The sequence below is a fragment of the Ranitomeya imitator genome, chromosome 1 (genome assembly GCF_032444005.1).
Source record: "Ranitomeya imitator isolate aRanImi1 chromosome 1, aRanImi1.pri, whole genome shotgun sequence".
Lineage (NCBI taxonomy): Eukaryota > Metazoa > Chordata > Amphibia > Anura > Dendrobatidae > Ranitomeya > Ranitomeya imitator.
In genome coordinates this window covers 658,465,448-658,537,536 of record NC_091282.1, presented here as the reverse complement: position 1 = coordinate 658,537,536, position 72,089 = coordinate 658,465,448, and the positions used below count along the sequence as shown (strand labels likewise).

Below are 72,089 nucleotides of genomic sequence, written 5' to 3'. Positions count from 1 at the left end.
TAATACTGCTCCTATGTATAAGAGTATAACTACTATAATGCTGCTCCTATGTACAACAATATAAGGACAATAATACTGCCCCTATGTACAAGAATATAACTACTATAATACTGCTCCTATGTACAAGAATATAACTACTATAATACTGCTCCTATGTACAAGAATATAACTACTATAATACTGCTCCTATGTACAAGAATATAACTACTATAATACTGCTCCTATATACAAGAATATAACTACTATAATACTGACTCCTATGTTCAAGAATATAGCTACTATAATACTGCTCCTATGTATAAGAATATAACTACTATAATACTGCCCCTATGTACAAGAATATAACTACTATAATACTACTCCCTATATACAAGAATATAATTACTATAATACTGCTCCCTATATACAAGAATATAATTACTATAGTACTGCTCCCTATGTACAAGAATATAACTACTATAATACTGCTCCCTATGTACAAGAATATAACTACTATAATACTGCCCCTATGTACAAGAATATAACTACTATAATACTGCCCCCTATGTGCAGGAATATAACTACTATAATACTGCCCCATGTACAAGAATATAACTACTATAATACTGCTCCTGTGTACAACAATATAACTACTATAATACTGCTCCTTATATACAAGAATATAATTACTATAATACTGCTCCTATGTACAAGAATATAACTACTATAATACTGCTCCTATGTACAAGAATATAACTACTATAATACTGCTCCTATGTACAAGAATATAACTACTATAATACTGCTCCTATGTACAAGAATATAACTACTATAATACTGCTCCTATGTACAAGAATATAACTACTATAATACTGCTCCTATATACAAGAATATAACTACTATAATACTGACTCCTATGTTCAAGAATATAGCTACTATAATACTGCTCCTATGTATAAGAATATAACTACTATAATACTGCCCCTATGTACAAGAATATAACTACTATAATACTGCTCCCTATATACAAGAATATAATTACTATAATACTGCTCCCTATGTACAAGAATATAGCTACTATAATACTGCTCCTGTGTACAACAATATAACTACTATAATACTGCTCCCTATATACAAGAATATAATTACTATAATACTGCTCCTATGTACAAGAATATAACTACTATAATACTGCTCCCTATATACAAGAATATAATTACTATAATACTGCTCCCTATATACAAGAATATAATTACTATAATACTGCTCCCTATGTACAAGAATATAACTACTATAATACTGCTCCCTATGTACAAGAATATAACTACTATAATACTGCCCCTATGTACAAGAATATAACTACTATAATACTGCCCCCTATGTGCAGGAATATAACTACTATAATACTGCCCCATGTACAAGAATATAACTACTATAATACTGCTCCTGTGTACAACAATATAACTACTATAATACTGCTCCTTATATACAAGAATATAATTACTATAATACTGCTCCTATGTACAAGAATATAACTACTATAATACTGCTCCTATGTACAAGAATATAACTACTATAATACTGCTCCTATGTACAAGAATATAACTACTATAATACTGCTCCTATGTACAAGAATATAACTACTATAATACTGCTCCTATGTACAAGAATATAACTACTATAATACTGCTCCTATATACAAGAATATAACTACTATAATACTGACTCCTATGTTCAAGAATATAGCTACTATAATACTGCTCCTATGTATAAGAATATAACTACTATAATACTGCCCCTATGTACAAGAATATAACTACTATAATACTGCTCCCTATATACAAGAATATAATTACTATAATACTGCTCCCTATGTACAAGAATATAACTACTATAATACTGCTCCTGTGTACAACAATATAACTACTATAATACTGCTCCCTATATACAAGAATATAATTACTATAATACTGCTCCTATGTACAAGAATATAACTACTATAATACTGCTCCCTATATACAAGAATATAATTACTATAATACTGCTCCCTATATACAAGAATATAATTACTATAATACTGCTCCCTATGTACAAGAATATAACTACTATAATACTGCTCCCTATGTACAAGAATATAACTACTATAATACTGCCCCTATGTACAAGAATATAACTACTATAATACTGCCCCCTATGTGCAGGAATATAACTACTATAATACTGCCCCATGTACAAGAATATAACTACTATAATACTGCTCCTGTGTACAACAATATAACTACTATAATACTGCTCCTTATATACAAGAATATAATTACTATAATACTGCTCCTATGTACAAGAATATAACTACTATAATACTGCTCCTATGTACAAGAATATAACTACTATAATACTGCTCCTATGTACAAGAATATAACTACTATAATACTGCTCCTATGTACAAGAATATAACTACTATAATACTGCTCCTATGTACAAGAATATAACTACTATAATACTGCTCCTATGTACAAGAATATAACTACTATAATACTGCTCCTATGTACAAGAATATAACTACTATAATACTGACTCCTATGTTCAAGAATATAGCTACTATAATACTGCTCCTATGTATAAGAATATAACTACTATAATACTGCCCCTATGTACAAGAATATAACTACTATAATACTGCTCCCTATATACAAGAATATAATTACTATAATACTGCTCCTATGTACAAGAATATAACTACTATAATACTGCTCCCTATATACAAGAATATAATTACTATAATACTGCTCCTATGTACAAGAATATAACTACTATAATACTGCTCCCTATATACAAGAATATAATTACTATAATACTGCTCCTATGTACAAGAATATAACTACTATAATACTGCTCCTATGTACAAGAATATAACTACTATAATACTGCTCCTATGTACAAGAATATAACTACTATAATACTGCTCCTATGTACAAGAATATAACTACTATAATACTGCTCCTATGTACAAGAATATAACTACTATAATACTGCTCCTATGTACAAGAATATAACTACTATAATACTGCTCCTATATACAAGAATATAACTACTATAATACTGACTCCTATGTTCAAGAATATAGCTACTATAATACTGCTCCTATGTATAAGAATATAACTACTATAATACTGCCCCTATGTACAAGAATATAACTACTATAATACTGCTCCCTATATAAAAGAATATAATTACTATAATACTGCTCCCTATGTACAAGAATATAACTACTATAATACTGCTCCTGTGTACAACAATATAACTACTATAATACTGCTCCCTATATACAAGAATATAACTACTATAATACTGCTGCTATGTATAAGAATATAACTACTATAATACTGCTCCCTATATACAAGAATATAATTACTATAATACTGCTCCCCATGTACAAGAATATAACTACTATAATACTGCTCCTGTGTACAACAATATAACTACTATAATACTGCTCCCTATATACAAGAATAAAATTACTATAATACTGCTCCTATGTACAAGAATATAACTACTATAATACTGCTCCTATGTACAAGAATATAACTACTATAATACTGCTCCTATGTACAAGAATATAACTACTATAATACTGCTCCTATGTACAAGAATATAACTACTATAATACTGCTCCTATGTACAAGAATATAACTACTATAATAATGCTCCTATGTACAAGAATATAACTACTATAATACTGCTCCTATATACAAGAATATAACTACTATAATACTGACTCATATGTTCAAGAATATAGCTACTATAATACTGCTCCTATGTATAAGAATATAACTACTATAATACTACCCCTATGTACAAGAATATAACTACTATAATACTGCTCCCTATATACAAGAATATAATTACTATAATACTGCTCCCTATGTACAAGAATATAACTACTATAATACTGCTCCCTATATACAAGAATATAACTACTATAATACTGCCCCTATGTACAAGAATATAACTACTATAATACTGCCCCCTATGTGCAGGAATATAACTACTATAATACTGCCCCATGTACAAGAATATAACTACTATAATACTGCTCCTGTGTACAACAATATAACTACTATAATACTACTCCCTATATACAAGAATATAATTACTATAATACTGCTCCTATGTACAAGAATATAACTACTATAATACTGCTCCTATGTACAAGAATATAACTACTATAATACTGCTCCTAAGTACAAGAATATAACTACTATAATACTGCTCCTTATGTACAAGAATATAACTATTATAATACTGCCCCTATGTACAAGAATATAACTACTATAATAATGCCCCCTATTTGCAGGAATATAACTACTATAATACTGCTCCTATGCACAAGGATATAACTACTATAATACTGCACCATGTACAAGCAAATTACAGTTTTAGACATGGTCATTAGTTGTAGTTAAATATGTAATATTTTTATTTTAAGGGTATTAGAGATGTGTCAGAATAGAGGATCGGAGTAACCCTGACTAATGGATGAAGTTTTGTTCATTTAGTTTTTTATTATACCCATTCTTGGTCTTTAGTGGAAATTTCTTTTGAGGATCATCTATTACCACAGAATTCAGAACCTGCTAATGCTGAATGTTCTCTTTTCTTGACAACTACTGTATAACCTTGTCCTTGAGGTGCGGCCCTGTGCAGACTTGTACACGCCATTTTTATTGCTCAGTAAAGCAAGTTACGAACAAGGTAAGCGTATAACTATGTGTAAACACACTGGTATCCAGAAGTTATTCAAGGTGTCAGACGGTTGCTGCTTTTTTTTTTTTTTTTTTTTTACAAATCTACCTTTTCTTGTTGACTTGAACACAACATGATAAAAAATACCAAAATCCAAGAAAATGAAAAATATTAGAGGATAAATGCATCATCTGTCACACGGAAAATCTATAAGACAGGCGTTTTATCAGTACTGTATCTAAAAATAACTATGAAGGGTTAAGACCTGATTAGTGACTATGGAGAATGTGGCAATGTGACAACACAGTTTAGTATTGTTCACATATTTAACCTCACGAGCACCATTGAAATCCATATCAGGCCTCCTTATTGTAGAGGTAACATTTTGCTGCCACTATGAGTTGTCCATTTGGTGAAGACCATTGTGAAGAGTAATTGAACTTTGACAGCATCCTAGGCTGAAACTATCTTGGTCACTATCTAAAAGTTACAGCCGCCATTCACTGCGTCTGCCTAGGTGTTACAGCCACCGGCCACTGCATCTGCCTGGTTGTTACAGCCACCGGTCACTGCGTCTGCCTGGTTGTTACAGCCACCGGTCACTGCGTCTGCCTGGTTGTTACAGCCACTGACCACTGCATCTGCCAGTTTGTTACAGCCACCAGCCACTGCTTCTGCCTTGTTGTTACAGCCACCAGCCACTGCTTCTGCCTTGTTGTTACAGCCACCAGCCACTGCTTCTGCCTTGTTGTTACATCCAATGGCCACTGCATCTGCCGCCACGCCACGTCTGCCTCTTTGCCACTGCATCTGCCTGGTTGTTACAGCCACTGGTCACTATGCCTACCTGGTTGTTAGAGCTACCGGCTACTGCGTCTGCCTGGTTGTTACAGCCACTGACCACTGCGTCTGCCTTGTTATTACAGCCACCGGCCACTGCGTCTGCCTTGTTGTTACAGCCACTGACCACTGCGTCTGCCTTGTTATTACAGCCACCGGCCACTGCGTCTGCCTTGTTGTTGCAGCCACCATGTCTGCCTCTTTGCCACTGCATCTGCCTGGTTGTTACAGCCACTGACCACTGCGTCTGCCTGGCTGCTATATCCACTAGCTGCTGAGCAATGTACAGTTAAGTCCATATATATTTGGACAAAGACAACATTTTTCTAATTTTCGTTATAGACATTACCGCAATGATTTTTAAACAAAACAATTCAGATGCAGTTAAAGTTCAGACTTTCGGCTTTCATTTGAGTGTATCCACATTAAAATTGGATGAAGGGTTTAGGAGTTTCAGCTCCTTAACATGTGCCACCTTGTTTTTAAAGGGACCAAAAGTAATTGGACAATTGACTCAAAGGCTATTTCATGGACAGGTGTGGGCAATCCCTTCGTTATGTAATTCTCAATTAAGCAGATAAAAGGCCTGGAGTTGATTTGAGGTGTGGTGCTTGCATTTGGAAGGTTTTGCTGTGATGTAAATATGCGGTCAAAGGAGCTCTCCATGCAGGTGAAACAAGCCATCCTTAAGCTGCGAAAACAGAAAAAAAACATCCGAGAAATTGCTACAATATTAGGAGTGGCAAAATCTACAGTTTGGTACATCCTGAGAAAGAAAGAAAGAAAGCACTGGTGAACTCATCAATGCAAAAAGACCTGGGCGACCACGGAAGTCAACAGTGGTGGATGATCGCAGAATAATCTCCATGGTGAAGAGAAACCCCTTCACAACAACCAACCAAGTGACCAACACTCTCCAGGAGGTCGGCGTATCAATATCCAAATCTACCATAAAGAGAAGACTGCATGAAAGTAACTACAGAGGGTTCACTGCACGGTGCAAGCCACTCATAAGCATCAAGAATAAAAAGGCTAGACTGAACTTTGCTAAAAAAACATCTAAAAAAGCCAGCACAGTTCTGGAAGAACATTCTTTGGACAGATGAAACCAAGATCAACCTCTACCAGAATAATGGAAAGAGAAAAGTATGGCAAAGGCGTGGTACAGCTCATGATCCAAAGCATACCACATCATCTGTAAGACACGGCGGAGGCAGTGTGATGGCTTGGGCATGCATGGCTGCCAGTGGCACTGGGTCACTAGTGTTTATTGATGATGTGACACAGGACAGAAGCAGCCGAATGAATTCTGGGGTATTCAGAGACATACTCTGTGCTCAGATCCAGCCAAATGCAGCCAAACTGATTGGTCGTCGTTTCATACTACAGATGGACAATGACCCAAAACATAAAGCCAAAGCAACCCAGGAGTTTATTAAAGCAAAGAAGTGGAATATTCTTGAATGGCCAAGTCAGTCACCTGATCTCAACCCAATTGATCATGCATTTCACTTGTTAAAGACTAAACTTCAGACAGAAAGGCCCACAAACAAGCAGCAACTGAAAACCACCGCAGTGAAGGCCTGGCAGAGCATCAAAAAGGAGGAAACACAGCGTCTGGTGATGTCCATGATTTCAAGACTTCAGGCAGTGATTGCCAACAAAGGGTTTCAACCAAGTACTAGAAATGAACATTTTATTTAAAATTATTTAATCTGTCCAATTACTTTTGGTCCCTTTAAAAGCAGGGTGGCACATGTTAAAGAGCTGAAACTCCAAAACCCTTCATCCAATTTCAATGTGGATACCCTCAAATTAAAGCTGAAAGTCTGAAGCTCAACTGCATCTGAATTGTTTTGTTTAAAATTCATTGTGGTAATGTCTATAATCAAAATTAGAAAAATGTTTTCTCTGTCCAAATATATATGGACTTAACTGTATCTAATCATATCATTTGTGATACTGTCTGCTGAGTCACTGTATCTAGATGCACATGTAGCTAAATCCCCTCATACAATTTGGATGGCTTTTGATCAGATCGTTTGGGCATCAGCTATCTCTTCTCACTCTTCCATGCCACTCATCCCACCATATCTAATATATAATTGCCTAGAATACTACTTCCTGCAATTTGTGCCAACTTCCGTGGCTTTGTCCGGAGCTAATGTCCGGAGCTAATGTACGGAGCTAATGTCCGGAGCTAATGTCCGGAGATTAATTGCCTAGAATACTACTTCCTGCAATTTCTGCCAACTTCCGTGGCTTTGTCCGGAGCTAATGTCCGGAGCTAATGTGCGGAGCTAATGTGCGGAGATAATGTCCGGAGCTAATGTCCGGAGCTAATGTCCGGAGATAAGTGACGTCAACAGTGTCCAGTGTCTGATTGGTTGCCGCCTGCTGCGAGCGACCAATCAGAAACGTGCCGTACTGTGACACACTCCGCCTGCCATTTTGGTGTGATTTTTGAATTTTTACCTCACAGCAAGTTTCTACTGCGTGGAGGCGGGCCCAGTGACGTTGCTCTTCAAGCTCCTGCCGAATTTCGTCAAAAAAATGATAATACCATTTACCAAAACTATATATATTTAGTTGTGAAGTGGTTCAGTGACATTTTCACACCAATTTTGAACTTTTGTTTGGTGTTTTCTCCATATACTGCCTATTATTTTTGTTCTTTCTTACTATTATTTATTAATTGTATTATTCTTACATTTGAATAAATAAAGTATATATGGATTCTAGACTCCCGATTCTTTAGAATCGGGCTGCCATCTAGTATCTATATAAAGTCACATGTTGGAGGGAGATTCCTTCACTGGGTTTCAAGCCAGCTCTAGATTTCGGTGGGTCTTGCCAGATTCTTCGTTATGTCAGTGTCAGGGACCTCTAAGGCCAGAGTGTGGGAATGTGATAGCTTCCCAGTAGCTGGGACTCTGGAGAATCGCAGAAGTAAAAGGCAGATGTTCATGAACAGAAGAAAATAGTGTGCAAGAAGCGACTGAGAGACAAAACATAATTTATCTAGTATAAACGGGTTTATTGAGGTGTGTAGAAACCGGCCTATTGATCTACATTACTATTTTTAGGTTTATAAATTTTCATTAACCTGACACACTATGGATCCAAAATCATATTTTTTGTACCATTGCCATGAAATAGCAATATGTATTAATTCAAACATTAGAATTTGAAATGTATACTGCCGATCGGGTAAATGGAGGTCTATAGTTTTATTTTATGTATGCACGTGAACTTCCCTGATGTCATTCTCCTCCATGCCCTTTTTTTCCCCATTAGTTCTTCAATCCTTGCTTTCCCGAGACTCTGTGACACAAGGAACCTTCTTAAAACTCCATGGCACAAGTAACCTTCCTGAGACTCTGTGGCACACGGAACCTTCCTGAGACTCTGTGGCACAAGGAACCTTCCTGAGACTCTGCGGCACAAGGAACCTTCCCGAGACTCTGCAGCACAAGGAACCTTCCCGAGACTCTGCGGCACAAGGAACCTTCCCAAGACTCTGTGGCACAATTACATTTCTTGAGACTCCATGGCACAAGGAACCTTCCTGAGACTCTGATGAAAAATCCTTGTGCCACGGAGTCTCAGGAACATTCCTTGTGCTACAGAGTCTCAGGAAGGTCCTTTGTGCCACAGACACCATAGCACAAGGAAACTTCCTGCATTGAGAAATTTGTCAACTTCTCTTGGAGGCCTTCCATTATTCCAGAAGCCTTCTGGACATTTTGGGAGAGTTACCATGTATGCATTAAAAATATGCGGCAAAATGCAGTAACGTTAAGCAAGATCCCCATGAGTGACCTACCTTTACTTATTGTTCTGTTGCATTTTTATTATTGTTTCTGCATAGCTGCACTTTCTCCATGGATTTCTGTTGACAGATGCACTCAAGATTATCGGTCTGTAATGAGTGTTTCCAATGCTTTCACCATATATTTCCCATTCATTATTGTCACTTCACAGGGAGGATCATGGAGATACCAAAGCTCTGGATAGAACCAGTTTGCATGTATACATAACTCAATTATCACATGCCCCGATCATAACTTACTTCCGCCTATCTGTTCTCCACCTGGATTTAGCAAATCGGGTCCTGGTCTGGAAAATATTTGGTTAATAGACAAGCATATGCTTCAGTGCAGACTATTGGCATCAATACACATGACAGATTTGTCAGATGTATACAAATAAAGGTAAACATGTACCACTGCACTTGAGGACATTTTCAAAGTTTGCCCAATTTTTCGGACTGACTGACCTTCATTTCTTAAAGTCATGATGGCCACTCGTTTTTCTTTACGTAGCTGCTTTTTTCTTGCCATAATACACATTCTAACAGTCTATTCAGTAGGACTATCAGCTGTGTATCCACCAGACTTCTGCTCAACACAACTGATGGTCCCAACTCCATTTATAAGGCAAGAAATCCCACTTATTAAACCTGACAGGGCACACCTGTGAAGTGAAAACCATTCCCGGTGACTACCTCTTGAAGCTCATCAAGAGAATGCTAAGAGTGTGCAAAGCAGTCATCAAAGCAAAAGGTGGCCACTTTGAAGAACCTAGAATATAAGACATAATTTCAGTTGTTTCATACTTTTTTGTTAAGTATATAATTCCACATGTGTTAATTCATAGTTTTGATGCCTTCAGTGTGAATGTACAATTTTCATTGTCATGAAAATACAGAAAAATCTTTAAATGAGAAGGTGTGTCCAAACTTTTGGCCTGTACTGTATGTGGGGAGCGGTGATGTCACAGCTGTAATATATCATTATATGTGGGGAGCGGTGATGTCACAGCTGTAATATATCATTATATGTGGGGAGCGGTGATGTCACAGCTGTAATATATCATTATATGTGAGGAGCGGTGATGTCACTGCTGTAATATATCATTATATGTGAGGAGCGGTGATGTCACTACTGTAATATATCATTATATGTGAGGAGCGGTGATGTCACTGCTGTAATATATCATTATATGTGGGGAGCGGTGATGTCACTACTGTAATATATCATTATATGTGAGGAGCGGTGATGTCACTGCTGTAATATATCAATATATGTGAGGAGCGGTGATGTCACTCCTGTAATATATCATTATATGTGAGGAGCGGTGATGTCACTGCTGTAATATATCATTATATGTGAGGAGCGGTGATGTCACTCCTGTAATATATCATTATATGTGAGGAGCGGTGATGTCACTACTGTAATATATCATTATATGTGACGAGCGGTGATGTCACTGCTGTAATATATTATATGTGAGGAGCGGTGATGTCACTGCTGTAATATATCATTATATGTGGGGAGCGGTGATGTCACTGCTGTAATATATCATTATATGTGAGGAGCGGTGATGTCACTGCTGTAATATATCATTATATGTGAGGAGCGATGATGTCACTGCTGTAATATATCATTATATGTGAGGAGCGGTGATGTCACTGCTGTAATATATCATTATATGTGAGGAGCTGTGATGTCACTGCTGTAATATATCATTATATGTGAGGAGCGGTGATGTCACTGCTGTAATATATCATTATATGTGAGGAGCGGTGATGTCACTGCTGTAATATATCATTATATGTGAGGAGCGGTGATGTCACTGCTGTAATATATCATTATATGTGAGGAGCGATGATGTCACTGCTGTAATATATCATTATATGTGAGGAGCGGTGATGTCACTGCTGTAATATATCATTATATGTGAGGAGTGGTGATGTCACTGCTGTAATATATCATTATATGTGAGGAGCGGTGATGTCACTGCTGTAATATATCATTATATGTGAGGAGCGATGATGTCACTGCTGTAATATATCATTATATGTGGGGAGCGGTGATGTCACTGCTGTAATATATCATTATATGTGAGGAGCGGTGATGTCACTGCTGTAATATATCATTATATGTGGGGAGCGGTGATGTCACTGCTGTAATATATCATTATACGTGAGGAGCGGTGATGTCACTGCTGTAATATATCATTATATGTGAGGGGCGGTGATGTCACTGCTGTAATATATCTTTATACGTGAGGAGCGGTGATGTCACTGCTGTAATATCTACTATATAATTGTCTAAGGGTCACTTCCGTCTGCCTTCTGTCTGTCACGGATATTCATTGGTCGCGGCCTCTGTCTGTCATGGAAATCAAAGTCACGGAAAAAAAGCCACGACCAATCAGCGACGGACACAGTCCGGAAGAAAGTGGCCGCTCCGTACTCCCCGCAGTTACTGCCCGGCGCCCGCATACTTCCCTCCGGTCACCGCTAACACAGGGTTAATGCCGGCGGTAATGGACCGCGTTATGCCGCAGGTAACGCACTCCGTTACCGCCACTATTAACCCTGGGTGTGTCCTAAACTTTTTACTAATGATGCTGCCTATGCAGCATCAATAATAAAAAATATAATGTTAAAAATAATAAAAAAACAAAAAAACTGCTATACTCACCCACCGTTGTCCGCCGAGCCGCTCGTGGCTGCCGCCATCTTCCGTTCCCAGCGATGCATTGCAAAATTACCCAGAAGACTTAGCGGCCTCGCGAGACCGCTAGCTCATCTGGGTAATTTTGCAATGCATCCTGGGAACGGAAGATGGTGGCAGCCGCGCGCTCATCACCTGCGCCAGATCCGAAGGTGAGTATGTTACAACTACAATGGGCCCTCGGATCCGAAGGTGAGTATGTTTATTTTTTCTTTTTTAACCTGTGACATACGTGGCTGGGCAATATACTACGTGACTGGGCAATATGCTACGTAGCTGGGCAATACACTATGTGGCTCTGTGCTGTATACTACGTGGCTCTGTGCTGTATACTATGTCACTGGGCAATATACTACGTCGCTGTGCAATATACTACGTAGCTGGGCAATATACTACGTGACTGGGCAATATACTACGTCACTGGGCAATATACTACGTGGTTGGGCAATATACTACGTGGCTGGGCAATATACTACGTGGCTCTGTGCTGTATACTACGTAGCTGGGCAATATACTACGTGGCTGGGCAATATGCTACGTCACTGGGCAATATACTACGTGAGTTGGCAATATACTACGTGGCTGGGCAATATACTACGTGGTTCTGTGCTGTATACTACGTCACTGGGCAATATACTACGTCGCTGTGCAATATACTACGTGGCTCTGTGCTGTATACTACGTAGCTGGGCAATATACTACGTGGCTGGGCAATATTCTACGTCACTGGGCAATATACTATGTAGCTGTGCAATATACTATGTCGCTGTGCAATATACTACGTGGCGCTGTGCTGTATACTACATAGCTGGGCAATATACTACATGGCGCTGTGCTGTATACTACATAGCTGGGCAATATACTACATCGCTGGGCAATATACTACGTGACTCGGCAATATACTACGTGGCTGGGCAATATACTACGTGACTGGGCAATATACTACCTGGCTGGGCAATACACTATGTGGCTCTGTGCTGTATACTACGTGGCTCTGTGCTGTATACTATGTCACTGGGCAATATACTATGTGGCGCTGTGCTGTATACTACATAGCTGGGCAATATACTACGTGGCGCTGTGCTGTATACTACATAGCTGGGCAATATACTACGTCGCTGTGCAATATACTACATGACTGGACAATATACTACGTGGCTGGGCAATATACTACGTGACTGGGCAATATACTACGTGGCTGGGCAATACACTATGTGGCTCTGTGCTGTATACTACGTGGCTCTGTGCTGTATACTATGTCACTGGGCAATATACTACGTCGCTGTGCAATATACTACGTGACTGGGCAATATACTACGTCACTGGGCAATATACTACGTGGTTGGGCAATCTACTACGTGGCTCTGTGCTGTATACTACGTAGCTGGGCAATATACTACGTGGCTGGGCAATATGCTACGTCACTGGGCAATATACTACGTGACTTGGCAATATACTACGTGGCTGGGCAATATACTACGTGGTTCTGTGCTGTGTACTACGTCACTGAGCAATATACTACGTCGCTGTGCAATATACTATGTGGCTCTGTGCTGTATACTACGTAGCTGGGCAATATACCACGTCGCTGGGCAATATACTATGTCGCTGTGCAATATACTATGTCGCTGTGCAATATACTACGTGGTGCTGTGCTGTATACTACATACAGTTAGGTCCATATATATTTGGACAGAGACAACATTTTTCTAATTTTGGTTATAGACATTACCACAATGAATTTTAAACAAAACAATTCAGATGCAGTTGAAGTTCAGACTTTCAGCTTTCATTTGAGGGTATCCACATTAAAATTGGATGAAGGGTTTAGGAGTTTCAGCTCCTTAACATGTGCCACCCTGTTTTTAAAGGGACCAAAAGTAAATGGACAATTGACTCCAAGGCTATTTCATGGACAGGTGTGGGCAATCCCTTCGTTATATCATTCTCAATTAAGCAGATAAAAGGCCTGGAGTTGATTTGAGGTGTGGTGCTTGCATTTGGAAGGTTTTGCTGTGAAGTAAACATGCGGTCAAAGGAGCTCTCCCTGCAGGTGAAACAAGCCATCCTTAAGCTGTGAAAACAGAAAAAACCCATTCGAGAAATTGCTACAATATTAGGAGTGGCAAAATCTACAGTTTGGTACATCCTGAGAAAGAAAGAAAGCACTGGTGAACTCATCAATGCAAAAAGACCTGGGCTCCCACGGAATACAACAGAGGTGGATGATCGCAGAATAATCTCCATGGTGAAGAGAAACCCCTTCACAACAGCCAACCAAGTGAACAACACTCTCCAGGAGGTAGACGTATCAATATCCAAATCTACCATAGAGAGAAGACTGCATGAAAGTAACTACAGAGGATTCACTGCACGGTGCAAGCCACTCATAAGCATCAGGAATAAAAAGGCTAGACTCAGTGGCGTAGGAAGGGGTGTGCGGGGGGGGCGGTCCGCCCCGGGCGGCACAATGCGGGGGGCGGCCGGCGCTGCAAGAGAAGAAAAAAAAAAAAAAAAAAGACGCCCCTTTAAATCTTCGGGCGGCGCCATCCGCCGCCACGACCAGGGCCAGCTCCCCCCACCACCGGGCGCCGCCCCCGCCCCCCGCTCTAATACTCACCTCTCCTGGTTCCTGCGGCTTCAGCGTCCTCTGACTCTGCGACGTCTCAGGGCAGAGGGCGCGATGACGTCACTACTGTGCGCGCTGCTCTGCCTCTCTGTCCTGAGCGTCGCAGAGCCGGAGAGACGCTGACTGGCTGCACCGGACCTGCGCTAGGAACGGGAGAGGTGAGGATTTTACTTTTTTTTTTTTTTCTTTATGTCTGACTGTCTGGGGCTGGGGCAATGCTGGACACACTGGGGCAATACTGGAGACCATGGGGCAGATTGTTGGACACACTGGGGCAGTACTGGAGACCATGGGGCAGAATGCTGGACACACTGGGGCAGTACAGGAGACTATGGGGCAGATTGCTGGACACACTGGGGCAATACAGGAGACCATGGGGCAGATTGCTGGACACACTGGGGCAATACAGGAGACTATGGGGCAGATTGCTGGACACACTGGGGCAATACTGGAGACCATGGGGCAGAATGCTGGACACACTGGGGCAATACTGGAGACCATGGGGCAGAATGCTGGACACACTGGGGCAGTACAGGAGACTATGGGGCAGATTGCTGGACACACTGAATACTGGAGACCATGGGGCAGATTTCAGGACACATTGAGGCAATGCTGGAGACCCTGGGGCAGACTTCTGGACATACTGGGGCAATACTGGAGACCATGGGGCAGATTGCTGGACACACTGGGGCAATACTGGAGACCATGGGGCAGAATGCTGGACACACTGGGGCAATACTGGAGACCATGGGGCAGAATGCTGGACACACTGGGGCAATACAGGAGACTATGGGGCAGATTGCTGGACACACTGAATACTGGAGACCATGGGGCAGATTTCAGGACACATTGAGGCAATGCTGGAGACCCTGGGGCAGACTTCTGGACACATCGGGGCAATACTGGAGACCATGGGGCAGATTGCTGGACACACCGGGGCAATACTGGAGACCATGGGGCAGAATGCTGGACACACTGGGGCAATACAGGAGACCATGGGGCAGAATGCTGGACACACTGGGGCAATACAGGAGACCATGGGGCAGATTGCTGGACACACTGGGGCAATACTGGAGACCCTGGGGCAGATTTCTGGACACATTGAGGCAATGCTGGAGACCCTGGGGCAGACTTCTGGACACACTGGGGCAATGCTGGACACTGGGGCAGATTGCTGGACACACTGGGGGTAATATGCTGGACACACTGGGGCAATGCTGGATACTGGGGGTAATATGCTGGACACACTGGGGCAGACTGCTGGACACACTGGGGAAAGGCTGGACACTGGGGCAGATTGCTGGACACACTGGGGGCAGTGCTGGACATACTGGGGCAGATTGCTGGACACACTGGGGGTAATATGCTGGACACACTGGGGCAGATTGCTGGACAACATGGGGGTAATATGCTGGACACACTGGGGCAGATTGCTGGACAACATGGGGGTAATATGCTGGACACACTGGGGGCAGGACTTGAGGCATGGGCAGAATGTAGATACGGGGCATGATTGGAGACACGGGGCAGGATTGGATCATGGGGCAGGACGGATACGATGGAGGCTGGTGGGGCAGGATGGGGAGATCATATGGGGTATAATGGATACTCATGAGGGCAGGATGCGAGAACATATGGCTGGAGCCAGGAATGAGATAAACGGGGCCAGGGTGGGGAATAGTGTTACCATAGGGGATAATTAAGGGATATTATTACTGCAGTGATGTATTTATTTTATTTTTTGAGTATACTGTTTTAAATGGGGGGCAGGCCTGTTACTGTGCAGAGTGACACTATATCACCTTTTTTTCTTCATGTGATGTAATGTAGAAGTTGTGAAAAATTAAGTAATGTGTTCTGCAAGCGGAGCTCGAGATAACTGTGTTATTTCCTGCAGAAACGAGTCCTGGCTGGAAGGAATGATGGCGGTCTGTGCTGGATGAAAGATGAAGGACTTCACCTAGAGACGTCACTGGTGAGTCAGTGTTACCTATACACTGACACTATACACTGTATACTATATAGAGGTCCTGTGTATAATGTCACCAGTGATCTCTGTATTACCTCTACACAGACACTGCATACTAAGTACAGATCTCCTGTGAATACTGGCACTTATGGTGATAGTATTGTGGGTTTTTTTTATTACTGATCAGTATTGTAGTATTCAGTCACTATGTGGGGGTAATATGTGGTCTGGAAATGGTGCGGTGGTATTTGTCCCTTGTATGTAGTATTATTCGGTCACTATGTGTCCTGGTCATGGTGTGGTGGTATGAAGTCACAGGTGTGGCATGTGGGGGTGACACCATAAGGCCCAGTTTAAGTTCTACAAAACAGGAAAACCATTTTTGGTAACCTTTGTGTGTATTGAGCCGGGGGGGGGGGGCGCCAAACTCGGGAACAGCCCCGGGCGGCAAAAGCTCTAGCTACGCCTCTGGCTAGACTGGACTTTGCTAAAAAACATCTGAAAAAGCCAGCACAGTTCTGGAAGAACATTCTTTGGATAGATGAAACCAAGATCAATCTCTACCAGAATGATGGAAAGAGAAAAGTATGGCGAAGTCGTGGTACAGCTCATGATCCAAAGCATACCACATCATCTGTAAAACACGGCGGAGGCAGTGTGATGGCTTGGGCATGCATGGCTGCCAGTGGCACTGGGTCACTAGTGTTTATTGATGATGTGACACAGGACAGAAGCAGCCGAATGAATTCTGAGGTATTCAGAGACATACTGTGTGCTCAGATCCAGCCAAATGCAGCCAAACTGATTGGTCGTCGTTTCATAGTACAGATGGACAATGACACAAAACATAAAGCCAAAGCAACTCAGGAGTTTATTAAAGCAAAGAAGTGGAATATTCTTGAATGGCAAAGTCAGTCACCTGATCTCAACAAAATTGAGCATGCATTTCACTTGTTAAAGACTAAACTTCAGACAGAAAGGGCCAAAAACAAACAGCAACTGAAAACCACCGCAGTGAAGGCCTGGCCGAGCATCAAAAAGGAGGAAACACAGCGTCTGGTGATGTCCATGAGTTCAAGACTTCAGGCAGTCATTGAAAATGTAATGACCAGAGGTCCGAATAAGATCCAGTGAGTCACAAACCAAGACCAAGGCAGAAATCTCCAACGGTATTTACTCAAAGGCAAATTAATCAAGGTAATATGGAGAATATTAAGGCAGATGCACCCCAAAGATACACTAATTCAGCAGCAGCTGAAATCACTGTGCCACTCAAAGGTCTCCTGAGAACTGTGTACTACAACAGACTAGTAAGAAATTTACCTAACAGGCAACTAAAAACAGGAACAAGTGTAAATTGAATGTAGTGTTATTAAGGGAGCCCCTGGAATGGCACATTGAGTATAACTTACACAACTCTAATATAAGATACACCTCTAAAGTAACAACTTAACACTCTGAGCAGAGATACCCGGGTATCTATAACTATGGTACCGTATCCTGAGATAGATTTCCTCTCAGGCAGGAATCCGCACAGGCTGTAGCCAGTCCATATCTTCAGCGCCAATAAGTTACAGCAAGCTCCTCTTGTCTTGTCGGCCGATGCCGAGCCCAAACGCCGGGGACTTAGTTAGTGGTCTCATGATGTAGTCTCTGCTTCTGTAGCTCCTAGGAATGGTTCCACGACAATCCGTCCATCTCTGTATCAGCAGTCTGTCCAGACTTGTTTCTCCACTCAATGCACAGGGAATCCACAGACTTCCAAATTCGTACTGGGTTCTTAGCAAAGTCTCCGTCTTTTCTTAGATAAAGGGTTAGCTCCTCTCCAGGAAACGTTAGCAACACAAGTCTCTCACAGAGTTAAACAAAAGGTTAGCTCTTCTCCAGGGGAACGTTAGCAACAAAAAGTCTCTCAAAAGCTTCTTTTCCTCCAAAAACACTTGCAGTAAATCCACACAGTCTCTTTTTAAGATCTCACAGCAGCTTCTCCTTTTCTTCCCGCCTTTTCTCTCTCAGCTCTCACTTCCTACTTTCACTTTGTAATGACCAGAGGTCCGAATAAGATCCAGTGAGTCACAAACCAAGACCAAGGCAGAAATCTCCAACGGTATTTACTCAAAGGCAAATTAATCAAGGTAATATGGAGAATATTAAGGCAGATGCACCCCAAAGATACACTAGCTCAGCAGCAGCTGAAATCACTGTGCCACTCCAAGGTCTCCTGAGAACTGTGTACTACAACAGACTAGTAAGAAATTTACCTAACAGGCAACTAAAAACAGGAACAAGTGTAAATTGAATGTAGTGTTATTAAGGGAGCCCCTGGAATGGCACATTGAGTATAACTTACACAACTCTAATATAAGATACACCTCTAAAGTAACAATTTAACACTCTGAGCAGAGATACCCGGGTATCTATAACTATGGTACCGTATCCTGAGATGGATTTCCTCTCAGGCAGGAATCCGCAGAGGCTGCAGCCAGTTCATATTTTCAGCGCCAATAAGTTACAGCAAGCTCCTCTTGTCTTGTCGGCCGATGCCGAGCCCAAACGCCGGGGACTTAGTTAGTGGTCTCACGATGTAGTCTCTGCTTCTGTAGCTCCTAGGAATGCTTCCACGACAATCCGTCCGTCTCTGTATCAGCAGTCTGTCCAGACTTGGTTCTCCACTCAATGCACAGGGAATCCACAGACTTCCAAATACGTACTGGGTTCTTAGCAAAGTCTCCGTCTTTTGTTAAATAAAGGGTTAACTCCTCTCCAGGAAACGTTAGCCACACAAGTCTCTCACAGAGTTAAACAAAAGGTTAATTCTTCTCCAGGGGAACGTTAGCAACAAAAAGTATCTCAAAAGCTTCTTTTCCTCCAAAAACACTTGCAGTAAATCCACACACAGTCTCTCTTTAAGATATCACAGCAGCTTCTGCCTTTGCTTCCCGCCTTTTTCTCTCTCAGCTCTCACTTCCTAGTTTCACTTTACACCCGAGACACTAGACCCCACCCAGCAGCACACATTGTCTCTGGGAGTCTTGCACGGTCTGTTCTCTTCTGCAATAGGCAAAAACCACAGGGTCCTAGTGCCCTCTCAGTGGGACTACAGTTCACCCTCTTACATGCCACCCCACTAGAGGTTGGCGTCCTCGACATACCTTCCCACTCAAATTCATCTTGAGCATATCGCTGAGGCGGTATTCCTGCCGTAGATCGTGTAGTTCTCCTGAGTCCTACATCAACAGGTGCGACCTTAGAGGGAGCTAGAGTCTCTTCCATGGTCGTGTCAGTGGGCGTAAGTGGAGTTGTCTCCTCCTGCGGCTCGATGTCCTGTGATACAGCGTCAGGACTAAGCAGTTGACCTGATGCACTCTCCTCAACAACATCCTCCATATCCCCAACATTCTCATCACCCGAGGCCAGATCGGTCACAGGGGGCAAATAAGCAGGCGCAGGAGTAAGCACACCATCAAACTCAAGATCATTCAGAGCTTCCGCCCCTTGAAACATGGCCTCTGGCTCTAGGGGGGTAGGCGCCGAATCTTCAAACCAGCACCGCTGTAACATGTTACGATGCAAATTACGGGTTGGCCCCCCTGTCCCCACCGGTTCGACCTCGTACACTGGAATCTCAGGGTTCACCTGTTTTTTTATCAGATACGGTATCGCCTCCCATCGGTCACTCAGCTTTCCTGACCGTCGTTTTGTCCTCACCAACACTCTGTCTCCCGGAGAGAACAGCTCTGTTTGTACAGGTCGCGTGTCCTTATGGACCACCTGGCGAAGGGTGTCACCCACCACCTGATGCACCACCCTCAACCGCCGCCGATGCTCTCGTACCCACTCGGATGCAGTCCGAAGGGGGCGGAGGAGGGATCTGGCATGCTCAAATCCTCAATGTCTCGGCCAGGTCTACCAAACATCAGCATGTGTGGTGAGTAACCAGTAGTACTGTGCACCCTGTTATTGTAAGCCCACATCAATTCGGGGAGATACTCAGGCCAGCATGTCTGTTGCTGACTCTCTAAGGACCTCAACATTTGCAACAGGGTCCGATTAAAACGCTCACACGCCCCGTTACCCTGAGGGTGGTAAGGCGTTGTTCTCGACTGCTCGATACCATAGAGCTGGTGCAACTCTTTCATCAGCGTTCCCTGAAAGCAGGCCCCTTGATCTGAATGTATTCTCTGCGGACACCCGAACACTTGGAAGAAATGTCGGCACACTGCCTCAGCCGCCGACTTGGCCGTCTGATCTCTTGTCGGCACCGCTACAGCATACTTGGTAAAGTGATCTGTCATCACCAGGCAGTAGGAGTACCCTGATGTAGAGTACCCTATCAACACGTAGTCAATCATGAGTAGCTCCAGTGGAGCTGAAGTCTTAATAGACTGTGTGGGAGCCCGCTGCTCAGGGCTTTTGTTGAGCCCACAAATTCGGCACTGCCGACACGCGTCGGCCACCATCCCTCCCAACTCAGGGCAGTAGAGGACTCGCTGCAACCACTGAAGTGTCTTTTCACTTCCAAAATGGGCCCCCTTCTCATGCGCCTCACGAGCGACCACCGGCCCCATCCCCACAGGAATTATCAGTTGGTACCGATGCTGCAGCTCCGATGGCAGGTACACCTTACGATACAAAAGACCTTGTTCCACACACAATTTATCCCATTGTCGAAGGAGTTTCATTCCTTCCATGGACAACTGAGCCTTGTCCTCTGCACTGGGCCAGGCCTTGTTTTGTACCCAACGGCGCACAAGTGCAACGTCCGGACACTCATCCTGGACTCTTGTCCAATCTGAGGGTGTTTTACCCAGGACACAGGGCATCCCGGTGGCCACCCCACTTGAGTGTACCACACTTTGGAAGATAGGTATTTGCCCCAAAGCTGGAGTTTCAGTATCCTCAAGTTGTTCATCAACATCTTCCCCGGATGACCCAAGGGGCACTCTTGACAATGCATCTGCATTGCCGTTCTCTCGACCAGAGCGAAATTTAATGCGGTAATTGAACTTGGCCAGTCTGGCGACCCACCGCTGCTCCAACGCCCCCAGTTTTGCATTCTCTAAGTGAGCTAGCGGGTTGTTATCTGTCATGACTAGCACCTCAGCTCCTGTTAGATACTCGGCGAAGCGTTCTGTCATTGCCCACACCAGGGCCAGCAATTCCAGACGGAATGAGCTGTAGTTAGCCGGATTTCGCTCGGAGTCTCTTAAAGATCTGCTGCCATAAGAAATCACTCGTTCTCGGCCGTCCTGCACCTGTGCTAGTACTGCCCCCAACCCATGAAGACTACCATCGGTATACAACAAAAAAGGGGTGTCAAACCGGGCGTAGGCCAGCAATGGGGCACTCGTTAGGGCGGTTTTCACTCCATCAAATGCCTTTTTCTGTAGGGGCCCCCATGGAATGGGGCGATTTCGAGGACCCAGCGCTGTCCCTCTCAAAAGTTCATTCAAGGGACTCACCACTTGTGAGAATTTAGGCACAAACCGCCGATAGTATCCTGCTAGGCCCAGGAAGGCCCGCACTTCTCGCAGGTCACAAGGAGGTGGCCACTCTTGTACCGCCTTAATCTTACTGGCTAAAGGTAGTACCCCGTCTGGGGTCACCAGATGCCCCAAATATTCAATCTGGTTTCGTAACAGCTGACATTTTTTTGGCTTTATTTTCAGGCCGTAGCTCTTGAGCCGCCGGAGAACTTGACGCAGCTTCTCCAGATGATCTTCAAATGAGGTTCCGAACACCACAATGTCGTCCAAATATATCAGGACTGATTCAAAATTTAGATCACCCAAGCAATGTTCCATCAGGCGTTGGAAGGTTCCCGGGGCGGTAGCGAGGCCAAAGGGCATCCGGTTGAACTCAAAGAGCCCCATTGGCAATACAAACGCCGTCTTGGCCCGATCTTTTTCAGCCATTGGGACCTGCCAGTACCCGCTTGCCAAATCCAACGTTGAGAAATACTTGGCCCGACCCAGGGCCGACAGGGATTCTTCAATACGGGGTAAAGGATATGCGTCCCGTACGGTGTGGGCATTCAATTTCCGATAGTCCACACAAAATCGGAGTGTCCCATCCTTCTTGCGGACCAAGACTACAGGGGCCGCCCAGGGACTCCGGCTCTCTCGGATCACTTGGTTGTCCAGCATACTGGCCACCATGCTCTTCACCTCTTGATAGAGCGCCGGAGGAATTTGGCGATATCTTTCTCTAATGGGTGGAGTATCCCCCGTTGGAATCTCATGCTCAATCGTCTGGGTACACCCGAAGTCCTCTCCATGTCGGGAAAAGGTCTCTTGATGTTCCCACAAAACTCTCTCCAACTGCTCCAACTGCACGGGGGTCAGCTTCTCCCGATCCACTCCCATCTGCTCCATGATCACATGAACATTCCATTCCTCCGTAGGAGGTTCAGTCCGGCCTACCTCGACCGCGAATGTCCAGGATGACTGTTGGTCTGGTCGCAATTCGAACCCTGCATTTTCCGGCACCTTCTCTGCCGGCACGAACAGTTCAGCCAGTATGGTCCCAGCGGGAATTGCAACAGCTTCATCTAAAACATTGATGCATCGGACCGGTACTCGTCCATTCTTCACAATCGCCAAAGAACGGGCCACATGTACCTTGGCAAATGAGGAACCCTCTCGGACGGGCTCAAGTAGCACTTCAAGCCCATTCAATCTCTGTGCAGCTCCCACAGGCAGCATTAAGAGTTCCTCTTGTCTGGGTCCCAGCAGGATCGGGGCCTTCGAAGTCACTCGGACCCGGCCCACCCGGCCACCTGGGACCGCACTTTTCAGCAAGTCGCAACTCAGCACTAGACGGTGTAGAATTCTCTGTGTGGGTCGGTGTCTTGTCGCACGGGCCCAGTATCGGGGTCCTTCACTGGCATACATCTGGTGATTCAAATCTCGCAGCACGTTCATTCCGAGCGTCACTTCCATCCCTCTTCTAGGGGGGTGATCCACCAGTACTACCCCTTTCTGCCCCAGCTCTTGACCAAACATTTTTAGTTGCATCCACACGATCCCTTTTACTGACAATTGACCATTATTTGCGGCGGTCAGTCGTATCACTCGGCCATCCTCTGGAATCACTAGTCGACTGAAGTATCTCTCATATACTTCTAGAGGCATTATAGTACATTCGGATCCCGTGTCAACCAAGCACCTCATCTTCCGCCCCTCAAACTCTGCTTCTATCACTGGACTACATGCAAACAAATCTTGTTCATTCCGTCGAGGGCTTTGTGTGGGTGGGGCCGCTGCTGCTTGCCCTCTCATGGCAGCGGCCGGAAGTTTAAAGCCGGTGACGGGGTTTCTGGGGCTGTAAGCGCCCGGCAGTAACGCGAGATGTGTCCCTGGCGGCCACACTTCCAGCAGGTGATTGTTCCTCGTGGGCGAGGGCTTGACTCATTCTGATAGGACGACCTGGCCATTTGCGGGGTCACCGTTCCAGGGGGTGAGGCAGGAGGTTCCCGCGAGGGGGTAGAGGCGGGATCAACTGTCAGTTGAGACAATTTCAGCTTCAACTCCTTCACCTCAGCACGCAGAGCTTGTACCACGCTTACCAGCCCCTCTCCCCCCGACCCTGATGACACACCTTCCTCCAGCTGGGCACTGTTCACTGACCCCTCGGGAACATAGGCCGATTTCTCTTCCCTTTCCACTGCAGCTCGGTAAATCTGCCAGAAAGATAACTCTGGTGCAACCCGGGCCATTTCCAACAGTTTGTCCCGGAGAAGTCTATTGGCTACACCGGTGATGAATTGGTCCCGGAGCAAGCGGTCTACCTCCCGGAATGCCCCCATGGCCCCCGGGTCTAGTCGCTGCATCTCATTCAACATCTCTTGCAAAATATTAGAGTACTGCATCAGGGACTCACACTCTCTCTGGGGACGATTAAAGAATAGGGACCGAAGCTGGGCCACGCGCGCTCGGCCCCCCAAACTCCCCTCTAACAGTTCCAAAATCTTTTCTAATGTATCCCTCTCTGATTCTGGGCGCACCATCACCATACGCCTAATATCACCCTCCAGTGCATTTAATGCCAGCTCAGCGCGTAACGCGGGGGTCAAATTACACATGCGCAGAATACTCCGGATTCTCTCAGCCCAATCTTGCAACGCCATATTGCGCCCATCGTATTTCGGCATGTGCTGAAGTAAAGCTCCTACAGGCACATACCCTCCCGAAGTCGCCGCGGCTGCCAGGGGAACCCCAACCCCCGAGGAGGATGCGGATACAGCGGGGTCATTTCCACCGTCGCCCTCGTCCATGACAAACACTGGATCCTGCCGACTACGCCAAAAATGTAATGACCAGAGGTCCGAATAAGATCCAGTGAGTCACAAACCAAGACCAAGGCAGAAATCTCCAACGGTATTTACTCAAAGGCAAATTAATCAAGGTAATATGGAGAAGATTAAGGCAGATGCACCCCAAAGATACACCAATTCAGCAGCAGCTGAAATCACTGTGCCACTCCAAGGTCTCCTGAGAACTGTGTACTACAACAGACTAGTAAGAAATTTACCTAACAGGCAACTAAAAACAGGAACAAGTGTAAATTGAATGTAGTGTTATTAAGGGAGCCCCTGGAATGGCACATTGAGTATAACTTACACAACTCTAATATAAGATACACCTCTAAAGTAACAATTTAACACTCTGAGCAGAGATACCCGGGTATCTATAACTATGGTACCGTATCCTGAGATGGATTTCCTCTCAGGCAGGAATCCGCACAGGCTGTAGCCAGTTCATATCTTCAGCGCCAATAAGTTACAGCAAGCTCCTCTTGTCTTGTCGGCCGATGCCGAGCCCAAACGCCGGGGACTTAGTTAGTGGTCTCACGATGTAGTCTCTGCTTCTGTAGCTCCTAGGAATGCTTCCACGACAATCCGTCCGTCTCTGTATCAGCAGTCTGTCCAGACTTGGTTCTCCACTCAATGCACAGGGAATCCACAGACTTCCAAATACGTACTGGGTTCTTAGCAAAGTCTCCGTCTTTTGTTAAATAAAGGGTTAACTCCTCTCCAGGAAACGTTAGCCACACAAGTCTCTCACAGAGTTAAACAAAAGGTTAATTCTTCTCCAGGGGAACGTTAGCAACAAAAAGTATCTCAAAAGCTTCTTTTCCTCCAAAAACACTTGCAGTAAATCCACACACAGTCTCTCTTTAAGATATCACAGCAGCTTCTGCCTTTGCTTCCCGCCTTTTTCTCTCTCAGCTCTCACTTCCTAGTTTCACTTTACACCCGAGACACTAGACCCCACCCAGCAGCACACATTGTCTCTGGGAGTCTTGCACGGTCTGTTCTCTTCTGCAATAGGCAAAAACCACAGGGTCCTAGTGCCCTCTCAGTGGGACTACAGTTCACCCTCTTACAACTTTACACTCGAGACACTAGACCCCACCCCACAGCACACATTGTCTCTGGGAGGTCTGTCCTCTGCTGCAACAGGCAAAAACCACAGGGTCCTAGTGCCCTCTCAGTGGGACTACAGTTCACCCTCTTACACCAACAAAGGGTTTTCAACCAAGTACTAAAAATGAACATTTTATTTAAAATTATTGAATCTGTCCAATTACTTTTGGTCCCTTTAAAAACAGGGTGGCACATGTTAAGGAGCTGAAACTCCTAAACCATTCATCCAATTTTAATGTGGATACCCTCAAATGAAAGCTGAATGTCTGAAGTTCAACTGCATCTGAATTGTTTTGTTTAAAATCCATTGTGGTAATGTCTACAACCAAAATTAGAAAAATGTTGTCTCTGTCCAAATATATATGGACCTAACTGTAGCTGGGCAATATACTACGTGGCGCTGTGCTGTATACTACATAGCTGGGCAATATACTACATCGCTGGGCAATATACTACGTGACTCGGCAATATACTACGTGGCTGGGCAATATACTACGTGGCTGGCCAATATACTACGTGACGGGGCAATATACTACGTGACTGGGCAATATACTACGTGACTGGGCAATATACTACGTGACTGGGCAATATACTACGTGGCTGGCCAACATACTATGTGACTGGGCAATATACTACGTGGCTGGGCAATATACTACGTGGCTGGCCATTATACTACGTGATTGGGCAATATACTACGTCGCTGGGCAATATACTACGTGGCTGGCCAATATACTACGTGACTGGGCAATATACTACGTAGCTGGGCAATATACTACGTGGCTGGGCAATATACTATGTGGCTGGGCAATATACTACGTGACTCTGTGCTGTATACTACGTCACTGTGCAATATACTATGTCGCTGTGCAATATACTACGTGGCTCTGTGCTGTATACTACGTCACTGGGCAATATACTACGTGGCTGGGCAATATACTACGTGGCTGGGCAATATACTACGTGACTGGGCAATATACTACGTGACTGGGCAATATACTACGTGGCTGGGCAATATACTACATGGCTGGGCAATATACTACGTGGCTCTGTGCTGTATACTACGTCACTGTGCAATATACTACGTTGCTGTGCAATATACTACGTGGCTCTGTGCTGTATACTATGTCACTGTGCAATATACTATGTCGCTGTGCAATATACTACGTGGCTCTGTGCTGTATACTACGTCACTGTGCAATATACTACGTGACTGTGCAATATACTACATGGCTGGGCAATATACTACGTTGCTGTGCAATATACTACGTGGCTCTGTGCTGTATACTATGTTACTGTGCAATATACCGTATATACTCGAGTATAAGCCGAGATTTTCAGCCCAAAATTTTGGGCTGAAAGTGCCCCTCTCGGCTTATACTCGAGTCAAGGTGGGTGGCAGGGTCGGCGGGTGAGGGGGTGAGGGCGCTGAGGCATACTTACCTAGTCCCAGCGATCCTGGCACTCCCCCTGCTGTCCCACGGTCTTCTGTGCTGCAGCTTCTTCCTCTCTTCAGCAGTCACGTGGGACCGCTCATTACAGAAATTAATAAGCGGCTCCACCTCCCATAGGGGTGGAGCCGCCTATTCATTCCTCTAATCAGCGGTGCCGGTGACCGCTGATAGAGAAAGAAGCTGCGGCACCGAAGACCAGGCAGAGGGACAGCGCGAGGATCGCCAGGACTAGGTAAGTATAGCATATTCACCTGTCCTCGTTCCAGCCGCCGAGCGTCGCTCCATCTTCCCGGCCGGCGCCTCCATCTTCCCGGCGTCTGCGCTCTGACTGTTCAGGTCAGAGGGCGCGATGACGCATATAGTGTGCGCGGCGCCCTCTGCCTGATCAGTCAGAGCAGAGACGCCGGGAAGATGGAGGCGCCGGAACGAGACGCCGGGAGCTGCAATCAAGGGAGGTGAGTATGCGGCGGCAGAGATTTATGTGGAGCATCTATGGGGCACAGTGAACGGTGCAGAGCACCGTATATGGCACATCTATGGGGCACAATGAACGGTGCAGGGCACCGTATATGGCACATCTATGGGGCACAATGAACGGTGCAGAGCACCGTATATGGCACAGCTATGGGGCACAGTGAACGGTGCGGAGCACCGTATATGGCACATCTATGGGGCACAATGAACGGTGCAGGGCACCGTATATGGCACAGCTATGGGGCACAGTGAACGGTGCAGAGCACCGTATATGGCACATCTATGGGGCACAATGAACGGTGCAGGGCACCGTATATGGCACATCTATGGGGCACAGTGAACGGTGCAGAGCACCGTATATGGCACATCTATGGGGCACAATGAACGGTGCAGAGCACCGTATATGGCACATCTATGGGGCACAATGAACGGTGCAGAGCACCGTATATGGCACAGCTATGGGGAAATATGAACGGTGCAGAGCACTGTATGGCACAGCTATGGGGAAATAATGATCTATTTTTATTTTTGAAATTCACCGGTAAATGCTGCATTTCCACCCTAGGCTTATACTCGAGTCAATAAGTTTTCCCAGTTTTTTGTGGCAAAATTAGGGGGGTCGGCTTATACTCGGGTCAGCTTATACTCGAGTATATACGGTACTATGTCACTGGGCAATATACTACGTGGCTGGGCAAAATACTACGTCACTGAGCAATATACTACGTGACTGGGCAATATACTACGTGGCTGGGCAATATACTACATGGCTGGGCAATATACTACGTGGCTCTGTGCTGTATACTACGTCACTGTGCAATATACTACGTCGCTGTGCAATATACTACGTGGCTCTGTGCTGTATACTACGTCACTGTGCAATATACTACGTGACTGTGCAATATACTACATGGCTGGGCAATATACTACGTCGCTGTGCAATATACTACGTGGCTCTGTGCTGTATACTATGTTACTGTGCAATATACTATGTCACTGGGCAATATACTACGTGGCTGGGCAATATACTACGTCACTGGGCAATATACTACGTGACTGGGCAATATACTACATGGCTGGGCAATATACTACGTGGCTGGGCAATATACTACGTGGCTGTGCAATATACTACGTGGCTCTGTGCTGTATACTACGTAGCTTGGCAATATACTACGTAACTGGGCAATATACTACGTCACTGTGCAATATACTATGTGGCTCTGTGCTGTATACTGCGTAGCTGGGCAATATACCACGTGGCTGGGCAATATACTACGTCACTGGGCAATATACTACGTGACTGGGCAATATACTACGTGGCTGGGCAATATACTACGTGGCTGGGCAATACTACGTGACTGGGCAATATACTACGTGACTGGGCAATATACTACGTGACTGGGCAATATACTACGTGGCTGGGCAATATACTACATCGCTGGGCAATATACTACGTGGACATGCATATTCTAGAATACCCGATGCGTTAGAATCGGGCCACCATCTAGTATTATTATATGTGGGGAGCGGTGATGTCACTGCTGTAATACATAATTTGTTATACTTGCTATGTAATGGAATTATAAAGGACACTTGGACATTGTTCTGAGTTAATATATTTTTAATCACCATTTTCATCCAAGTGGCATTTCCTTGCATTTTTCCTGCTATCATACAACCTCCACTTCCATCAGTCTATGGTGTTTGGGCAAGAGCGGGCACATATATGTATAATACAGACACAGGTACAGTATCTTTCTAGTTTAGCATACTTACCTAGTCCCAGCGATCCTGGCGCTCCCCCTGCCGTCCCACGTTCTTCTGTGCTGCAGCTTCTTCCTCTCTTCAGCAGTCACGTGGGACCGCTCATTACAGAAATTAATAAGCGGCTCCACCTCCCATAGGGGTGGAGCCGCCTATTCATTCCTCTAATCAGCAGTGCCGGTGACCGCTGATAGAGAAAGAAGCTGCAGCGCCGAAGACCAGGCAGAGGGACAGCGCGAGGATCGCCAGGACTAGGTAAGTATAGCATATTCACCTGTCCTCGTTCCAGCCGCCGAGCGTCGCTCCATCTTCCCGGCCGGCGCCTCCATCTTCCCGGCGTCTGCGCTCTGACTGTTCAGGTCAGAGGGCGCGATGACGCATATAGTGTGCGCGGCGCCCTCTGCCTGATCAGTCAGAGCAGAGACGCCGGGAAGATGGAGGCGCCGGAACGAGACGCCGGGAGCTGCAATCAAGGGAGGTGAGTATGTGTTTTATTTTTTTTATTGCAGCAGCAGCAGCGGCGGCGGCGGCAGAGATTTATGTGGAGCATCTATGGGGCACAGTGAACGGTGCAGAGCACCGTATATGGCACATCTATGGGGCACAATGAACGGTGCAGGGCACCGTATATGGCACATCTATGGGGCACAATGAACGGTGCAGAGCACCGTATATGGCACAGCTATGGGGCACAGTGAACGGTGCGGAGCACCGTATATGGCACATCTATGGGGCACAATGAACGGTGCAGGGCACCGTATATGGCACAGCTATGGGGCACAGTGAACGGTGCAGAGCACCGTATATGGCACATCTATGGGGCACAATGAACGGTGCAGGGCACCGTATATGGCACATCTATGGGGCACAGTGAACGGTGCAGAGCACCGTATATGGCACATCTATGGGGCACAATGAACGGTGCAGAGCACCGTATATGGCACATCTATGGGGCACAATGAACGGTGCAGAGCACCGTATATGGCACATCTATGGGGCACAGTGAACGGTGCAGAGCACCGTATATGGCACATCTATGGGGCACAATGAACGGTGCAGAGCACCGTATATGGCACAGCTATGGGGAAATATGAACGGTGCAGAGCACTGTATGGCACAGCTATGGGGAAATAATGATCTATTTTTATTTTTGAAATTCACCGGTAAATGCTGCATTTCCACCCTAGGCTTATACTCGAGTCAATAAGTTTTCCCAGTTTTTTGTGGCAAAATTAAGGGGGTCGGCTTATACTCGGGTCGGCTTATACTCGAGTATATACGGTACTATGTCACTGGGCAATATACTACGTGGCTGGGCAAAATACTACGTCACTGAGCAATATACTACGTGACTGGGCAATATACTACGTGGCTGGGCAATATACTACATGGCTGGGCAATATACTACGTGGCTCTGTGCTGTATACTACGTCACTGTGCAATATACTACGTCGCTGTGCAATATACTACGTGGCTCTGTGCTGTATACTACGTCACTGTGCAATATACTACGTGACTGTGCAATATACTACATGGCTGGGCAATATACTACGTCGCTGTGCAATATACTACGTGGCTCTGTGCTGTATACTTTGTTACTGTGCAATATACTATGTCACTGGGCAATATACTACGTGGCTGGGCAATATACTACGTCACTGGGCAATATACTACGTGACTGGGCAATATACTACATGGCTGGGCAATATACTACGTGGCTGGGCAATATACTACGTGGCTGTGCAATATACTACGTGGCTCTGTGCTGTATACTACGTAGCTTGGCAATATACTACGTAACTGGGCAATATACTACGTCACTGTGCAATATACTATGTGGCTCTGTGCTGTATACTGCGTAGCTGGGCAATATACCACGTGGCTGGGCAATATACTACGTCACTGGGCAATATACTACGTGACTGGGCAATATACTACGTGACTGGGCAATATACTACGTGACTGGGCAATATACTACGTGACTGGGCAATATACTACGTGACTGGGCAATATACTACGTGGCTGGGCAATATACTACATCGCTGGGCAATATATTACGTGGACATGCATATTCTAGAATACCCGATGCGTTAGAATCAGGCCACCATCTAGTATTATTATATGTGGGGAGCGGTGATGTCACTGCTGTAATACATAATTTGTTATACTTGCTATGTAATGGAATTATAAAGGACACTTGGACATTGTTCTGAGTTAATATATTTTTAATCACCATTTTCATCCAAGTGGCATTTCCTTGCATTTTTCCTGCTATCATACAACCTCCACTTCCATCAGTCTATGGTGTTTGGGCAAGAGCGGGCACATGTATGTATAATACAGACACAGGTACAGTATCTTTCTAGTTTAGTACACAGGGAATGCACAGTTGTAACATTACATGCAATACTCAGCATCTACACAATAACTGGACAGTACAAGCAATACCAATGAGTAATATGGAGAACATCCTCGGTCTCCTACATAGGAGTGTGCGCTCCACAAGCTCAGGCCATGATTTACAGCATAGCTCTCCACCTTTCACAAGGTAATGTCTTGTTACACCAGCCATAAAATCACTGTCCACATTCCTCAAGCCTGCCCATGTTATTTATGGCAAGTCCTCATAGGCTTGGCTTCCACCTTCCCCTGAAAAACACTGGGAGATATGTCTACAACATAGAAGACCTGCAGAACCTCCTATTTTAAATTTGGGTTTATTTTGTAGCCCTAGTGCAGTGCCAGTGAATGATCAAAAGAGATTCCAGTTCTACAATTCTCACTGGTCTCTCAAAGAAAAGGGAACAGGGTCAATAATACCCCTATTACAGCTAACATGGGGGTTGGTGGCAAATTTGTCTTTTCACGCAAGAGTACACAAAACTCTTTCCACCAACATAGAAGAGGATTCTTTACTGTTAGGGCAGTGAGAATCTGGAATTGCTTGCCTGAGGAGGTGGTGATGGCGAACTCAGTCGAGGGGTTCAAGAGAGGCCTGGATGTCTTCCTGGAGCAGAACAATATTGTATCATACAATTATTAGGTTCTGTAGAAGGACGTAGATCTGGGTATTTATTATGATGGAATATAGGCTGAACTGGATGGACAAATGTCTTTTTTCGGCCTTACTAACTATGTTACTATGTTACTATGTATGTAAAAGTTGGGTGACAACAATTGGAACTACTGAGCCTGATGAAGAGATTGGTAAAGTCTTGAAAAGTGGCCACTCCTGCCCCTGACGAAGCCACGTTGTGGCGATACGCATTGGGCTCAGTGCCCCCCTTGACCGGCTTCACACTACACTTGCACTGTCTCTTTTTGGGCAGGTTTTGTATGGCGCCATTTGCTCCTTTATGCATGCATTTTCATGCCTTTTCTCCTGCCATGGCTTAGGCTGAGCTATTCCTTTTGTCTCATGTTTCGTATCTAGTGCACTATTCATTCACAGCTCTTAGGTTTTTCTCTTATTTTTGTATTATTTCTTCTGTCCTGGTTTAAGATTTTTTCGCCATTTTTTGTACGGAATCAGGTTTATTTGTTATAGAGTGTATATATATATATATGCAAATTGCCTCTTCTGAGAAAAAGAGGACTTAAACTCTATAGCGCCACCTATTGGAAGTAGCAATCCTACAAGTCACAATCAACTCTTTAACGAGTCGTGCAATATGACTTAGGATTAAAGCCAAATCAGTATCTCAATTCGCAGACACGGTGTTTCGGGCTGTTGCCCCTCGTCAGTGCGAAGCATGAGAACTGATTTGGCTAGGTGAGAGGCTCTGGACTGGGGTCTAAGGTGTAACGTTTCTCCTTGTGGAGAGTGACATACCATCTCTGGCTTGTCAAGGTAAGATAATTATTACATCTGGCCGCCTTACTGGCATCAATATGGGCACAGCATTTGTGTCTAATACTGTTTGTCTATTATGTCTGGGTCATATATGCTCTATATTTGAGCTATCATCTGGTGCACATTAATTATTTGTAACATTGGGAGCTCCACCTTTATCATAATGGCCATAATGACAACATGCCTATAGAGCAGTTATTATATTTCCATCAATAGAGCAGCTGCATATCTAACATATCTATGTAAATATTTTATGTTATCTGAATGATATATGCTGTATTATATGTGTATACATCTCTTGGGATAAGCTTTCTTGGTCTTGGGGGGCATACCCCATTTGGGGTATGTACCACTTTGGTTTTTAAATGTTTTTAAATTGTTTGGTGTGTCCTTTTTGACCATAATAAAATTGATTAGTGTATTTATTTTTTGGTGATCCTTGGTCCTTTGTATGTTTCTTTCCTTCTTTGATATATATTTTTGATTGTCACCCAGCATTCTCAGATGCTGATGACTTATGGTCCATTCAGACAAGCAAATAATCGATGGAGCTTTCATATGAACGCAATCTTCCGATAACGACTACATAGGGAGTTACATAATAATTTTGGCTTCATCAGAACACTTACAATTACAGGAAGATTCGAGACATGTTTTGAGAAGATTTTGAGATTCAAGAAACAACGGTGCCGAAGAGGTGATTAAAAAGCTCTGAGTAGCCATTTTATATTGTCAGTATATATTAAAGATCGAAAATGAATAAAAAAAATAAAAAAATGACACAATTTGCATCAGATCTTCCTCTAATCTTATGACTGTTCAGATTATTCATGGGGTCGGCCTTGAGATCCTTTACTTATGCTGTTGGAAAGAAAAATGGATTGGGACGCTGCAGCATTGCTCAAGGACACCTCAACACTAAAAATAAAGGGCAATAAAAATGCATCAAGTAGGAATACAAGCATGGATCATGATAAATGAAAAGTAGGGTAACTCTTCTGATTTGCTGAAATGGGTCACATGAATGCACAATGGCACATAAGATTTTATTTTTATTTTTAAATAGCATTCATAACCCTGATCCTGTGATACCCAGCAGATTTTCAGCACACACATCCAGAGTGGAAAATCCAAAGTCTTCTCCTCTGAGTCAGGTAGTGTTTTCTAAAAGCTATGTGACCTTAGATTGAAAAAGGTGACAATTTGGGAGATTTTTGTCCCAAAAAATATATATGAGGGAGGTTCAGATCAATGCAACATAGATTTCATCTCATACCAGTGGCATGAAAACTTTCTGAAATGGGGCAAAACATTTTCAGCCACTTTTACAGGCCCTACACCTATCTCTTCTCATCACACTATCTATTTATGTACGACCATCTTTTGATTATCAGGAGCCACAAAGGCTTAAACAGTGCAACTGTGGTCAACAATACACAATAAAAATATTACTTAGTGTTTATCGAGAATTCACACAAAAAAAATGTCACAGACTGTAAGACCAAAAATTGCACTTCTTTATAGTTAATATTAATAACTCCAGGAGCAATCTTTAATTTCAGATCATGCAGTGTGAAAATTGGCAGCCTCCAGACCGTAGCAGTTAATAAGATGCTTGTGATCTCTACCATGAAGATAGAACGCGAATTTGTCCCCTTGGTAAAGATAACTGAGGTCTAGACGAGATCCATTGTTACTGGACATGTTTTGTTGACTAACTGACCAACATTGTTTTAAAGCACAATACATATAACCTTTGAGATTTATCCATGATCTCCATCTTGCCATTTAACAATGTATATAGCGTTTTACCACCACCATTTGTTCCAACACTGCTTTCTTTCCCAGCTGGGTGAGATCGATAACCAGCAATTTGTATTGTTCAAGGTTTATGCACGGGTAATCCGTTTTGCGGAGCACTGCCTAGGCTATGCAGGACCACGGCAACCGGCTCAATTATTGAGGGACATTCAACGATCTTTGTTTACTAAGAACGAGAGACGCTCTTCTGGATCATTAGGCAAATAGCTGGTATTGACGTGTTTAACCGCGGATTACTGCTCAGGAGTCATTGACACTCTTTTGAAGTGTCTTGTAGTATCAGAGACAAAACAAAATTAAATGTGGCCACGACATTACCATCTATGTTGTTCACAGATAGTTAAGTAAAAACGGGCACTCGACCTCATCTGCTTTTGACACTGACATGAAAACCTCTTGTCGATTCTTAATAAGTGCGAGTAGAAAGCCATTTATCAGTGCTCTAGTCTATCAAGGTCTCTTGACGATTAGACTCTGCATTTTGTTGGGTCTGATCTTGAGTCACTTCTGGAAGTAAGGTTATGGTGGACAAAGAAGCTACAGGGTAGTCCTTACTAACAGTTTGAGGAAAGCTGGCTTTCCGATACAAGGGCACTGACGTTTCCTGATCAGGGCTTCTTTGTTTGCCCTTGCTAGTGGGTAGGTAAGAGGCAACCATGCTTGCCATCTGCCAAAGCAAAGCTGTCAGTGATTTCCGAAACTCTTTCCTCATAAGACAGTAGATAACTGGATTAAGGCAACTGTTACTGTGAGCAAGGCATAGGGTGATTGGGAAGACATAGGTATGGAAGCAGTAATATGCATCACTCCACTGTACCACTTCATACTTCATGAGGATCCCCCAGAAGATGCCAGCGTGGTTGGGAAACCAGCAAACAAAGAAGACGATTATCACCAGTTGGACGGAATTGGTTATCCTGCTTTGCCGGTGTTGGTTGTTGGAATTGACTTTGTGTTGCCGCAGAAAATTCAAGAGCATGATGTAAGAAGAAGATATCACCACCAGTGGAATGACGAAGCCGATGATAACCCGCTGAAGATGGTAGGTGGCCAGCCACTTGTTTCCAGGAAATTTGAGAAGACAAAGCTCATCTCCTAGAACTTTGTTGGTACTGGAAAAAATTAGAGTTGGGATTGTGGCCAACAAAGCTAGAACCCAAAGAGCAAAGCTTATCCATTTTGCAATATAGGTGGACACCCGACACCTTAGACTCAGTGCGGAGGCTACCGACCAATATCTGGTCACAGCCATAGCAGTCAGTAAAAAAACATTGTTGTAAACATTAAGGACTGTCATAGTCAGGATGATTTTACACATGGTATGTCCAAATGGCCAGCTGAAATCCAAGATGGCATCCACAGCCCAAAAAGGCAGAGTAAAAGCAAGTTGAAAATCACTCAAGGCCAGGCAAAAGACAAATATGTCGATGGCAGTGAGACCAGTGACTTTCTTCGCCCTGATTAGATACATCACAAAGAAGTTGCCCAGCAATCCCACCACACAGACCAAAAAGTAGATAGTAGAGATGAGAATTCGGAAACTCACCAGCCCATAGGTGGGTATGGTGGCATCATCGTCTATGCTCAGACCTGCAGTCTCCTCAGAGGTGTTCCCGGCCAAGGACAAAGTCAAATTGAAATCCATGACATCCAGCTTTGGCAACTTTTGTAGTAGAAATAGTGATTGGAGCATGTTAGGAAATCCACATTGTGCCCAGAGTCACTGATATGACCTCTTGAAGGTTCAACAACTCTCTTCAAGTCTTCAACATGCCACCACCAACACTATACGTGGTTGCTCCCTAGTTCCTCATCTGCTCAGTGGTTACCATCGTGTTTCTTCTGTGCTTTCGGTCTGCCTCACCCTATTGCAGGAATCACACACAAGTGGACTGTGACAGAGCACATGCAGTGTGACAGTCCCAGCTATTGCTCCTGACTTGTCTATCAGTGCTGGGGGCTGTTCTCTACAAGAGGCTGGGCTAAAACCCAAAGCTACATTTGCTTAGATAGAATGAGCTTTCAGATAAGAAGGACAACCAGAGCAAGATCCTAAGATGAGGCTATGAGAAGCCGGGGTACAAAATAATAAAGTCTGTGCATAAACACAAATTGGATGGAGACATTTCCCTGTAAGGCTTCTACTGTGGTCAGGAGAACGTGACCTATAGGAGACATGTAAAAAAAACTGCACTACAAAAAATAAACATGGTTTTGGAAAACGTAGCGCTGAAATTTATGGAAGACTTGCACCACTCTTTTGTGTAGAACTGTAGGTAAATCTACCTGTGTAATGTTCTGCAGATCTGTAGAGGTCAGTCGTGTAATATCTGCCAGGAAGTGGAGGAGCAATATTCTGTAGGAAGGGTTAAACATGCTCTGTGCCCGGCTCCATACATTAGGGGTAATTGCTCCGGTCTGGTATGATGGTTCAGTGCTGATTCTCTATAATCAGGGCTCCTGGTTACCAAGTCGGGTCAGTGACAATGACCCCCACCTTGTCTATATATATACAGAATATAGGTGTCATTAATGTCGTTCATTTACTATTTACTTCATATAACGGTGAGCCATTGGGATTTGCTGGGGACAAACTGCTGTTTTCACCAGCACATAACTTTTCTGACCTATTGATATTAACTCTTTACGTCTTATTCTTGCTCTCCCCCTATCTGCTGGCAGGCATGTGCCGTGCACCTTATATACTGGTACGTGAGGAGCATTGCAGTGCATACATTGAGGCAGCGTTACCCCTATATAAGGACCATTCCTTCAGTAAGTCACCATAATGGCAGTATGTGGAGCTAAGGGGCTTTTACCCCCTCCCGAAAGAACATCTTGGGAAGTGGAGATTATATTAACCTTTTCAGAAGCAAGCTACTTTTCTGTAAATATGTACGATGAGAACCTGGCCTCAACTTCTATTTCTAAGGTATCCAACCTAGACAATCCTCTGCAATCCCAAACACATCGGCCGAACGCTCTTTTGGTCAGTTACTCCTTTGACTCCAACAAACAGAAGCATGCTCGATTAATCTTAGGGTGCATGTGCTTTATATGGGGAGAGGTTAGAAAGCTGCTATCAGACAGCTCTTATCCTGCAGTAATGTCTGGCATTGTAAACTTACTCTCAGTGGTGTAACTAGAGTCTGATTGGCTCCGATGCAAAATTTGGGTCCAGGCCCCCCCACCCACCCCTTTCTTGCATGTTGGTCAGATATATGGGCCCTTGTAGCATTCTAAATCCTATAAAGACAAACTTTTTGTGTTCATCCACCCCCTCCATTATGTAGTAATATCCCGCATCATCGGCCACTTCCAGGTATATATGTCTCCTATCCTTGGTTCCTTTTTGGTATATATGTCACCCATCCTGGTTCCATCCTGGTGTATTTATCTCCAATCCTTTGCCCATCGTGGTATATACAGTATATCACCAATCCTGGGCCCCATCCTGATATATGTGTCCCCAAACCTGGACCCATCCTGGTATATATATCCCAAATCCTGGGCCCCATCCTAGTATATACATTTCCAATCCTGGGGCCATCCTGGTATATACAAGGTGGGCCATGTATATGGATACACCTAAATAAAATGGGAATGGTTGGTGATATCAACTTCCTGTTTGTGGCACATTAGTATATGGGAGGGGGAAAATGTTTCAAGATGGGTGGTGACCATGGCGGCCATTTTTAAGTTGGCCATTTTGGATCCAACTTTATTTTTCCAATGGAAAGAGCGTCATGTGACACATCAAACTTATTGAGAATTTCACAAGAAAAACAATGGTGTGCTTGGTTTTCAAGTAACTTTATTATTTCATGAGTTATTTACAAGTTTCTCTTTGTTTACTGCCATTGACATGTCGCAGAGGTTAACACGTGAGGAGCGGAGAGAAATTGTGTTGATGTCTGGTGAACGCAGTTCCCGGGTCATTGCAGCAGATATCAAGGCAAGACGCCCTACGCAAGAAAACTGTCACCATTCCCATGTTATTTAGGTGTATCCATATAAATGGCCCACTAAAAAAGTTTGCCTCATCACTGAACATAATGTTCTGTGTAAGCTGAGGGTCTTGTTCCAAGTTTTGTTTTGCCCATTCTGCAAATTCAATTCAGTCGAACATCCCTACGGCGGATATTGGCTACTCACAAATGGCACCCTTACAAAATCCAGCTGCTGCAGCATCTCAATGAGGATGACCCAGATCAGCACGCTGAATGTGCAAAATGGGCAAAACAAAAATTGGAACAGGACCCTTAGTTTACACTGAACATTATGTTCAGTAATGAGGCAAACTTTTTTGGGTGGGCCATTTATATGGATACACCTAAATAACATGGGAATGGTGACAGTTTTCTTGCATAGCGTGTCTTGCATTGAAGTCTACTGCAATGACTCGGGTACTGCGTTCACCAGACATCAGGGCCGTATTTAGAGTTTCTGCTGCCCTAGGCACTTTTCGTGCTGCCTCCCCCATTGGTGAGTATGACTAATGCAGACACTATCGGCAGTGACTTAGGCTACTTTCACATCAGCGATTTTTGACATTTGCGGCAGATCCGGCAGTTTTTCCGCATCCGTAACGGATCACTTATGGCAACACTGTGTTCGGCCTCATTCATTCCCTATGGGACTTGCAGCACTTGCGGTTTTGCTGCGATCCGGCAAATGCGGTACTTGCAGCAACAGGAAAAAAAATGCTGCTAGCAGTGTTTTTTTTGTCTCACCTCAAGTACTGCACATGTCCGCAAGTCCCATAGGGAATGAATGAGGCCGAACGCAGAGTTGCCGGCCTGTAAGGGTATGTGTCCACGTTCAGGATTGCATCAGGATTTGGTCAGGATTTTTCATCAGTATTTGTAAGCCAAAACCTGGAGTGGGTGATAAATGCAAAAGTGGAGCATATGTTTCTATTACACTTTTCCTCTAATTGTTCCTCTCCTGGTTTTGGCTTACAAATACTGATGAAAAATCCTGACCAAATACTGATGCAATCCTGAACGTGGACACATACCCTTAGTGATATGTTACACGACAGAGGCGGAAAAACTGCAGTATCTGCCGCGAACGGAGAAAATCGCTGATGTGAAAGGAGCCTTAGCAAACCTTTTCATTAGTTGTCATGTGAGAATCTGGAGGATCTCGTACACAGTACATGGTCAGTTGATTCTGCCACGGTTGCAAGGTTTGGCTGACAGATTTTTAAGGGGAACCTGTCAGTCGATTCATACTACCAAAACCACGGGCAGCATCACTCAGACTGCAAACAGGGAAGTTTATCGCTGCAATGCTGGGACGTTTCAGAGAGAATAGTTTGAAGAGCTGGATGGGTAATTTAGTGAGAGAACGGACTAAAGCTACGTTCACATTAGCGTTTTGCGCGGTTGCGTCGGGCGCAGCCGCGGCGACGCATGCGTCATGCGCCCCTATATTTAACATGGGGGCGCATGGACATGCGTTGTGCTGCGTTTAGCGACGCATGCGTTTTTTTGGCCGCAAGCGTGGGGCGCAGGAAACGCAGCAAGTTGCATTTTTTTTGCGTCCCAATTTCGGCAAAAAAGGACGCATGCGTCACAAAACGCAGCGTTTTAGCGTGCGTTTTGTTGCATTTTTGTTTGCGTTGTGCGGTGCGTCGCCGACGCAGCCCCGCACAACGCAAATGTGAACGTAGCCTAATCTGTGGGCTTTTCACTCCATGTCTCTAGATCAGGGGTGGGCAATTTATTTTCCCGAGGGGCCAGATGAAAGACCATGACTGTTGTGGAGGCTGAACCAATAGCATGAAAATAATTCTACTCAATATTAATTAATATTAATTGTATCACTTAATATTGAGCAGAATTAAGTATGCTGACACCCCCTATATATCTTTAAACCCCCCACAGCCCCTTAAATACAGCATGAGCCCCACACAGCCTCCCCATATACAGAATGAGACCAGCCTCTCATCTCCTCTCCTCAGCAGCCTCCCCTCTCCTCACCAGCCTCTCACATCCTCCCATCACCAGCCTCCCCTCTCCTCCCCTCAGCAGCCTCCCCTCACCAGCCTCTCATCTCCTCTCCTCAGCAGCCTCCACTCACCAGCCTCTCATCTCCTCTCCTCAGCAGCCTCCCCTCACCAGCCTCTCATCTCCTCTCCTCAGCAGCCTCCCCTCACCAGCCTCTCATGTCCTCTCCTCAGCAGCCTCCCCTCACCAGCCTCTCATGTCCTCTCCTCAGCAGCCTCCCCTCACCAGCCTCTCATGTCCTCTCCTCAGCAGCCTCCCCTCACCAGCCTCTCATGTCCTCTCCTCAGCAGCCTCCCCTCACCAGCCTCTCATCTCCTCTCCTTTCCAGCCTCTCCTCTCCTTTCCAGCCTCTCCTCTCCTTTCCCGCCTCTCCTCTCCTTTCCCGCCTCTCCTCTCCTTTCCAGCCTCTCCTCTCCTTTCCAGCCTCTCCTCCTTTCCAGCCTCTCATCTCTCCTTTCCAGCCTCTCATCTCCTCTCCTTTCCAGCCTCTCATCTCCTCTCCTTTCCAGCCTCTCATCTCCTTTCCAGCCTCTCCTCCTTTCCAGCTTCTCCTCTCCAGCCTCTCATCTCCAGCCTCTCATCTCCTCTCCTTTCCAGCCTCTCATCTCCTCTCCTTACCAGCCTCTCATGTCCTCTCCTTACCAGCCTCTCATCGCCTCTCCTCTCCTTTCCAGCCTCTCCTCTCCTTTCCAGCCTCTCCTCTCCTGCCTCTCATTTCCTCTCCTTACCAGCCTCTCATCACCTCTCCTCTCCTTTCCAGCCTCTCCTCTCCTTTCCAGCCTCTCATCTTATCTCCAGCCTCTCATCTCATCTCCAGCCTCTCCTCTCCTCTCCAGCCTCTCCTCTCCTTTCCAGCCTCTCCTCTCCAGCCTCTCATCTCCTCTCCAGCCTCTCATCTCCTCTCCAGCCTCTCCTCTCCAACCTCTCCTCTCCAGCCTCTCATCTCCAGCCTCTCCTCTCCTTTCCAGCCTCTCCTCTCCTTTCCAGCCTCTCATCTCCTTTCCAGCCTCTCATCTCCTTTCCAGCCTCTCCTCCTTTCCAGCTTCTCCTCTCCAGCCTCTCATCTCCTCTCCTTTCCAGCCTCTCCTTTCCAGCCTCTCATCTCCTCTCCTTTCCAGCCTCTCATCTCCTTTCCTTACCAGCCTCTCATCGCCTCTCCTCTCCTTTCCAGCCTCTCCTCTCCTGCCTCCCATTTCCTCTCCTTACCAGCCTCTCATCTCCTCTCCTTTCCAGCCTCTCCTCTCCTTTCCAGCCTCTCCTCTCCTTTCCAGCCTCCCCTCTCCTTTCCAGCCTCTCCTCTCCAGCCTCTCATCTCCTCTCCTTACCAGCCTCTCATCTCCTCTCCTTACCAGCCTCTCATCGCCTCTCCTCTCCTTTCCAGCCTCTCCTCTCCTTTCCAGCCTCTCTTCTCCTTTCCAGCCTCTCCTCTCCTGCCTCTCATTTCCTCTCCTTACCAGCCTCTCATCTCCTCTCCTTTCCAGCCTCTCCTCTCCTTTCCAGCCTCTCCTCTCCTTACCAGCCTCTCATTTCCTCTCCTTTCTAGCCTCTCATCTCCTTTCCAGCCTCTCCTCTCTGCCTCTCATCTCCTTTCCAGCCTCTCATTTCCTCTCCTTTCCAGCCTCTCCTCTCCTGCCTCTCATCTCCTTTCCAGCCTCTCCTCTCCTTACCAGCCTCTCATCTCCTCTCCTTTCCAGCCTCTCCTCTACTTTCCAGCCTCTCCTCTCCTGCCTCACATCTCCTTTCCAGCCTCTCCTCTCCTTTCCAGCCTCTCCTCTCATGCCTCTCATCTCCTTTCCAGCCTCTCCTCTCCTTACCAGCCTCTCATCCACTCCCCTTAGCAGCGTCCCCTCTCCTCACTCACTCACATCAGCAGACTCCCGTCTCCTCTCTCACCTCACTCCTCTCTGCAGCTTCCTGAGTCCTCACACACTGCCCGCCTCCTCCTCTCCCTGCTCACCGCCGACTTCAGTATCTTCTCCCACAAACATTACCTGCTTCTCTGCAGTCTGCAGTGCTCAAGTGCTCTTACAGTAAGAAGAGCGCGCAGCGTGTCACATGACCGGCGTCAGGAGGAACATGATGCACTTGGGCTGCTGCTGCTGCTTAAAGGTACAGCACCCATTTCTGCCCCATACAGTAGTCAGGGCAGCAATGCCCTGATGGCGGCCTTGCGCCCGAGACCCCCTCCCCCCGCAGCAGCTGGGACTGAGGTGGGTGGGCGGGGGACCCCGGACTTTAAAAAAAAAACAATTTTTTTTTTTTAACTTGCTCAGGTGCCGCCCCCCTGCATTGTCCCCGCCCTAGGCACGTGCCCTCAAGTGCCTAGTGGCAAATACGGCCCTGCCAGACATCAACACAATTTCTATCCGCTCCTCACGTGTTAACCTCTGTGACATATCAATGGCTGTAAACAAAGAGAAACTTGTATTTAACTCATGAAAGAATAAAGATACTTTAAAACCAAGTACACCATTGTTTTTCTTGTGGAATTCTCAATAAGTTTGATATGTGACATGACCCTCTTCCCATTGGAAAAAATAAAGTTGAATCCAAAATTGCCATCTTCAAAATGGCCGCCATGGTCACCACCCATCTTGAAAAGTTTTCCCCTTCCCATATACAAATGTGCCATAAACAGGAAGTTGAGATCACCAACCATTCCCTTTTTATTTAGGTGTATCCTGTCATGATCCCAATGGCAGGGGATCACTAAAGGACAAGCACAGATACAAACAAGCTCTAGGGCGATGGAACCTGAGCTGACCGCGACCCTGAACCTAACACACAAATAAAAGTAGCCGGGGAACGTGCCTACGATGATCCTAGACGTCTCGCTCCAGCCGAAGATCTAACTTCCCCTATTAGAAGAAACACAGACCTCTCTTGCCTCCAGAGAAATACCCCACAGAAATAGCAGCCCCCCACATATAATGACGGTGAAATGAGAGGAAAGCACATACGCAGTATGAAAACAGTTTCAGCAAAATGAGGCCCGCTAAAGCTAGATAGCAGAGGATACAAAAGTGAACTGCGCGGTCAGCGAAAAACCCTTCAAAAAAACATCCTGAAATTACTTGAACTCATGTGCCAACTCATGGTACATGAGGAGCAATTTCAGCCCACTAGAGCAACCAGCAGCAAAGAATCACATATCTGCAGGCTGGACTAAAAAACCAAACAAAGCAAAACACCAAAACAGGAAAATCCAAACTTAGCTTGACCAGAAGGTTCTAGGAGCAGGGAGCAGAGGTAACAAGACACACTGGATACATTGATAACCGGCGAGGAAATGCCAGCAAAGCCAGGTTAAATAGGAAACTCCCATATCCTGATGGAACAGGTGGAACCCAGAGACCCAGGAAAGACAAGTCACCCAGTACCATCAGTAACCACCAGAGGGAGCCCAAAAACAGAACTCACAACAGTACCCCCCCCTTGAGGAGGGGTCACCGAACCCTCACGAGAACCACCAGGGCGACCAGGATGAGCCCTATGAAAAGCGCGAACCAAATCATCAGCATGAACATCCGAGGCAACCACCCAAGAATTATCCTCCTGACCATAACCCTTCCACTTGACCAAATACTGGAGTTTCCGTCTGGAAACACGAGAATCCAAGATCTTCTCCACAACATACTCCATTTCTCCCTCCACCAGCACTGGAGCAGGAGGCTCAAGCGAAGGAACAACAGGTACCTCATACTTCCGCAACAACGACCGATGGAACACATTGTGAATAGCAAACGATGCCGGGAGATCCAAACGAAAAGACACAGGGTTAAGAATCTCCAAGATCCTATAGGGACCGATGAACCGAGGCTTGAACTTAGGAGAAGAGACCTTCATAGGAACAAAACGAGAAGACAACCACACCAAGTCCCCAACAAGAAGTCGAGGACCCACGCGGCGACGGCGATTAGCAAACTGCTGAGCCTTCTCCTGGGACAACTTCAAATTGTCCACCACATGACTCCAAATCCGATGCAACCTATCCACCACCATGTCCACTCCAGGACAATCAGAAGGTTCCACCTGACCAGAGGAAAAACGAGGATGAAACCCCGAATTACAAAAGAAAGGAGAAACCAAGGTAGCAGAACTAGCCCAATTATTAAGGGCAAACTCGGCCAGCTGCAAAAAGGTAACCCATTCATCCTGATCAGCAGAAACAAAACACCTTAAATAAGTTTCCAAGGTGTGATTAGTTCGTTCAGTCTGGCCATTCGTCTGAGGATGGAATGCAGACGAAAAGGACAAATCAATGCCCATCTAAGCACAGAACGTCCGCCAAAATCTAGACACAAACTGGGATCCCCTGTCAGAAACGATGTTCTCAGGAATCCCATGCAAACGAACCACATTCTGAAAAAACAGAGGGACCAACTCAGAGGAGGAAGGTAACTTAGGCAAGGGTACCAGATGAACCATTTTAGAAAAGCGATCACACACAACCCAGATGACGGACATTTTTTGAGAGACAGGGAGATCCGAAATAAAGTCCATGGAAATGTGCGTCCAAGGCCTCTTCGGGATAGGCAAAGGTGACAACAATCCACTGGCCCGAGAACAGCAAGGCTTAGCCCGAGCACAAACCTCACAAGACTGCACAAAAGAACGCACATCCCTCGACAAGGAAGGCCACCAAAAAGACCTGGCCACCAAGTCTCTAGTACCAAATATTCCAGGATGACCTGCCAACGCAGAAGAATGGACCTCGGAGATGACTCTACTGGTCCAATTATCCGGAACAAACAGTCTCTCAGGCGGACAACGATCAGGTTTACCCGCCTGAAACTCCTGCAAAGCACGTCGCAAGTCTGGGGAGACAGCAGACAAAATCACCCCATCCCTAAGGATACCAGAGGGCTCAGAATTTCCAAGGGAGTCAGGCACAAAACTCCTAGAAAGAGCATCCGCCTTCACATTCTTTGAACCTGGCAGGTATGAAACCACAAAATTGAAACGAGAGAAAAACAGTGACCAACGAGCCTGTCTAGGATTCAGACGCCTGGCAGACTCAAGGTAAATCAAATTTTTGTGATCAGTCAAGACCACCACACGATGTCTAGCACCCTCTAGCCAATGACGCCACTCCTCAAATGCCCACTTCATGGCCAAAAGTTCCCGATTACCAACATCATAATTCCGCTCAGCCGGCGAAAACTTTCTAGAAAAAAACGCGCATGGCTTCATCACTGAGCCATCGGAGCTTCTCTGTGACAAAACCGCCCCCGCTCCAATCTCGGAAGCATCAACCTCAACCTGAAAAGGGAGCGAAACATCTGGCTGACGCAACACAGGAGCAGAAGAAAACCGGCGCTTAAGTTCCTGAAAGGCCTCCACAGCCGCAGGAGACCAATTAGCAACATCAGCACCCTTCTTAGTCAAATCCGTCAAAGGCTTAACAACACTAGAAAAATTAGTTATAAAACGACGATAGAAATTAGCAAAGCCCAAGAACTTCTGTAGACTCTTAAGAGATGTAGGCTGCGTCCAGTCACAAATAGCCTGAACCTTGACGGGATCCATCTCAATAGTAGAAGGGGAAAAAATATACCCCAAGAAAGAAATCTTCTGGACTCCAAAGAGACACTTTGAGCCTTTTACAAACAAGGAATTGGCCCGCAGGACCTGAAACACCTTCCTGACCTGCTGAACATGAGACTCCCAGTCATCAGAAAAAAAACAAAATATCATCCAAATACACAATCATAAATTTATCCAGATATTCACGGAAAATATCGTGCATAAAGGACTGGAAGACTGAAGGAGCATTAGAAAGTCCGAAAGGCATTACCAAATACTCAAAATGGCCCTCAGGCGTATTAAATGCGGTTTTCCACTCATCACCTTGCTTTATTCGTATAAGATTATACGCACCCCGAAGATCAATCTTAGTGAACCATTTAGCCCCCTTAATGCGAGCAAACAAATCAGTCAACAATGGCAAAGGATACTGATATTTTACGGTAATCTTATTCAAAAGACGATAATCTATACAAGGCCTCAAGGAACCATCTTTTTTGGCCACGAAAAAAAAACCTGCTCCCAAAGGGGACAAAGATGGACGGATATGTCCCTTTTCCAAGGACTCCTTAACATAATCCCGCATAGCAGTATGCTCTGGCACTGACAGATTGAACAAACGACCCTTAGGAAATTTACTGCCTGGAATTAAATCTATAGCACAATCGCAATCCCTGTGAGGAGGAAGCGAACTGAGCTTAGGCTCCTCAAAAACATCCCGATAGTCAGACAAAAACACAGGAATCTCAGAAGGAGTAGATGAAGCGATAGAAATCGGAGGTGCATCATCATGAACCCCCTGACAACCCCAGCTTAACACAGACATCGATTTCCAGTCAAAGACTGGATTATGAGTTTGTAACCATGGCAGACCAAGCACTAGGACATCATGCAAATTATACAGTACCAGGAAGCGAATCACCTCCTGATGAACAGGAGTCATACGCATGGTCACTTGTGTCCAGTACTGAGGTTTATTCATAGCCAAAGGTGTAGAGTCAATTCCCTTCAAAGGAATAGGGACTTCCAGAGGCTCCAGACTAAACCCACAGCGATTGGCAAATGACCAATCCATAAGACTCAGGGCAGCGCCTGAATCCACATAGGCATCGACGGAAATGGATGATAATGAACAAATCAGAGTCACAGACAGAATGAACTTAGACTGTAAAGTACTAATGGCAACAGACTTATCAACCTTTTTTGTGCGTTTAGAGCATGCTGATATAACATGAGCTGAATCACCACAATAAAAGCACAACCTTTTTTTCCGCCTATAATTTTGCCATTCACTTCTGGACTGAATTCTATCACATTGCATTATCTCAGGTGACGATTCAGACGACACCGCCAAATGATGCACAGGTTTGCGCTCCCGTAAACGCCGATCAATCTGAATAGCCATAGTCATAGACTCATTCAGACCAGTAGGCGCAGGGAACCCCACCATAACATCTTTAATGGCCTCAGAAAGGCCATCTCTGAACTTTGCAGCCAGGGTGCACTCATTCCACTGAGTAAGCACCGACCACTTCCGAAATTTTTGACAATAAATTTCTGCTTCATCTTGCCCCTGAGAGAGGGCCAACAAAGCTTTTTCAGCCTGAATCTCTTGGTTAGGTTCCTCATAGAGCAAACCCAATGCCAGAAAAAACGCATCCACATTAAGCAACGCAGGGTCCCCTGGTGCCAATGCAAATGCCCAATCCTGAGGGTCACCCCGCAGGAAAGATATAATAATCTTGACTTGCTGAGCAGGGTCTCCAGAGGAGCGAGATTTCAAAGAAAGAAACAACTTGCAATTGTTCCTAAAATTCAGAAAACGAGATCTATCTCCAGAAAAAAACTCTGGGACAGGAATTCTAGGTTCAGACATAGGAGCATGTACAACAAAATCCTGTATATTTTGAACCTTAGCGGCAAGATTATTCAGGCTGGAAGCCAAACTCTGGACGTCCATGATAAACAGCTGGGATCAGAGCCATTCAAAGATTAAGAGGAGGAGGAAGTAGCCAGGCTGCAATAAGGCTAGGCAGCAAACTCTGAGGGAAAGGGAAAAAAAAAAAAAACTTCCTCAGACTACTTATCCTCCTACTTCAGCCAATACAATTAACACTTTGTGGGCCGGTTATACTGTCATGATCCCAATGGCAGGGGATCACTAAAGGACAAGCACAGATACAAACAAGCTCTAGGGCGATGGAACCTGAGCTGACCGCGACCCTGAACCTAACACACAAATAAAAGTAGCCGGGGAACGTGCCTACGATGATCCTAGACGTCTCGCTCCAGCCGAAGATCTAACTTCCCCTATTAGAAGAAACACAGACCTCTCTTGCCTCCAGAGAAATACCCCACAGAAATAGCAGCCCCCCACATATAATGACGGTGAAATGAGAGGAAAGCACATACGCAGTATGAAAACAGTTTCAGCAAAATGAGGCCCGCTAAAGCTAGATAGCAGAGGATACAAAAGTGAACTGCGCGGTCAGCGAAAAACCCTTCAAAAAACCATCCTGAAATTACTTGAACTCATGTGCCAACTCATGGTACATGAGGAGCAATTTCAGCCCACTAGAGCAACCAGCAGCAAAGAATCACATATCTGCAGGCTGGACTAAAAAACCAAACAAAGCAAAACACCAAAACAGGAAAATCCAAACTTAGCTTCACCAGAAGGTTCTAGGAGCAGGGAGCAGAGGTATCAAGACACACTGGATACATTGATAACCGGCGAGGAAATGCCAGCAAAGCCAGGTTAAATAGGAAACTCCCATATCCTGATGGAACAGGTGGAACCCAGAGACCCAGGAAAGACAAGTCACCCAGTACCATCAGTAACCACCAGAGGGAGCCCAAAAACAGAACTCACAACAGTATCCATATACATGGCCCACCCTGTATATCTCCAATCCTTGGGCCCATGCTTTTATAAAAATCCCAATCCTGGGCCCATCCTGGTATATGTATCACGAATAATGGGTCCATTCAGGTGTATATATCCCCAATCCCGGGCCCATCCTGGAATATATATCCCCAATCCTGGGCCCATCATGGTATATATCCCCAATCCCGGGCCCATCCTGGTATATATCCCCAATCCTGGGCCCATCCTGGTATATATCCCCAATCCCGGGCCCATCTGTTATGAACTGGTGGTTTAGGAGCAACATGAGACGAGCTCTGAAGGAGGTGGTACCTGTACTGACCGCAGTCCCTAAGCTCAACACAACACTAGAAGTAGCCGTGGGATGCTCCTGTCACTCCCTAGGCACCTCGTCACAGCCTGAGAACTAACTACCCCTAAAGATAGAAACAGGAAAACTATCTTGCCTCAGAGAAAATCCCCAAAGGATAGATAGCCCCTCACAAGTAATGACTGTGAGTGGAGAGGGAAAAGACATACGTAGAATGAAACCAGGATGTAGCACAGGAGGCCAGTCTAACTAGATAGATAGGACAGGACGGAATACTCTGCGGTCAGTATTAAAAACTACAAAAATCCACACAGAGTTTACAAAAATCTCCACACCTGACTAAAGGTGTGGAGGGTAAATCTGCTTCCCAGAGCTTCCAGCTTAACTGAATTAATCGATACTGACAAGCTGGACAAAACATAGAATGCACAGAACGAATAAGTCCACAACATGTGGACAGAAAAGAGCAAAGAAATGACTTATCTTTGCTGAACTGGTCAGGATATCAGGGAAATCCAAGAGAGATGTGAATCCAACCAGGAACCATTGACAAGTGGCACTGGCTGAAGGGAAGAGCCAGGCATAAATAGCCGAGCAGAAAGACAATCAGTGGAAGCAGCTGCAGACTGCTAAATCCAAGGAGCAGCCATTCCACTTAAAACCACCGGAGGAAGCCCAAGAGCAGAACTCACAAAAGTGCCACTTACAACCACCGGAGGGAGCCCAAGAGCGGAATTCACAACACCCATCCTGGTATATATTCCCAATCCTGGGCCCATCCTGGTATATATACCCAATCCTGGGCCCATCCTGGTTTATATATACAAGGGGCTGCTGATAAGTCTTTGACTTTACCCAGAAAGAAACGAAACAGTATTTACATTACATTTACAAACTTTACATTTATTCCACATACTCTGATCTCAACACACTTCTCACATCGGTATTCCAAGTTCTGTAAGCCTTGCAAATAGAAAGATTTCGGTTGTGCCTCAAACCAGTCATCTGTAACAGCCATGGTATCAGAAATGCTTACGCCATCCTAATGATGTCTGTCAGAAGAGAGTTGATAGGTCCCCATATAACATTGAAGGCCACTCCTAGGTTATGCACATTGTACCAAGCTGTTGGGAGATGTGCTGTCTTGCACAGATGTATCATAAAGCCCCTGCTAGAAGACCTAAGGGGATGTCAGATTTAGACCTGTGATTTGCTGCATAGCCATATGATGATTTTCCCTCTTTGGCTACTTTCACACTAGCGTTTTTATGCAGACGTCGAAATGCGTCGTTTTTTAAAAAAAACGCATCCTGCAAAATCTCCCGCAGGATGCGTTTTTTCCCATAGACTTGTATTGGCGACGCATTGCAACGGATTGTCATACGTCGTTGGCTACAATGGAAGCCTATGGACGCAGGATCCGTCGAGACACGTCATACGACGCAATGCAGCGCTGCAATACGTTTTTTTTACACTGAGCATGCTCAGATTCAGGATTTTGTAGCAAATTCACCAGACAGCCCCAAATCTATATAAACCTGGCCTGGGCCATCAACCCCACATATGCCAGCAAGAAGCCTACATAGAGGAAGCCTCCAGCAAGACTCCAGCCTGCCAGCAAGACTCAGCCTGCCAGCTAGACTCCGGTCTGCCAGCTAGACTCCGGCCTGCTAACTAGACTCCGGCCTGCCAGCTAGACTCCGGCCTGCCAGCTAGACTCCGGCCTGCCAGCTAGACTCCGGCCTGACAGCTAGACTCCGGCCTGTCAGCTAGACTCCGGCCTGCCAGCTAGACTCCGGCCTGCCAGCTAGACTCCAGCCTGCAAGCTAGACTCTGGCCTGCCAGCTAGACTCCGGCCTGCCAGCGAGACTCCGGCTGCTGCCAGCAAGACTCCTGCCACACCCAGACTCCAGCCAACATAGAGCCAGTGTGAGTATTGCCATTTTTGTGTGCGTCAGTTCTGCGCTTGTCAGCCAGATGTTCAGTGTTGGTTGGGGGATATACTCCTGCTGCAAAGTATCCCAGATCGCCCGACAGGTCTCTTTCACTATTCCGGAAATTGTAGAAATTCCAAGCCGGAATTGGTAATGGAGTGAAGTCAGGGATTCACCCGTAGCAAGGAAGCTGTGAAAAACAAATAAATATGTTAGAAAAAATTGCACAGACCAACAACATTTATTTATTTATTTATTTTATGGTAAAGTTTCAATAAATGGCACTGTGGAAAGTTTTGTTCTGACGGGACGCACAATAAAAACTGCATTGAACAGGTGTAAAACAGTGGAATGGCCAGAAACAATAAAAAATTACATGCTGCAGAAAATGCAACGCAATGTTTCAGCGCAGTATTTTCTGCACCATGTTACATAACATTAAATATGAGCAATGACATTACAAAAAAGAGGCTTACCGCAGTGTCACCATGAGCCGCTCTGCCGGTGTGATGGCAAGCCTCATCCGTGTGTTCTGCCTTTGGATGACATCCCCAAGTATTTCCAGCAAATAATCAAAATGCTCCTAACATAATTGTAAAATTTGTCTGGGTTCTGCCGCAACTCCAGATAGAGGGTTGACTGAACGCCCCGGGTCATCCGCAGTTCATTAATCGGATGTATCCATAGTCTTCTCCGTCGACATCGCTGCAGAAGAATCCTCCGTCTTGCTTGTTCCTCCTTCTCCCGCACTATAATATCCAGGCGATTTGTCTCAAAAATAACATCAGTTACCACACTCGCAATCCTCCCAAGTACTCCTTCCATCTCTCCAACTTTCTCTAAACCCTTTCAAAGATGGGCTGTAAATACAGTCAGTATATAGTTTGCCCTATTTTCCAGTAACCAATCACATATGGGAGACTCCCATTTTAAAACGGATCTGTCATAAAAACGGATGCAACGGATGGTAAAAACGGATGCAACAGATGGTAAAAACGGATGCAACGGATGCAACGCATACAGTATTTCGACAGAACCGTTTAGCGGATTTGCGACGGATCCGTCAAAATGCTGTATGCGTTGCATCCGTTTTTCACTATTTTTAACGCATCCGTTTTTTCCACAAAACGACGCATTTAGACGTCTGCAGAAAAACGCTAGTGTGAAAGTAGCCTTAGGCTTCTTTCACACTAGCGTCGGGCTCGGCCCGTCGCAGTGCGTCGGGCCGAGGTTACCGACGCTAGCGTTGTCTCCGCCGCACAACGGGTGTAGCGAATGCTGCTTTTCAGCGCATCCGCTGCCCCATTGTGAGGTGCGGGGAGGTGGGGGCGGAGTTCCGACCGCGCATGCGTGGTTGGAAAAGACGGTCCGTCGGCTGCAAAAAACGTTACATGGAACGTTTTTTGCGGCCGACGGTCCGCCACAACACGGCAATCCATCGCAATGCGTCGCGTAATGTTAGTCAAAATGTTAGGCAAAACGACGCATTGTGACGGATTGCAGTTAACGCTAGTGTGAAAGTAGCCTTAATTGGAACTAATCCACACCAGACTTATCCCTCTGCTTTCATCCATGGGAACACGTCACATTCTTTTAATGCAGATATTTCTAGCTGAATATAGATGAGCGCTAATCGGCCAGATATAGGCAATTGTCACATTCTATGGCCATTATGTTTGAAGAGGTTTTAAGGCAATTTATGGTTTTGGATAACCTCTTTTCCCCTCCTGCAGTTTACTATACAGTGAGTACAGAAAATATTCAGACCCCTTTTAAATTTTTCACTCTAGTTTCATTGCAGCCATTTGGTAAATTTAAAAAAGGTTTTCACATTAATGTACACTCTGTAACCCATCTTGACTGAAAAAAAAACAGAAATGTAGAAATTTTTGCAAATTTAAAGGGAACCTGTCACCCCCAAAATCGAGGGTGAGCTAAGCTCACCGACATCAGGGGCTTATCTACAGCATTCTGTAATGCTGTAGATAAGCCCCCGATGTAACCTGAAAGATGAGAAAAAGAGGTTAGATTATACTCACCCAGGGGCGGTCTGGTCCGATGGGCGTCACGGTCCGGTCGGGGGCCTCCCAACTTCATAGGATGACGTCCTATTTTGGTCTTCACGCTGCGGCTCCGGCGCAGGCATACTTTGTCTGCCCTGTTGAGGGCACAGCAAAGTACTGCAGTGCGCAGGTTTCGGGAAAGGTCAGAGAGGCACAGCCAGTGGCAGATTATAATGAGGTCAATCTGGGCGGTAGCCCAGGGCCCAGTGGTGTGGGGGGGGACCCTGGGCAACCGCTCAGATTGACCGCCGCCATCAGGGCATTACTGCCCTGGCTGGCATATGGGCCCGGTGGGCAGAGGGGGCCCTCATCGGGTCCAGTCTTATCTGCTCACCGGGCCCCTACCGGCGCTGCGGCAGTTTAACGCTATTGAAGTGCGGGCGTGCGCCAATAGTTAACAGCCACCAGCCAATTGGAAGCTGGCAGCTGAAGTCAGCCGCAGCACGCATGTCGCTGGTGTCTGATGTCATTGTCAGTCGCCGGCGAGTGCGTGCTGCTGGAGGGAGCATCGCTGAAGGAGCGCGGACAGGTGAGGAGAACTAGGTTTTCTTTTTTATTGCGAACGGCAATCCGGGGGGCCGGGCCAGAATGATGGACACTGGGGGCAGAGATGCTGGACACACTGGGGGCAATATGCTGGTCACACTGCGGGCAATATGCTGGACACATTGGGGGCAATATGCAGGACACATTGGGAGCAGAATGATGGTCACACTGGGGGCTGAATGCTGGACACACTGGGGGCAATATGCTGGACACACTGGGGGCAATATGCTGGACACACTGGGGGCAATATGCTGGACACACTGGGGCAGAGATGCTGGACATACTGGGGGCAATATGCTGGACACACTGGGGGCAGAGATGCTGGACACACTGGGGCAGGATGCTGCACACACTGGGGGCAGAATGCTAGACACACTGGGGGCAGGATGCTGGACACACTGGGGGCAGGATGCTGGACACATTGGGGGCAGAGATGCTGGACACTGGGGGCAGAGATGCTGGACACTGGGGGCAGAGATGCTGGACACACTGGGGGCAGGACTGGAGACAGATGGGGCAGGTTTGGAGACATGGGCAGAATGTAGATACGGGGCATGATTGGAGACAGATCGTTCAGGATCATGGGGCAGGATAGATACGATGGAGACTGATGGGGCAGGATAAGAGATCATATGGGGCAGGATGGGGAGATCATATGGGGCAGAATGGATACTCATGATGACAGGATGGGAGAACATATGGCTGAAGCCAGGAATGAGATACACGGGGCCAGAATGGGGGATATTATTATTACCATAGGGGCTAATTAAGGGATATTATTACTGCAGTGATGTATTTATTTTATTTTTTGAGGACACTGTTTTAAATGGGGGGGGGGGGGTCCTATTACTGTGTAGAGTGACACTATGTCGCCTCTTTTTCTTCATGTGGTGTAATGTAGAAGTTGGGAAAAATTAAGTAATGTGTTCTGCATGCGGACCTCGAGATAACTGTTATTTCCTGAAGAGACAAGTCCTGGCTGGATGAAGTGATGGCGGTCTGTGCTGGATGAAAGATGAAGGACTTCACCTAGAGATGTCACTGGTGAGTCAGTGTTACCTATACACTGACACTATACACTGTATACTATATACAGAGGTCCTGTGTACAATGTCACCGCTGATCACAGTATTACCTCTACACAGACACTGCATGCATACTAAGTACAGATCTCCTGTGTATACTGGCACTTATGGTGATAGTATTGTTGGGTTGTGTTTTTTCTTCCTAACTGAAGGGTACAGTTGTGGCCAAAAGTATTGAAACCCCTGCAATTCTGTCAGATAATACTCAGTTTCTTCTTGAAAATGATTGCAAACACAAATTATTTGGTATTATTATTTTCATTTAATTTGTCTTAAATGAAAAAACACAAAAAAGAATTGTCCTAAAGCTAAATTGGATATAATTCCACACCAAACATAAAAAAGGGGGTGGACAAAAGTATTGGCACTGTTCGAAAAATCATGTGATGCTTCTCTAATTTGTGTAATTAACAGCACCTGTAACTTACCTGTGGCACCTAACAGGTGTTGGCAATAACTAAATCACACTTGCAGCCAGTTGACATGGATTAAAGTTGACTCAACCTCTGTCCTGTGTCCTTGTGTTTACCACATTGAGCATGGAGAAAAGAAAGAAGACCAAAAAACTGAGGACTTTTGAAACCAAATTGTGAGGAAGAATGAGCAATCTCAAGGCTACAAGTCCATCTCCAAAGACCTGAATGTTCCTGTGTCTACCGTGCACAGTGTCATCAAGAAGTTTAAAGCCCATGGCACTGTGGCTAACCTCCCTAGATGTGGACGGAAAAGAAAAATTGACAAGAGATTTCAACGCAAGATTGTGCGGATGTTGGATAAAGAACCTCGATTAACATCCAAACAAGTTCAATCTGCCCTGCAGTCCGAGGGTACAACAGTGTCAACCCGTACTATCCATCGGCGTCTGAATGAAAAGGGACTGTATGGTAGGAGACCCAGGAAGACCCCACTTCTTACCCCGAGACACAAAAAAGCCAGGCTGGAGTTTGCCAAAACTTACCTGAAAAGGCCTAAAACATTTTGGAAGAATGTTCTCTGGTCGGATGAGACAAAAGTAGAGCTTTTTCGGCAAAGGCATCAACATAGAGTTTACAGGAGAAAAAAAGAGGTATTCAAAGAAAAGAACAGGGTCCCTACAGTCAAACATGGCGGAGGTTTCCTGATATTTTGGGGTTGCTTTGCTGCCTCTGGCACTGGACTGCTTGACCGTGTGCATGGCATTATGAAGTCTGAAGACTACCAACAAATTTTGCAGCATAATGTAGGGCCCAGTGTGAGAAAGCTGGGTCTCCCTCAGAGGTCATGGGTCTTCCAGCAGGACAATGACTGTCATGATAAGGTAATTCAGTACCACAATGGACATTGAGGTCAGAGCACATACAGTGACCTGACAATAACCCAAAAACATAGAACGAACTCTGAGACGTGGAAACTCTGCTGACCGCAATCCCTAATCCTCACCAACACACTAAAGGCAGCCGTGGATTGCGCCTAACGCTCCCTATGCAACTCGACACAGCCTGAGAAACTAGCTAGCCTGAAGATAGAAAATAAGCCTACCTTGCCTCAGAGAAATACCCCAAAGGAAAAGGCAGCCCCCACATATAATGACTGTGAGTAAAGATGAAAAGACAAACGTAGAGATGAAATAGATTTAGCAAAGTGAGGCCCGACTTTCTGAACAGAGCGAGGATAGGAAAGATAACTTTGTGGTCAACACAAAACCCTACAAAAACCACACAAAGGGGGCAAAGAGACCCTCCGTACCGAACTAACGGCACGGAGGTACACCCTCTGCGTCCCAGAGCTCCCAGCAAGCAGGAAAAAACAAATAGACAAGCTGGACAGAAAAAACTGCAAACAAAATAGCAAAGCGGAACTTAGCTATGCAGAGCAGCAGGCCACAGGAACGATCCAGGAGGAAACAGGTCCAATACTAGAACATTGACTGGAGGCCAGGATCAAAGCACAAGGTGGAGTTAAATAGAGCAGCACCTAACGACTTCACCACATCACCTGAGGAAGGAAACTCAGAAGCCGCAGTACCACTTTCCTCCACCAACGGAAGCTCACAGAGAGAATCAGCCGAAGTACCACTTGTGACCACAGGAGGGAGCTCTGCCACAGAATTCACAACAGTACCCCCACCTTGAGGAGGGGTCACCGAACCCTCACCAGAGCCCCCAGGACGACCAGGATGAGCCATATGAAAGGCACGAACAATATCGGGAGCATGGACATCAGAGGCAAAGACCCAGGAATTATCTTCCTGAGCATAACCCTTCCACTTAACCAGATACTGGAGTTTCCGTCTTGAAACACGAGAATCCAAAATCTTCTCCACAATATACTCCAACTCCCCCTCCACCAAAACTGGGGCAGGAGGATCAACAGATGGAACCATAGGTGCCACGTATCTCCGCAACAATGACCTATGGAATACGTTATGTATGGAAAAAGAATCTGGAAGGGTCAAACGAAAAGACACAGGATTAAGAACCTCAGAAATCCTATACGGACCAATGAAACGAGGTTTAAACTTAGGAGAGGAAACCTTCATAGGAATATGACGAGAAGATAACCAAACCAAATCCCCAACACGAAGTCGGGGACCCACACAGCGTCTGCGATTAGCGAAACGTTGAGCCTTCTCCTGGGACAAGGTCAAATTGTCCACTACATGAGTCCAAATCTGCTGCAACCTGTCCACCACAGTATCCACACCAGGACAGTCCGAAGACTCAACCTGCCCTGAAGAGAAACGAGGATGGAACCCAGAGTTGCAGAAAAAAGGCGAAACCAAGGTAGCCGAGCTGGCCTGATTATTAAGAGCGAACTCAGCCAAAGGCAAAAAGGACACCCAGTCATCCTGATCAGCAGAAACAAAGCATCTCAGTTATGTTTCCAAGGTCTGATTGGTTCGTTCGGTCTGGCCATTAGTCTGAGGATGGAAAGCCGAGGAAAAAGACAAGTCAATGCCCATCCTACCACAAAAGGCTCGCCAAAACCTCGAAACAAACTGGGAACCTCTGTCAGAAACGATATTCTCTGGAATGCCATGTAAACGAACCACATGCTGGAAGAACAATGGCACCAAATCAGAGGAGGAAGGTAATTTAGACAAGGGTACCAAATGGACCATCTTAGAGAAACGATCACAGACCACCCAAATTACTGAAATCTTTTGAGAGACGGAAAGATCTGAAATAAAATCCATAGAGATATGTGTCCAAGGCCTCTTCGGGATCGGCAAGGGCAAAAGCAACCCACTGGCACGAGAACAGCAGGGCTTAGCCCGAGCACAAATCCCACAGGACTGCACAAAAGTACGCACAATCCGGCGACAGAGATGGCCACCAAAAGGATCTAGCCACCAAATCTCTGGTACCAAATATTCCAGGATGACCAGCCAACACCGAACAATGAACCTCAGAGATAACTTTATTCGTCCACCTATCAGGGACAAACAGTTTCTCCGCTGGGCAACGATCAGGTTTATTAGCCTGAAAATTTTGCAGCACCCGCCGCAAATCAGGGGAGATGGCAGACACAATTACTCCCTCTTTGAGGATACCCGCCGGCTCAGATAAACCCGGAGAGTCGGGCACAAAACTCCTAGACAGAGCATCCGCCTTCACATTTTTAGAGCCCGGAAGGTACGAAATCACAAAGTCAAAACGGGCAAAAAACAGCGACCAACGAGCCTGTCTAGGATTCAACCGCTTGGCAGACTCGAGATAAGTCAAGTTCTTATGATCAGTCAAGACCACCACGCGATGCTTAGCTCCTTCAAGCCAATGACGCCACTCCTCGAATGCCCACTTCATGGCCAGCAACTCTCGATTGCCCACATCATAATTTCGCTCAGCAGGCGAAAACTTCCTGGAAAAGAAGGCGCATGGTTTCATCACCGCGCAATCAGAACTTCTCTGCAACAAAACAGCCCCTGCTCCAATCTCAGAAGCATCAACCTTGACCTGGAACGGAAGTGAAACATCTGGTTGACACAACACAGGGGCAGAAGAAAAACGACGCTTCAACTCTTGAAAAGCTTCCACAGCAGCAGAAGACCAATTGACCACATCAGCACCCTTCTTGGTCAAATCGGTCAATGGTTTAGCAATACTAGAAAAATTGCAGATGAAACGACGATAAAAATTAGCAAAGCCCAGGAACTTTTGCGGACTTTTCAGAGATGTCGGCTGAGTCCAATCATGGATGGCTTGGACCTTAACAGGGTCCATCTCGATAGTAGAAGGGGAAAAGATGAACCCCAAAAATGAAACCTTCTGAACACCAAAGAGACTCATTGATCCCTTCACAAACAAAGAATTAGCACGCAGGACCTGAAACACCGTTCTGACCTGCTTCACATGAGACTCCCAATCATCCGAGAAGATCAAAATGTCATCCAAGTACACAATCAGGAATTTATCCAGGTACTCTCGGAAGATGTCATGCATAAAGGACTGAAACACTGATGGAGCATTGGCAAGTCCGAATGGCATTACTAGATACTCAAAATGGCCCTCGGGCGTATTAAATGCAGTTTTCCATTCATCGCCTCGCTTAATACGCACAAGATTATACGCACCACGAAGATCTATCTTGGTGAACCAACTAGCCCCCTTAATCCGAGCAAACAAATCAGATAACAACGGCAAAGGGTACTGAAATTTAACCGTGATCTTATTTAGAAGGCGGTAATCTATACAAGGTCTCAGTGAACCATCCTTCTTGGCCACAAAAAAGAACCCTGCTCCTAATGGCGACGATGACGGGCAAATATGCCCCTTCTCCAAGGACTCCTTCACATAACTCCGCATAGCGGCGTGCTCAGGCACAGATAAATTAAACAGTCGACCTTTTGGGAATTTACTACCAGGAATCAAATCGATAGCACAATCACAATCCCTATGCGGAGGTACGGTATCGGACTTGGGCTCATCAAATACATCCCGGTAATCAGACAAGAACTCTGGAACCTCAGAAGGGGTGGATGACGAAATAGTCAGAAATGGGACATCACCATGTACCCCCTGACAACTCCAGCTGGACACAGACATGGATTTCCAATCTAATACTGGATTATGGACTTGTAGCCATGGCAACCCCAACTCGACCACATCATGCTGATTATGCAACACCAGAAAGCGAATAACCTCCTGATGTGCAGGAGCCATGCACATGGTCAGCTGGGTCCAGTACGGAGGCTTATTCTTGGCCAAAGGCGTAGCATCAATTCCTCTCAATGGAATAGGACACTGCAAGGGCTCCAAGAAAAACCCACAACGCCTAGCATACTCCAAGTCCATCAAATTCAGGGCAGCGCCTGAATCCACAAATGCCATGACAGAATATGATGACAAAGAGCAGATCAAGGTAACGGACAGAAGAAATTTTGACTGTACCGTACCAATGGTGGCAGACCTAGCGAACCGCTTAGTGCGCTTAGGACAATCAGAGATAGCATGAGTGGAATCACCACAGTAGAAACACAGCCCATTCAGACGTCTGTGTTCTTGCCGTTCAACTCTGGTCAAAGTCCTATCGCACTGCATAGGCTCAGATTTAAGCTCAGGTAATACCGCCAAATGGTGCACAGATTTACGCTCACGCAAGCGTCGACCGATCTGAATGGCCAAAGACATAGACTCATTCAGACCAGCAGGCATAGGAAATCCCACCATGACTTCCTTAAGGGCTTCAGAGAGACCTTTTCTGAAAATAGCTGCGAGCGCACCTTCATTCCATTGAGTGAGTACGGACCACTTTCTAAATTTCTGACAATATACCTCTATCTCATCCTGACCCTGACACAGAGCCAGCAAATTTTTCTCTGCCTGATCCACTGAATTAGGTTCATCGTACAGCAATCCGAGCGCCAGGAAAAACGCATCGATATTACTTAATGCAGGATCTCCTGACGCAAGAGAAAATGCCCAGTCCTGAGGGTCGCCACGTAAAAAAGAAATAATGATCCTAACTTGTTGAACTGGGTCACCAGAGGAGCGAGGTTTCAAAGCCAGAAATAGTTTACAATTATTTTTGAAACTCAGAAATTTAGTTCTATCTCCAAAAAAACAAATCAGGAATAGGAATTCTCGGTTCTAACATAAAATTCTGAACCACAAAGTCTTGAATATTTTGTACTCTTGCCGTGAGCTGATCCACACATGAAGACAGACCCTTAATGTCCATTGCTACACCTGTGTCCTGAAACACCCAAATGTCTAGGGGAAAAAAAAGGCAAAACACAGTGCAGAGGAAAAAAAATGGTCTCAGAACTTCTTTTTTCCCTCTATTGAGAATCATTAGTACTTAGGGCCTCCAGTACTGTCATGATAAGGTAATTCAGTACCACAATGGACATTGAGGTCAGAGCACATACAGTGACCTAACAATAACCCAAAAACATAGAACGAACTCTGAGACGTGGAAACTCTGCTGACCGCAATCCCTAATCCTCACCAACACACTAAAGGCAGCCGTGGATTGCGCCTAACGCTCCCTATGCAACTCGACACAGCCTGAGAAACTAGCTAGCCTGAAGATAGAAAATAAGCCTACCTTGCCTCAGAGAAATACCCCAAAGGAAAAGGCAGCCCCCACATATAATGACTGTGAGTAAAGATGAAAAGACAAACGTAGAGATGAAATAGATTTAGCAAAGTGAGGCCCGACTTTCTGAACAGAGCGAGGATAGGAAAGATAACTTTGCGGTCAACACAAAACCCTACAAAAACCACGCAAAGGGGGCAAAGAGACCCTCCGTACCGAACTAACGGCACGAAGGTACACCCTCTGCGTCCCAGAGCTCCCAGCAAGCAGGAAAAAACAAATAGACAAGCTGGACAGAAAAAACTGCAAACAAAATAGCAAAGCGGAACTTAGCTATGCAGAGCAGCAGGCCACAGGAACGATCCAGGAGGAAACAGGTCCAATACTAGAACATTGACTGGAGGCCAGGATCAAAGCACAAGGTGGAGTTAAATAGAGCAGCACCTAACGACTTCACCACATCACCTGAGGAAGGAAACTCAGAAGCCGCAGTACCACTTTCCTCCACCAACGGAAGCTCACAGAGAGATTCAGCCGAAGTACCACTTGTGACCACAGGAGGGAGCTCTGCCACAGAATTCACAACAAATGACCCAACACACACTTCAAAAAGCACTAGAAAATGGTTTGAGAGAAAGCACTGGAGACTTCTAAGGTGGCCAGCAATGAGTCCAGACCTGAATCCCATAGAACACCTGTGGAGAGATTTAAAAATGGCAGTTTGGAGAAGGCACCCTTCAAATATCAGGGACCTGGAGCAGTTTGCCAAAGAAGAATGTGTCTAAAATTCCAGCAGAGCATTATAAGAAACTCATTGATGGTTACCGGAAGCGGTACTTTACTGCTATTTTGGCTAAAGGTTGTGCAACCAAGTATTAGGCTGAGGGTGCCAATACTTTTGTCTGGCCCATTTTTGGAGTTTTGTGTGAAATAATCAATGTTTTGCTTTTTGCTTCATTCTCTTTTGTGTTTTTTCGTTTAAGACAAATTAAATGAAGATAATAATACCAAATAATTTGTGTTTGCAATCATTTTCAGGAAGAAACTGAGTATTATCTGACAGAATTGCAGGGGTGACAATACTTTTGGCCACAACTGTAAGTTGACTAGATCAATGGATGTTTGACAGGTTATAGTTTCACACAGCAACAATTTTTCTGGAATAATCTGGTTCCGGTATATGATGACCCCGTCGCATGACCCCGTCACATGACCGGGGGCCCACAGTGTCTGAACAGCCCGGGGCCCTGGCTACCCTTAATCCACCCCTGCTCCCAGACTATGGGAAATAAGATTCTCTGGTCTAATGAGACGAAGATAGACCTTTTTTGAGATAATTCTAAGCGGTCTGTGTTGTGAATTCTGCTTTTGGGTTTCCTCCAGTGGTTGTAGGTGGGAATGCAGTTGTCTCTGAGTCGCAGTCCTGGCCAGGTGTATCTGCTAATTGCAGTTCTGACTGGGATATTTAGGTGTGCAGGATTCATTAGTCCTTGCCAGTTGTCAATGTTTCTTGTGAAGTGTTGGATCACTTTCTGGCTTCTCCTGCTTAGCTGCCAATTCAGCAAAGATAAGTGCCCGGTTTTTGTTTCTGTGGCACACATGCAGTGTGCTTATATTCTGTGCTATTCATTTGTTTTTCTCTTGTCCAGCTTAGACTGTGTCAGTATTTTCTCAGTCTTGTTGGATTCTCTGGAGTTGCAGATATACGCTCCACATCTTTAGTTAGATGGTGGAGTTTTTGTATTTTCTGCTGTGGATATTTTTGGAAGGATTTTTGATACTGACCGCTTAGTATCCTGTCCTAGCCTTTCCTATTTAGCTAGTGTGTGCCTCATTTGCTAAATCCTGTTTCCTGCCTGTGTGTGTCTTTTCCTCTACTACTCACAGTCAATATTTGTGGGGGGCTGCCTATCCTTTGGGGTTCTGCTCTGAGGCAAGGTAGAATTCCTATTTCCATCTATAGGGGTATTTAGTCCTCCGGCTGTGTCGAGGTGTCTAGGTTTTGTTAGGCACACCCCACGGCTACTTCTAGTTGCGGTGTTAAGATCAGGGTTTGCGGTCAGTATAGTTACCACCTACTCCAGTGAAAGTTTTCATGCTGCTCCAAGGTCACCTGATCATAACAGTACAACTGGCCAATAATGAGTTAAATGCATCTCAGAAGAAGGGAGGAAAGGTCTTGAGCCATTTTTTTTTTCTTCAGTCTACTTTGTCTTCTCTTCCCTCTTTATCTCTGGGTGGCTGAAGAGCCTTATGCTAGCATGAATGTTCAGGAATTAGCTTCTCGTGTAGACCAGCTTGCTGCTAGGGTACAGGGTATTTCTGATTATATTGTTCAGACTCCTGTTTTAGAACCGAAGATTCCTACTTCTGATTTTTTTTTGGTGACAGGTCCAAATTTTTGAGTTTTAAAAACAACTGTAAACGGTTTTTTTTGCTTTGAGACCTCGATCCTCCGGTGATTCCATTCAGCAGGTTAAAAATGTCATCTCCCTGCTGCATGGCGACCCGCAGGATTGGGCATTTTCCCTGGAATCTGGGAATCCGGCTTTGCTTGATGTAGACTCCTTTTTTCATGCTTTGGGATTGTTATATGATGAACCTAATTCTGTGGATCAAGCTGAGAAGACCTTGTTGGCCCTGTCTCAGGGTCAGGAGGCGGCAGAATTGTATTGTCAGAAATTCAGAAAATGGTCGGTGTTGACTAAATGGAATAATGATGCTTTGGCGGCAATTTTCAGAAAGGGTCTTTCTGAATCCGTTAAAGATGTTATGGTGGGGTTTCCCACGCCTTCCGGTCTGAGTGATTCTATGTCTCTGGCCATTCAGATTGACCGGCGCTTGCGGGAGCGCAGAACCGTGCGCACTGTGGCGTTATCCTCAGAGCAAATTCCTGAGCCTATGCAGTGTGATAGGATTCTGTCTAGAACGGAACGACAAGGTTTCAGACGTCAGAATAGGTTGTGTTATTATTGTGGCGACGCTCCTCATGTCATTTCTGTCTGCCCTAAGCGGACAAAGAGGATCGCCAGTTCAATTACCATCAGTACTGTTCAACCTAAATTTTTGTTATCTGTGTCCTTGATCTGCTCATTGTCATCATTTTCTGTCATGGCGTTTGTGGATTCAGGCGCCGCCTTGAACTTAATGGACTTTGAGTTTGCCAAGCATTGTGGTTTTCCCTTGCAGCCTTTGCAGAACCCTATTCCTTTAAGGGGCATTGGTGCTACACCCTTGGCTAAAAATAAGCCCCAGTTTTGGACACAGGTGACCATGCGCATGGCGCCAGCCCATCAGGAAGATTGTCGATTTCTGGTGTTGTATAATTTGCATGATGCTATCGTGCTGAGTTTTCCGTGGTTGCAGGTACATAATCCTGTGTTGGATTGGAAGTCCATGTCTGTGACTTGTTGGGGTTGTCAGGGGGTTCATAATGATGTTCCTTTGATGTCAATCTCCTCTTCTTCCTCTTCTGAAATTCCAGAGTTTTTGTCTGATTTTCAGGATGTATTCGATGAGCCCAAGTCCAGTTTCCTTCCACCGCACAGGGACTGCGATTGTGCTATTGACTTGATTCCAGGCTGTAAGTTTCCTAAGGGTCGACTTTTCAACCTGTCTGTGCCTGAACATACCGCCATGCGGAGCTATATTAAGGAGTCTTTGGAGAAAGGGCATATTCGACCATCTTCTTCACCGTTGGGAGCGGGGTTCTTTTTTGTTGCTAAAAAAGATGGTTCCTTGAGACCCTGTATTGATTATCGCCTCTTGAATAAGATCACGGTCAAGTTTCAATACCCTTTACCTTTGCTTTCTGATTTGTTTGCTAGGATTCAGGGAGCTAGTTGGTTTACGAAGATTGACCTTCGGGGGGCATATAATCTTGTTCGCATTAAGCAGGGTGATGAATGGAAAACTGCGTTTAACACGCCCGAAGGCCATTTTGAATACCTTGTGATGCCATTCGGACTCTCTAATGCTCCATCTGTTTTTCAGTCCTTCATGCATGATATCTTCCGGACTTATCTTGATAAATTCTTGATTGTATATTTGGACGATATTTTGATTTTTTCCGATGATTGGGAGTCTCATGTGCAACAGGTCAGGATGGTATTTCAGATCCTTCGTGACAATGCTTTGTTTGTGAAAGGGTCTAAGTGTCTCTTTGAGGTGCAGAAGGTCTCTTTTTTGGGCTTTATTTTTTCTCCTACGTCTATAGAGATGGATCCGGTTAAGGTTCAGGCCATTCATGATTGGATTCAGCCCACATCCGTGAAGAGCCTTCAGAAATGTTTAGGTTTTGCTAATTTTTATTGCCGTTTCATTGCTAATTTTTCCAGCGTGGTTAAACCCTTGACCGATTTGACGAAGAAAGGCGCTGATGTGGCGAATTGGTCCTCTGCGGCTGTCTCTGTCTTTCAGGAGCTTAAACGTCGATTTACTTCTGCTCCGGTGTTGCGCCAACCGGATGTTTCTCTTCCATTTCAGGTTGAGGTTGACGCTTCTGAGATTGGGGCAGGGGCCGTTTTGTCTCAGAGGGATCCTGTTGGTTCCTTGATGAAACCGTGTGCCTTCTTTTCCCGTAAGTTTTCGCCTGCTGAACGCAATTATGATGTTGGCAATCGGGAGTTGTTGGCTATGAAGTGGGCATTTGAGGAGTGGCGACATTGGCTTGAGGGAGCTAAGCACCGTACAGTGGTCTTGACCGATCATAAGAATCTGATTTACCTCGAGTCTGCCAAACGGCTGAATCCTAGACAGGCTCGATGGTCCTTGTTTTTTTCCCGTTTTGATTTTGTGGTCTCATACCTTCCGGATTCTAAGAATATTAAGGCTGATGCCCTCTCTAGGAGTTTTTTGCCTGATTCTCCTGAGGTCTTAGAACCGGTCGGTATTCTGAAAGAAGGGGTGGTCCTTTCTGCCATTTCCCCTGATTTACGACGGGTTCTTCAGGAATTTCAGGCTGACAAACCTGACCGCTGTCCTGTGGGGAAACTGTTTTTTCCTGACAGATGGACTAGTAGAGTGATTTCTGAGGTTCACTGTTCCGTGTTGGCTGGTCATCCTGGCATTTTTGGTACCAGAGACTTGGTTGGTAGGTCCTTTTGGTGGCCTTCTTTGTCGCGTGATGTGCGTTTTTTGTGCAGTCCTGTGGGACTTATGCGCGGGCCAAGCCTTGTTGTTCCCGTGCTAGTGGGTTGCTTTTGCCATTGCCAGTCCCTGAGAGGCCCTGGACGCATATTTCGATGGATTTTATTTCTGATCTTCCGGTCTCCCAGAAGATGTCTGTTATCTGGGTTGTTTGTGACCGGTTCTCTAAGACGGTTCATTTGGTGCCTTTGCCTAAATTGCCTTCCTCTTCGGATTTGGTTCCATTGTTTTTTCTGCATGTGGTTCGTTTGCATGGTATTCCGGAGAATATTGTGTCCGACAGAGGTTCCCAGTTTGTTTCTAGGTTTTGGCGGGCCTTTTGTGCTAGGCTGGGCATTGATTTGTCTTTTTCTTCTGCATTTCATCCTCAGACAAACGGCCAGACCGAGCGAACTAATCAGACTTTGGAGACTTATTTGAGATGCTTTGTGTCTGCTGATCAGGATGATTGGGTGGCCTTCTTTCCATTTGCCGAGTTTGCGCTTAATAATCGGGCTAGTTCGGCTACTTTGGTTTCGCCTTTCTTTTGTAATTTTGGTTTTCATCCTCGTTTTTCTTCTGGGCAGGTTGAGCCTTCTGACTGTCCTGGTGTGGATTCTGTGGTTGACAGGTTGCAGCAGATTTGGGCTCATGTGGTGGACAATTTGGTGTTGTCTCAGGAGGAGGCTCAACGTTTTGCTAACCGTCGTCGGTGTGTTGGTTCCCGACTTCGGGTTGGGGATCTGGTCTGGTTGTCTTCCCGTCATGTTCCTATGAAGGTTTCTTCCCTTAAAGGTACCGTCACACTAAGCGACGCTGCAGCGATACCGACAACGATGTTGATCGCTGCAGCGTCACTGTTTGGTCGCTGGAGAGCTGTCACACAGACAGCTCTCCAGCGACCAACGATGCCGGTAACCAGGGTAAACATCGGGTTACTAAGCGCAGGGCCGCGTAAAAGTTTAAAAAAACAAACACTACATACTTACCTTCCGCTGTCTGTCCCCGGCGCTGTGCTTTCCTGCACTGACTGTGAGCACAGCGGCCGGAAAGCACAGCGGTGACGTCACCGCTGTGCTTTCCGGCTGGCCGGCGCTCACAGCCAGTGCAGAGATGTTTTTTTACACTTTTACGCTGGTAACCAGGGTAAACATCGGGTTACTAAGCGTGGCCCTGCGCTTAGTAACCCGATGTTTACCCTGGTTACCAGTGAAGACATCGCTGAATCGGCGTCACACACGCCGATTCAGTGATGTCTGCAGGGAGTCCAGCAACGAAATAAAGTTCTGGACTTTCTGCAGCGACCAACGACATCACAGCAGGATCCAGATCGCTGCTGCGTGTCAAACAGAACGATATCGCTAGCCAGGACGCTGCAACGTCACGGATCGCTAGCGATATCGTTCAGTGTGACGGTACCTTAAGTTTAAGCCTCGGTTTATTGGTCCTTATAAGATTTCTGAGATTATTAATCCGGTGTCTTTTCGTTTGGCGCTTCCGGCCTCTTTTGCTATCCATAATGTCTTCCATAGATCTTTATTGCGGAAATATGTGGTGCCCGTTGTTCCCTCTGTTGATCCTCCGGCCCCTGTGTTGGTTGATGGAGAGTTGGAGTATGTGGTTGAGAAGATTTTGGATTCTCGTTTTTCGAGGCGGAGGCTTCAGTACCTTGTCAAATGGAAGGGTTATGGCCAGGAGGATAATTCTTGGGTTTTTGCCTCTGGTGTCCATGCTGCTGATTTGGTCCGTGCCTTTCATCTGGCTCATCCTGATCGTCCTGGGGGCTCTGGTGAGGGTTCAGTGACCCCTCCTCAAGGGGGGGGGGTACTGTTGTGAATTCTGCTTTTGGGTTCCCTCCAGTGGTTGTAGGTGGGAATGCAGTTGTCTCTGAGTTGCAGTCCTGGCCAGGTGTATCTGCTGATTGCAGTTCTGACTGGGATATTTAGGTGTGCAGGATTCATTAGTCCTTGCCAGTTGTCAATGTTTCTTGTGAAGTGTTGGATCACTTTCTGGCTTCTCCTGCTTAGCTGCCAATTCAGCAAAGATAAGTGTCCGGTTTTTGTTTCTGTGGCACACATGCAGTGTGCTTATATTCTGTGCTATTCATTTGTTTTTCTCTTGTCCAGCTTAGACTGTGTCAGTGTTTTCTCAGTCTTGTTGGATTCTCTGGAGTTGCAGATATACGCTCCACATCTTTAGTTAGATGGTGGAGTTTTTGTATTTTCTGCTGTGGATATTTTTGGAAGGATTTTTAATACTGACCACTTAGTATCCTGTCCTATCCTTTCCTATTTAGCTAGTGTGTGCCTCATTTGCTAAATCCTGTTTCCTGCCTGCGTGTGTCTTTTCCTCTACTACTCACAGTCAATATTTGTGGGGGGCTGCCTATCCTTTGGGGTTCTGCTCTGAGGCAAGGTAGAATTCCTATTTCCATCTATAGGGGTATTTAGTCCTCCGGCTGTGTCGAGGTGTCTAGGTTTTGTTAGGCACACCCCACGGCTACTTCTAGTTGCGGTGTTAAGATCAGGGTTTGCGGTCAGTATAGTTACCACCTACTCCAGTGAAAGTTTTCATGCTGCTCCAAGGTCACCTGATCATAACAGGTCTGTGTGGAGAAAACCTGGCACTGCTCATCATCTGCCCAATACAATCCCAACAGTAAACATGGTGGTGGCAGCATCATGCTATGGGGTTATTTTTCAGCTGTAGGGACAGGACAACTGGTTGTCATTGAAGGAAACATGAATGCCGCCAAGTATAGAGATATCCTGGATGAAAACCTCTTCCAGAGTGCTCTGGACCTCAGACTTGGCTGAAGGTTCACCTTCCAACAAGACAACGACCCTAAGCACACAGGCAAAATAACAAAGCAGTGGCTTCAGAACAACTCTGTGACCATTCTTGACTGGCCCAGCCAGAGCCCTGACCTAAACCCAATTGAGCATCTCTCGATCGGACTGAAAATAGCTGTCCACCAACGTTCACCATTCACCCTGACGGAACTGAAGAGGATCTGCAAGGAAGAATGGCAGAGGATCCCCAAATCCAGGTGTGAAAAACTTGTTGCATTATTTCCAAGAAGATTCATGGCTGTACTAGCTCAAAAGGGTGCTTCTACTCAATACTGAGCAAAGGGTCTGAATACTAATGACCATGTGATATTTCAGTTTTTATTTTTTAATGAATTTGCAAAAATGGCTACATTTCTGTTTTTTTTTCAGACAAGATCGGGTGCAGAGTGTACATTAATGAGAAAAAAATAAACTTGTTTGAGTTTACCAAATGAAACAAAGAGTGAAAACTTTAAAGGGGTCGGAATACTTTCCGTATCCACTGTATATACAAAAAAAAGAAACTATGCTTTAATCACCCTCCCCGGTCCAGCACTGAGTCTCCACCAATGTTTGTTGTTGTCTGCAGCACTGTTGTCCCGTTCATAGCACTGCTGCCAATCAGTGAACTCAGAAGCTTGGACAGTGCAGCTGAGTTCAGTAATTGGTGTGATGTCGCCGGCACTGCAGAGAACAACAGACACTGCGAGCAGTGGTGGAGACTCAGCGCTGGACCTGGGGATGGTGCTTTCCTTTACTATCTACAGACCCATAACTTTACTTTTCTGTCAGTGGACCTGTGTGACAGCTTTCTGTGGCGAGAAGCCCTCTTTGGCTGTATCATTCGATATTTCATCACTTTGTATTATATTTTTGGGGTGAGATGTGGTGACTGAAAAACGGCGATTTTGCTGTTTTTAGTCTTGGTTAAGAATGGGAAGATATTTTTTAATGATGTTTACAATTTCATAATATTGAGGACTATATTGTGTTGAAAAAGTGATGATATGTTTGTTATTCTTGTCATTATCCTGTGGGCATTGTTTTTCCCATTTGTTCTAGCCTCTCTTGTAACCTTGATATCACTTTATTACGCTCTGTAGAAAAACGACCTCGACCTTGTATTGGCCTGGACCCGTTCCAGGGCGGCTCTGTGTGAGGACTCCATTCCCACCCAGGTGCAGAGCAATGGTGAGCTGACTTCTTCTTTCTTGGCTATTTATATTTTGATAGCTCAAACGTTTGCATATGTTGTGATGCAAAATAGGGTCATCACTTATTTCTTCAGTTTTGTATTTAGAAAAGGGGGTTGATTCAAAATTTTATGTTTTATTTTTTAATTTTTCAATATTAAAAAAAAAAAATGTTATTGTTTTTTTTAAATGCCACTAGGCAACTTGCTTGTACAACATACTACAATACAACAGTATTGCGGTATACAGTGAAAGCTCACAGTCTCCTTTGAAGCTCAGCCTGTGTTTTAGCTTCACTGAAGTACCAAGATGACAATGGCGAGGACCTTCAGCAGACGCCGAGATGCCATGTTCACCCATCAGCACTATGTGATCACATTACAGGAGGAGACCCAAATCAACATACCGCTACATGCTGGTGTCAGAGGCAGGTGCCAGCTGTATAACACAGCCTGCTCCCTGCTGATATAGAACAGGCTCATCTTCTAAGCCCATACTATTACGACGTCTGTCAGAAAGGGGTTAACTAGCATACGGCTGTAGCACTCTCCCTGATGAAGCTGTAACCTACAGCGAAGCG

The 72,089-nt window shown here is 45.4% G+C and overlaps 1 protein-coding gene across 1 annotated transcript; it reads right to left on the bottom strand.

Annotated features, from left to right (window-relative positions):
• Positions 1–32,933: 32,933 nt before the first annotated feature.
• Positions 32,934–37,368, bottom strand: RXFP4 (relaxin family peptide/INSL5 receptor 4). Its single transcript, XM_069728794.1, has one exon. The coding sequence runs from the start codon at positions 37,165–37,167 to the stop codon at positions 35,917–35,919; it is 1,251 nt and encodes a 416-aa protein (XP_069584895.1). The 5' UTR covers positions 37,168–37,368; the 3' UTR covers positions 32,934–35,916.
• Positions 37,369–72,089: the final 34,721 nt, after the last annotated feature.

Excerpts from the sequence above, each read along its gene's own strand:
- RXFP4 (XM_069728794.1), bottom strand. The coding sequence starts at position 37,167 with ATGCTCCAATCACTATTTCTACTACAAAAGTTGCCAAAGCTGGATGTC.